At 46.4% G+C, this 62,658-nt stretch overlaps 5 protein-coding genes across 5 annotated transcripts; 3 read left to right on the forward strand and 2 right to left on the reverse strand.

The window, feature by feature from the left end:
• Positions 1-20,055: 20,055 nt before the first annotated feature.
• Positions 20,056-23,587, forward strand: PtA15_4A1 (uncharacterized protein; the record flags this gene model as incomplete). The annotated part of the gene is made up of 16 exons (XM_053168060.1): positions 20,056-20,543; positions 20,625-20,684; positions 20,763-20,972; positions 21,056-21,148; positions 21,218-21,250; positions 21,326-21,349; positions 21,444-21,530; positions 21,603-21,651; positions 21,724-21,816; positions 21,900-22,022; positions 22,092-22,287; positions 22,363-22,717; positions 22,803-22,937; positions 23,011-23,053; positions 23,156-23,405; positions 23,496-23,587. The coding sequence occupies 16 exons, from the start codon at positions 20,056-20,058 to the stop codon at positions 23,585-23,587; spliced, it is 2,331 nt and encodes a 776-aa protein (XP_053019108.1).
• Positions 23,588-40,428: 16,841 nt separating this feature from the next.
• Positions 40,429-40,674, forward strand: PtA15_4A2 (uncharacterized protein; the record flags this gene model as incomplete). The annotated part of the gene is made up of 1 exon (XM_053168170.1): positions 40,429-40,674. One exon carries the CDS (start codon positions 40,429-40,431, stop codon positions 40,672-40,674), a length of 246 nt encoding a protein of 81 aa, XP_053019109.1.
• A 23-nt stretch (positions 40,675-40,697) lies between these two features.
• Positions 40,698-42,388, forward strand: PtA15_4A3 (uncharacterized protein; the record flags this gene model as incomplete). Its single annotated transcript, XM_053168279.1, has 7 exons — positions 40,698-41,021; positions 41,107-41,156; positions 41,226-41,325; positions 41,426-41,565; positions 41,626-42,032; positions 42,112-42,212; positions 42,305-42,388. The coding sequence occupies 7 exons, from the start codon at positions 40,698-40,700 to the stop codon at positions 42,386-42,388; spliced, it is 1,206 nt and encodes a 401-aa protein (XP_053019110.1).
• Positions 42,389-43,808: 1,420 nt separating this feature from the next.
• Positions 43,809-46,064, reverse strand: PtA15_4A4 (uncharacterized protein; the record flags this gene model as incomplete). The annotated part of the gene is made up of 6 exons (XM_053168390.1): positions 43,809-44,364; positions 44,520-44,902; positions 44,981-45,096; positions 45,174-45,444; positions 45,575-45,851; positions 45,958-46,064. The coding sequence occupies 6 exons, from the start codon at positions 46,062-46,064 to the stop codon at positions 43,809-43,811; spliced, it is 1,710 nt and encodes a 569-aa protein (XP_053019111.1).
• An 8,964-nt stretch (positions 46,065-55,028) lies between these two features.
• Positions 55,029-57,075, reverse strand: PtA15_4A5 (uncharacterized protein; the record flags this gene model as incomplete). The annotated part of the gene is made up of 12 exons (XM_053168501.1): positions 55,029-55,067; positions 55,146-55,205; positions 55,290-55,372; positions 55,443-55,576; positions 55,650-55,702; positions 55,767-56,230; positions 56,298-56,544; positions 56,612-56,647; positions 56,781-56,791; positions 56,877-56,910; positions 56,986-57,006; positions 57,070-57,075. The coding sequence occupies 12 exons, from the start codon at positions 57,073-57,075 to the stop codon at positions 55,029-55,031; spliced, it is 1,188 nt and encodes a 395-aa protein (XP_053019112.1).
• Positions 57,076-62,658: the final 5,583 nt, after the last annotated feature.

Genomic DNA, 62,658 nt, shown 5'->3' on the forward strand with positions numbered 1-62,658 from the left:
TGTACATGTTATCTACCTGCATATGATGTGCTTCATGTACAAACAATGAGATATTTATGCTGCAGGAGACACTTCCTGTACAGCTTATCTGCCTGCATATGCTGTGCTACATGTACAAACAATGAGGGATTTATGCTGCAGGAGACACTTCCTGTACAGCCTATCTACCTGCATATGCTTTACTATACGTACAAACAATGAGGGATATATGCTGCCTGAGGCGCTCAAGCTACACAGCACTTTCATGCATGTACTGTGCTACATGATGTCATGTGTTGCTATGCAACCAAGCCACCTTCCATCCTCTTCCACACACTCTGCATCCACTGTCTAACCTGTTCCATCCCCAATGTTGGGGGTCAAGGCCTCTCCTCCCATCTTGCTCCTTCTTCCCTTCTTCCCCCGCACTGTATTACACACTCCCTCTACTATAATACCTCTGCAATGTGCTTTTGGCATTGTCACGCATATGGAACACCACATCCCCCCCCCCAACTTAATGCTGTCCACAGCATTTGTGACAAATGCCAAAAGAACCTGCTGATCAACTATTTACTGAAAAGAATCCTCAAATGGTCGTGATTTCCGTTTGTCACAATCCAATACGCCACGTTCCGTTTTTGTGCGTCCAACAGATGTCGTCCTAGTATACCCAAGCGCCAGTTGAAATAAAGAACTGCCAAATTACTGATTCATCTCCCCTCCCTACAAACTAGGTCCAATTCCAAGTGCCCAACGTCAACCTTCACCACTCAATCTCCACTGTAATCCCAGGTGTCATTCTCTGATGCGCATCCACGATCCAATGTGAGACGAAAAAAAAAACATTCCAAATTCAATCCCTCTTCTTCTTCATTCTAATGACATTGTCCCAAGGAAAAAGCCAGTTTATTCCACAAAAGGTTGTTGAACATTAGTATTCAATAAGGTCTAGACTCCTTTTTCCTTTCCGCATGATACCCACCCAATCTGATTCTTCAGATAGTCCAATCCTGATGCCCGCAATTGATGAACCCCGCTAATCCGCAAATTCCCATCTCGTCCCGTTATTTGGCCTTACGTTTCCAACGTCCATTCCACGCCATCCACATTGCCTGTTTGTATTATCCTGTTCCAAATATCAATTCGTCCATTCTCCTATCCTTTAATCTCCTAATGACTGACTACTGCTGTGCTAAATTGCTTGTAATTTGTGTTAAATTGGCCCGCCCTATTCCCTCAGCTAAACAAAGGAAACTGTTTGCCTACCAAATTCTTTCCAATATATTTTATATATAAGTCTTGAAATATAAAAAATGCTTGAATTCTTATGCCTAAAACTGTCCATAATATTCTGTGGTCCTCAAATGTTGATCTGTAATTCCATATTGCACTTTTTGTGGAATTTTCCGTTTATAGCAGTTTGAAACTCATGCTGAGGAGCCAAAGATATGTTTACACATAGCAATTTTATCTCTTGCTGAGGAGACATGAGCAGTTTTGTCTCTTGCTGAGGAGAAAGTAGGCAGTTTTACCTCTTACCAAGGAGGCCTAGATAAATTTTGAAATCCATGCTTCACTATTGTCTGTCCAAGTTGGTGATGTCCTGATACACATTTCTTGCGCGCCTTCGCGCATCGCTTCCATTCTGTCTTGATTACATAATTGAAACTCGCCCCGCTGCGCCTGGTGCGCTCCCCGAAGTTAAGTCCGATGGTTATCGGACCTTGCTGGACTTGAAAACAAAGGCTCAGCCCGACTGCTTCAAGCTTGCCTGTCGATTGCCTCCCTTTCCTTGTTGGGTTCATTCAGGTTCATTCGCTGCTGGTAAGGTGTTTGTTCTCTGTTTCTCAATTTCTATCTGATTTTGCATATACAATATATTAGCTGCTGATCATCGTTCTCCTTTCATTATAGACCACACTCGCACTCATTTTTCTACTCCAATCAGCAGGATCAGTTGCTACTGCTCGCTCATGATATGCTCCTCTTCTCTTTCATGATGTACCATTGCTGAAATGCATCTTTCATTGATCTCGCGAATGAATCACCTCCGCGGCTATCCGCTTGCCAATCTCGTTTAATTAGTCCACCAACTTCAATTGGCCCGATCGTTTATTATGCTTGCTAGCTTCGCTGATGGTGCAAAGCATCGCCATCCTACTATCACCTTTATTCTGACCAATTTGATACGCAGCTATCCAACCCAATCATTGTACGTATATCTCCATCTTCCTTGCAGCTCGCTCCCAGCCGTTATACTCGCCAATCCTCGTACCGTTTCTTTTCTTATCCAGCTGCTTCCTTAGCCCGCGGTGCTCTCGTCGTCCCTCGGCCTACCAGCCGACATCATCACGCCTACAATCCATTCAACCTCGCGCTCTGATCTATCTACTCGCTTCCTTAAGCTATTGCCGACCTGCCTATTTTACATAAAAAAATTGGAGCCCAACAAAAGAAAGGATTGGACCGACATGAAAACTAAAACTATATTCTGCTTGTATTGTTATCCTACTTATGTACCCTCATGTCAAACAAATAGAAACAAACACTAACAATGTATGATTCTGTCTATTGTGTGTTCATCCTATCACCTGTAACCTCCTCTTATCTAAAAATACAAAAAAAAAGCTGCTCCCTTCCTGTCCTGTTAGCTTCTAAAGATAAAAACAAAGGGTCTCTTCCAATCTTGTTAGCCTTAAAACAAATATGTCTCCTTCCAATCCTGTTAGCTCTGGAAATAAAATAAAGTGTCTGCTTCCCATCTTGTTAGCTCTAGAAACATGTCTCCTTCCAATCCTGTTAGCTCTAAAGATAAAGACAAAGGGTCTCCTTCCTATTCTGTTAGCTTTATACTTTTCATAGAAATAAAATAAAATAAGACAAACCTGCCCCCCCCTGAGAGTAATGAGCCCTAAATGGCAGTGGAAAAACTGAAACCTAAAAACACATGACCAATCCCCGCAAGGTGGAGTGCCAAGAAGATTGAAGCTATCAAGTAAATTTCTTCCAGAATCTATCCTATATACACCAATCCGTAATCTGCTATGTGTGGGGGCTATTCTGCAATTGCAGAATACTCCCAATCTGCCCAGAAGGTTCTGAAGTCCATACCAAGTTGATCTTGTTTGTCCCGTAGCGCCCATTTGAATAGATCCCAGCTGAATCTCCCAAACAACAGCACCATCTTTGCGCATACACGTCTCAAGAACTCCTCCTCCTCCCCCCTCCAATCGTGCAAATCATACCGCATCTCCAGTTCTGCCGTATCAATAATTCCTTGAGTGCTGCCAACGTACATTCCAAACCGTTCCGTAAATGCAATCAACCAGATTTCCGGCCAAATGGTGTCATTTTGAAGATATCCCATGGTCCCGTCGTAATTTAGCAACATCATAAATCCTATTCGTCCAACGGGGTGCCCAGGGAGCTCTTTCCAAACCCCTTCAGTTGTGCAACCATAATTTTCTGGATAAATGCGCAGGAATTCTTTTACTGGATACCCCTCATCAATATAATCAGCACTTATTGGAAACAACTTTGGTTCTGGAGTAGTATGAGTGCCCATCCACAACGGTAGTTGTTCCCACTCTGTATGCCAATCTTTCCTCATTTCAGACGAAGGATGTGACTGCCATTCTTGCTTTAAAGGCACATGCTTGGTTTTATGGAGGTCAGTTGTGTCTGGAAAATGATCTTGTATTCCCCTTTCCTCATCATCTTTACCAGTTTCCTTTGACACAAATCCCGTACAATTTGACAGAGTATCTGAAGGGGTGTTCAACGGCCCATATACCGGTCTACTCTCTTCTGTGAACCCTGTGCTGTGATATAATTCATTATTTGAGCCGGCATCTGTTCCAGTATCCATCCCGCTGGCTGTTCCACAGTCCGTTCCTTCATTGCAACCCCTATCCGCTCTACTATTTGACCCACTATCCGTACCAATATCCTCTCTGCTGCTTGACCCCCTATCTGTACCAATATCCGCTCCGCTGCCCACTCCATCATTTGCTGTCTCCTTAAGCTGATATTCACTCACCTGAATGCTATGGGAACACTTACTGGCAATCCTTCGAGGGGGTGCCATTTCCCATCCTGGAACTTCTGGAGCGCATATTGGTATGCATAACCTTTCTCCATCCCATAGCTCATAACTCAAAATTTCTCCTCGTGCTTTGGACAACTCCAGGCGTACTTTGTGATCCGCCAAAAATGGTCTTCCCAACACTGTATATACCTTCCCTCTCACAATAAAGAAATTGGCTGCTTTGTTGTCCTCTGTGTCTATATGGAATGGGATGGCCTCTGCTAATCCCACAATGGGTGAAGAGTGGCCACCAATACCCGTAATATTCATACTGATTTCCCTAGTAGGTAATTGCAATTGCAGAGCCACAGTTTCCGGCATGATGTTCAGTTCTGCGCCACTATCAACTAACGCCTTGATCTTTTGTCCGTTAATAGTTATATTCACAAATCCCAATGGGCATGCATATGTCAGCGGTGCTATGGTATTCAGTGGTCGGCCACTACAATCAAATTCTTCCTCAAAGTTGGTTTGGTTACATATTCCGGAGTTTTGTTGACGATCCGCCATCTTGACCTCAGCCAAAGGTAAATTATGTAAGTCTTGAAGGAATTTTGGTGCAATAAGCAGGAGTTCTTCCAGGGTGAGTGTGAAGCTTTGTTTCAATATCTTCTTTCTCAGCCCCCCCCCCCAACTTTGGCTCTGTCCACTGTTGTCTCTGATGACTCCTTTGCTGACTCCTCTGTATCCTTCCTTTTGTTGTCCTTTGCAGGTACACGCTCCCGTTCCTGAATCTCCTCGCCTTCACTGCTTCCGTCATCAGATGTTCCCTCCACCCATGCTCCCGGATAGCTTGATCTCCTCTTCTTTGTCACTTGGGGTTTCTTGTTGGCCTCTTGATTGGGTGCTGGTGCCTTATGTGTGCTCTCCTTAGGCTTCTCCGCCTTATCTGGTTTAGATTGCACTGGCTGACTGTCTTTTTCCTTCTCCTTATCCGCATGTCTTGGAGATCGCCGTAAGCCAAATCCAACCTGGATCTCCTCGTCTTCCTCCCCGTAGTTCATCTCCGGTGGACTCCACATCTCCCATCGGTTAGTCGAAATCATGGTTGCTGTTGGCTCATGTGATTTCTCCACTCCTGTGTTTCCTGCCGCCCTATTAGCTCGTATTTCCGCTCCTTCCCTGCTTAACTCAACCCGCTCCGCATACCTCCGTACCAGTTCACGAATAGAGTCACCTGTGTCAGACGGAATTGGTTCCTTGTTGGGATAGTAATAGTTTGGTCCCGACTTGAAAACTGCCCGCTTGGTTATATCTTCATTCAGATGTGAACAAAACATAACTGTATGATCCATCTCCTTACAATATAAACACTGAATTGGTGGCCGTGGGAACAGTGGTCCTCCTGGTCCTACTGGTCTAAATCCTGCTGCTGGCGGTCTTGTTCCTGCTAAATGAGGCGGAAAGGGTCTAGAATTTGGGTTAGTATTCAAGTTAGTATTTAAGTCAGTACGTAATTTCTTAATTTCTTCTTCTAATGCCTTTACCTTATCATTCCCCTCCTCTGGCTGGGGTTTTGCTTGAACTTCCTTGTTGGTTTCTGGATCCTTGCTGACATTCTTACCTTTTGTAGTACCCACATCCATATCCAATACCGCCAATGATGCCTCCACGTATTCCTTCAACTGTTCCAGCTTAGGTACCAGTGCCTTTCTGTCCTTGGTCTTGCGTAATTTCTTATTATGCGCCATATCACGTGCCACGTCTCGCCGTATCTCCGTTGAAATTGCCTTCCAAAGTGGTTCCCCACTCTCCGTGTTAACGTCCTCGTATCCCATCTTCTTCAAGTATGCCAGTACTTCCTCAAGATCACCTATAAATGACCGGTACTCCTCCTTTGTTTGGATGCCACCCTTGTCTGCATACTTATCAACCAAGGTGCCTATTGAGCCCTCATTGAATCACCTTTTTGGTGTTGCCCTTCCCCATTTTCAAATGAGTTCCCTCTTCAGCAGCTCCCAATCCCGGTTCTCATGGCCCTCCATGTTCTCAATACATTCGCTAATCTTCCGTTCCTTTACCAGGAATGGCAATTGTAAGGCCACATCTTGCCCACCAGCTTTTTGCATTGAAGCTATCTTTTCCACACGCTGAATGAACAACTCCACTTCAGTCCCATCAAAATGTAAGTTCATCCTCTTGGTATCTAGTAAAACACCCTTTTCCTGGTCCACTAACTTGATCTCTGCTTGTGATCTGAACTGACTAGAGTTAGGTGATGATCCAGGTGTTTCCCCCACGCTATCCGTAATTCCTTGAATAGTTGTGTCCATACCCACTGGTCTTGGTGTGAACGGAGTTGAAGTTGCAAATCGAAGTGAGGGTCCTTGTTGAACTGGGGTTTATGGTATAGGTACATTCTGTGGTGCCTTCTGCTGGTCAAAAAAAGCTGCCATCCTTTCCTCCATCCTTTTCAAAGCTGCTTGCTGTTCTTGAATAATTGCTGACTGCTCTTGAATAATAGCTGACTGGTCTTGAAGTATAGCTGTCTGATCGTGAATTGGTGGATCCATGATGGGTAATCGCTGATATCCAATCAGTTGCTCTTCCAAATCTTCTGACTTATTCCTGGTGACTTGATCACAGTATTCACTCAGAAATTCTCTCTCTTGCTCGGTCAAATCCCCGTACTCCCACTCCCTGATGTTGTAATCCAGACTTAGATCCAAATCCCGCCACGTACGCCAAATCCTATCCCTTCCGTCACTTGCTGATGATATCCTATCCTTGTCTTGATCCTCGCCCTGTTGGCCAAAATCCTATCCTTGTCCTGCGAAAGCCTATCCTCGTCGTCCAAAATCCTAGCCTCTTTGTCCAAAATCCTATCCTTGTCGTCAAAAAATCCTATCCTCGTCGTCCAAACTCCTATCCTCGTCGTCCAAAAATCCTAGCCTCTTTGTTCAAAATCCTATCAACTCCGTCCCGTCTATGATCCACGCCGCCACTATTTTCCACGATTGGTTGAAGTTACTGATGATCCGCTTAAATTGGTTGATGACTTGATGATCTTGCTGAAGGTAATCGGCCACTGTTGGGACACCAGATGTAGGACTCGTGTGGGACACTAAATATAATTTGGTGAAATATCCGCTGAGGGGGAAATTAATTGCTTAATAGGTTGAAAGGCTATTACAACTTACGGGTGGTTCGAAAGACCTGCCCCTCTAATAATACTATGCAAATATCTAAGAGTCTTGTAATCAATATTTATAAAGATATGGCTGATTCCAAGATAGATCTTACTTTCATATAGTAATCTCTATCAGACCTAGATCACTTGATTCAACAGGCTAGCAAATCTGTTATAACTTCTTTGCTTGCATACAATATACTTACTTTGTTATACTCGTACTACACGTTACTAATATGCTGCTTAACTCAAATTTGTTGTTGTGTTATGATTGGTTCTACTACTGCCGACACACTTATACCACTACTAAACTTCTACGGTACTTGTACTAATCACTAATACCGCTAATAACCACTGCTGACTAAACTAACTAACCACTTGTGACCAAACCTCTGTAGGCTGATCGCGACACTAACTAACTACCGTAACTAACTAACCACTGTGACCAAACCTCTGTAGGCTGATGGTGAAAAGTCTGAGAAAGGGCCTCCTTATATATTGAAGGGTGAGGGATTTTTGCTCCAGGGAAGCTCCTCATGAGGGATTATTGCTGCAGGGGATCTCAACTACACAGCCTCTCATGCATGTACTGCGCTGCATGTACAAACAACGAGGGGTTTATGCTGCAGGAGACACTCAACTACACAGCATCTGCATGCGTGTGCTTCACTGCCTTACAAACAATGAGGGATTTATGCTGCAGGAGACGCCTCCTGTACATCTTATCTACCTGCATATGATGTGCTTCATGTACAAACAATGAGATATTTATGCTGCAGGAGACACTTCCTGTACAGCTTATCTGCCTGCATATGCTGTGCTACATGTACAAACAATGAGGGATTTATGCTGCGGGAGACACTTCCTGTACAGCCTATCTACCTGCATATGCTGTACTATACGTACAAACAATGAGGGATATATGCTGCCTGAGGCGCTCAAGCTACACAGCACTTTCATGCATGTACTGTGCTACATGATGTCATGTGTTGCTATGCAACCAAGCCACCTTCCATCCTCTTCCACACACTCTGCATCCACTGTCTAACCTGTTCCATCCCCAATGTTGGGGGTCAAGGCCTCTCCTCCCATCTTGCTCCTTCTTCCATTCTTCCCCCGCACTGTATTACACACTCCCTCTACTATAATACCTCTGCAATGTGCTTTTGGCATTGTCACGCATATGGAACACCACACCGGCTGCGTACTCTTATTGCGGTTTAGTAGTTCGACCCCACCGCCTTACCCTTGGTTAGTCGAGCTTTTCCTTATACCACTTTATTAGTTCGTGTCCTCCGTAGCCAAAGCGGCAGCGTCCCGTCGTATTAGAGAACTTCTACCTGTTTAGAGTAGTCAACCAGTTAGTGGTTGAGGCTTAGAAACGAGCATAGTGCTCTAAGAGTTTATATAAAAACGGAACATTAGCTTACTTTTTTTTGTGTTTTTTTCGCGAAGTAGATGTCGAACCTAGGAAAGGTCGCACATAGCCCAAAGGGCAAAGGAACGGCGGAACCGAAGGCCAAAGACGAGGCCAACCGCCCGAACCCTCCACTTAACGGCCAGTTCTACACCGGCGCGGACGTGAAGGAGATGTCGGACCAACAACGTCAGTGGCTCGTCGACCATAATTCCTTGTGCGACCAGTCAGCGTTCAACCTGATAGAAAATGGCGAGGGGAATTCAGTAGGTTCCTCCTCTCAAACTGTGGGGAAGTTGGAAGAAGCCCTGACGACCGCCTTTAATCAGATGAAGGTCAACCCACCTCAAGATTCCGCGGCGCCCGGCGCTCGAGTTGGGTCCCAGGCCCAGCCCGCCCACCAGTCGGCAGGCAACCACGAAGAAGTCCTTGAAGAGGACAATGAGTACTTGGAGGATCTCAAAGAAGAACTGTTCCTCGAGAAGGACCCAATCAAGGCCCTCAAGGGATGGCCCGAGAAAGATAACCCCGTGTTCACGGGTGGCCCGGGTGAGAGTGGCCCTGACTGGTTAGAAACCGTCGCGATGCTGCTCGAAGACCGCTGCATTCACCCCGCTATCTGGCATCGAGTCGCCGGCCTTCGCCTCAGTGGCAAGGCTTTTCGGGATTGGCGGGCTGCAGCATCAGCCGGGACCCGTCCTAAGTCCTGGGCGGAGTTTAAGGTCTGGCTGCTTTGCCTCAACGCAATAGGCGTTACCCCGGCGATGATAGCGGCCGAGTTGAATAGGTTGAAGCAACAACCAAACGAGGCCGTCCAGTTGTTCTACGAGAGGTTCTGCGAGTGGCAGACCAAGGCGAACGCTATCGGCTTTGCATACGATGAGCAGACGGCCTTCATCCAACGTTTGAACACCGGCCTAAGTCGAAAGGTCTCAGAATTTGTCAGCAATCAGCTGATCCTCGGCACCCCGGTCAACATGGACACTGTGTTCATGCACGCGGTCACTCACAATCAGCGATACCGCGAGTCGCAAGCAGCGCCAGTAGCCGGCGGTTCGGGATCGGGTAAGCGCCGAGCCAAGGGAGACGGAAACTCGTCCAACAAGAAGAAAGGCAAGTTCCCTTGTCATAACTGCAAGGAACTCGGCCACCGGGTCCAGAAATGCCCAAAGCCCAGTTGGCTTGGGAGGCTAAGAACATTAAGCCTAAACTAAAAAAAGAGTAGTCGGTGGTGAATCGTCTCTCCCACCGACTTTGATCGTAGTTCCTTCTGATTCTTGCAATTTAAATCTTATTGAGTTAGAAAGAGACCTACCTGAGCCTCACTGTGAGCCGAGCCACCGTGAGTTAGAACCAGCTGAGAGTTTTGCTGATCGCCCAGGCATGGGGACAGCCGCTTCGGATGTGTTGGAGCCCGCCGGAGAGCCGCCGGGCGTCGCCACCAATGTCGTAAGTTATTGCCTGTGTCTCGGTGGAGACCACGCAATAGAGTTGAGCAGCGCCGAGGCCCAAGGAGTCCGCGCTGAATTCCACCATAGAATTGAGGGCCGATTGGCCAGGGTCCTCTTGGATACGGGCGCTGGATCGTCCTATGTATCTGTTTCATTTGTTTCGGACCTCGGTTTGCTGATCAGTTGTTCTCCTGAGTCCTTTAGGGTTACCAGAGCCTTTGGGGATTGGATCCTGGACGACAGATTGGCTACGGTCCGTTTCGTTTTAGCGGAGGTCAGCTTTGCGGTAGTTTGTTGGCTGGCACCGTTGTCCAGCTACGACATCATTCTAGGACGAGATTGGATTGCGTCGAACGTCGTCTCAACTGACTGGCGCACCAATACCTGGAATCTACGGGGCCCAACGGGTAACGTAGTAGAATTTAGCTTAGCTTCGTCCTCCCTATGTAACATCAAGTGCCATGAACTTACCGTCATGAGCGATGAAGACGAGGTCTTCTTGCCTAGGTCAATCCGGCGCCACGAGTTCTATGAGGGCGCGCGGGAGTCGTTTATCTGCCTGATGGATTTGGAGGGTGTAGCAGGGCCACGGGACGAGCAACCAGTGGGTTTACCTACGGTGTTCGGCCCCAAAGCCAAACTTTCAGAATCGTTGCGGTCGCTAGTGACACGCTTTGCAGAAGTCTTTGGACCCATAGCCAAGGTCTCGGATAAGCCGAGAACCATCGAGCACCTCGTCCATACCGGCGAGGCCCAGCCTGTCCATCAACCCGTGCGGCAGTTGTCCCCGGCGTTGCTGAGCACGTTGAAAGAAAGGTTGACCGGCCTGCAGGAGGCAGGGTTTATTCGCCCGTCCACCTCCCCCTGGTCGTCGCCTATAGTAATGGTCAAGCATCCGTCTTCAGGGAAAGTACGGCTCTGCGTTGATTACCGTAAAGTGAACTCACTTACAAAGAAAGATCGGCACCCGCTGCCGATCATCCAAGAGTGTTTTGACGCCTTACGTGGGGCGCGTTTTTTCTCCAAGATCGACCTGCAACAGGGTTTTCATCAGATGAAAATTGCAGATGGAGACGTACCTAAAACCGCGTTTGGGACAAAGTACGGCCACTTTGAGTGGCTCGTCATGCCGTTCGGATTAGTGAACGCGCCGAGCACCTTCCAGAGAATGATGACTCAGCTGCTTTGTGAGTTCATCGACGTATTTGTACAGGTTTACCTGGACGATATTTTGATCTACTCCAAAACAGAGGAGGACCACGTGAAGCATGTCGAGAGCGTCCTCCAAATCCTCCAGCGGGAAGAACTTAAGTGCAGCGGAGCAAAGTGCTCCTTCGGCCTGCGAGAAATCCAGTACGTCGGCCATGTGATCGGGTTCAATTTGATCCGCCCAATGGAAGAAAAATTAGTTTGCGTGTGCGAGTGGCCCAGACCTCAGACGGTCTTCGATCGTTTCTGGGCCTCTGTGGGTTCTACCGCAGATACGTAAAGAATTTCGCTAAAATAGCGGCCCCGTTACACGACCTAACAGCAGGCGGCGTGACAAAGAAGCAATCAGTTCAGTGGTTTCCGGTCCAGGAGATAGCGTTCAAGCAATTGAAGGAGGCACTCACGAGCGCACCAGTACTCCTAATGCCGGACGTCCTCAAGCGTTTCGTGATGGAGACCGACGCCTCGGATTTTGCCGTCGGAGCGGTTCTGTTGCAAGACGGAGAGGACCTCGTCCTCCACCCGGTAGCGTTCAAGTCTTGTAAGCTAAACAAGGCGCAGGTAAACTACCCGGCGCAAGAAAGAGAATTGTTAGCGATCATCCATGCCTGGAGGAAGTGGCATGTATACCTAGATGGAGCAGTTGAAACTACGGTTGTCTACACTGACCATGCTTCGTTAGCTTACCTGTCTACGCAGCTCCTACCGACAAAACGCCTTCTTTGTTGGATTGAAGAATTCGCCGAGATGGACATCGATATTCGGTACAAGAAAGGTGCCGACAACATTGTTCCCAACGCGCTTTTGAGAAGGAGTGATCTAGCGCTGATGGAGGAGGTCACTGATCAGTTACACGAATCAGATTGGCCCCTCATCATCCCATACCTGTTAGAAACCAGGGACTTACCAGAAGGGATCCCAGAGCGATTGGTGACCCAAGCAGAACAAAACTTAACTTTTTTCGAGTACGATCCGGAAGCTGAGACCTTGATGTATCTGGGCCGGCCGGGATTGAAAGAAAGATCGCCGTTCGTGGTGTTCGCTTATCGATTTGACCTGCTTCGGTCCGTCCACGACGATCTTGGCCATAGAGGCCGGGATTGCACCTTGCAGATCCTTTGGGGTCGGGGTTGGTGGCCGAAGAGGTGCGACGATGTACAGAGTTATATCCGTACCTGTGCGTCATGCCAGGTCCATGAGAGGCCGCATGTAAATCAAGAAACGGACCTGCAGAAGCCTCTGCCAGCGGTCCTTCCGTTTGAGAGATGGTCTTCGGACCTGATCCAAATGCCAGAGAGCAATAAGGGCCACTTTAAGTGGATCCTCACCGCAATTGATCATTGCACCTCCTGGCCAGTAGCAGTGCCGTTAAAGGAGGCCTCAGCGGCTGAAATAGCCCAAGTTATTTTCGATCATATTATCACATCTTTCGGAGCGCCAAAGGAGTTTCTTACCAACCGAGGGTCCAACTATCTCTCGGCGGGGTTTCAGAAGTTCCTGGCAGCGGCCGGAATGAAACCTGTCCGGACATCCGGGTACCACCCGCAGACGAACGGCAAGAGCGAAAGATTCAACGGAATCCTAGAAGCGGCAATTTTCCGCCTGAACAAGTCCGGGGACCCTTCCAAGTGGGAGGACGTCTTACCGGCCGCTTTGTTCTCTACCAGAATCCACGTCAGCGATAGCAGCGGTTTCTCCCCGTTTGAGCTACTCTACGGGGTCAAGCCTCGGCTGCCTCAAGACCGGCGGCGCATGATCGCCGCAGAACCGGCTATTCCAGGCCAAGAAGAGCTCAGGAACCGTATCAAAGAGCTCAACAAGACTAGAACCACGTCCACCGGCAGCACCGCTGTGCGTGCATTAAAGAATAAGGAAGCATTTGACAGTAAGACGTCTTTTGCGCGAGACTTGCAAGGCCTAGTAGAAGGCCAGGCTGTGAAGCTTTGCAATGAGAAGCACACCAAGGGCAGCCCTAGGTGGTTTGGACCTTTCACGGTCACTAAAGTGTTAGAAAATAATGTTTACATTATTACTGATCACGCCGGGGTTGAGTACCCTAGACCAGTAAATGGTAACAGCCTCATGCCAGTAGCGCTCCGCTCACTCATTATCAATGACATGTGGGCGGCGCCGCCCGCTATAGCTCAGCGGGAGAAGCGTGCCGATGCCAAAGTGGCCCGGGATTTGTTAAAGAAAACGAAGGTCTTAGCAAAGACCAAGAGAAAACCTTCGGCTTCTGCCGAGGCGACGAGTTCAGCTACCCCAACACCCCCGGCTAACCCGCCAGCTCGGAGACTCAAGCTCCGGTTGGGCCCACCACCATCAGGGTCCGGGACGGCCCCCGTTTAGAGGGGGGGATGTTGTAGCAGGGCTACAGTTATACAGGGAGACATAGTCCCCCTGTACACTCACGACCGCGAGGAGACCGCGTGGACTCCTGCCAAACGCAGGAGGCTCACTGGCTCCCTATGACGCACACTAAAGATGTCATCAAGTACTCGTTTGCAGGTACCCGCTACTTGTTGGCGAGTACTTGGTTTTAGAAACAAGTACTTGGAAACGAGTGCCGGGTGCAGGTGCGGGTGTCCACTTTTGGTGGGAAAAAAACAGCAAGTACTTGCAACAAGTACTTGCCAATACTTGCGAAGTTGAGAGCGTCCAGATGTGTAGGTTGACAGTTAGATACAAGCATATTATTATGCATAATACCATACTTATAAACATTTACAAGTCCATACCCGTCCCCAGTCCATACCTGTCCCCGTGACATATCCATCTCCATCAACCTCCTCACCACCACCTCACCACACCCATCGGCCGCCACCATGGCGAGAGGTAAGAAGCGTCACAGGCCAAGTGGATCACCAACATCTTCTATATCCATCCCCACCAAAGATCCGAATATTTCTGCTTCACAAAAGACAAAAAGCCGATCGATTGTCAATGTACCCAACGATTCCGACGAAAGCGACAATGTTCTCTCCAACTCAGAAGCTCCGGAAAGCACTCAGAACTCAAAGGTTCAACAGCTGACAGATGAGCAAGAGCTGAGTAAGTCATTTCTGGCTCACTCATTTACTTAACCAAACTGACTGACTTTCACTTTGTGAAATTCCAGAAAAGGCTCAGAGACTTCATGCGAATCGTCTTAGCGCTTGCTATGCAGCTTTTGAATCACCACATCTTTCGGATTTGCTTGACAAAAAAGGCCGGAGGATGATCGTCTACCGTTGTAAAACGTAAGTCGTTTACGTTTTTTTTGATCGTCTTGCAGCCTGTATCTAATTTCTCTTTTGTTTGTCGTTTTAGCTGTGGGAACAAAATCCACCGCCCAGTATCTGACACTTCCCCATCGAATCTAGCTAAACATGTAGCCAGCTGCGCCAAAAAAGAACGCGAGGCATCCGATAATCAGAAACTTTCGTCGATGGGGATATCTGGGACCGGCGAGATTGATCCCCGAGAAGTAAGTCTTTTATTTCTCCTCCCCATAATAGCAGCAAGTTGACAATTGTTCTGATTGCAATTGACCTCCAGGTACCTCAGCTGTGTGCGATCTGGTGCGCCGAAGCGGCCCGACCGTTTTCAGCTCTTGGAGATGCGGCTCATTGAGCAATGTTGCACCCGGTCATTATCAAGAATTTACCGCCACGGAGAACCGTCTCAAATGATATAGCCTGTCTATATACAGCTGTGCAGCAGGAAATGATTAAATCGCTCAAGGTCAGTTTTTGTCATCTATCTAGAATTCATGTAAATTAAACCTCATCAATCTGACCTTTATTCTTATTCTAGGATCACAAGGGGGCAATGTACCTGGGGCTAGACGCCTGGCAGTCCCCAAATGGCTATGATGTCTTAGGAACGGTCATATACCGCCTCGTGGAAGAAGATACGCCCAGTGGATATCTCTTGGAGGCGATGCCTCTCGACTTCGTCAAGCTTCAAAGAAGCCATACCGGTTCGTATTTAGCTGAAACTGTTCAGCGCATCGTTGAGAAATTTGGGATAACGGAAAAGGTATGCTTTTTACTGTGACTTATTTCTCTTTTTCTTCCTTTTTTGGTGTCCTGATCAGAAGATATTATGTTGGATAGATACATGGGATCGTCACCAATAACGCTTCAAACAACCAGACCATGATTGAAGCCATCAAATCTTTCAAGTGGCCTAGGTTCAAAGGTGAAGGCCAGTGGATCCGATGCTTTGCTCACATACTCAACTTGATCGTTCAGGCGATCTTACAACCCTTTGGCAGCCACAAAAAACAACCCAGAATGTCTGCCTTGCTTAATCTGGACCTAGACACTGAAGACGACATTTGTGACTACGACGACGAGGAAGATGAAGACCTAGATGATCCAGATGAGCAGATTCAAATGTAAGAAATCTTCTGATTGTGATCGTTTTGATTTTTCTCATTCATTTTAAGGCTGATACAACGTTTATGCTTAGGTTTACCGGGAGTGAATCAGGAGATGATCAAGATGATGAGATTGAAAACGACTCCAGGGAAAATATCTTGGCCGCCGATCTCATTCGTGAGGATGAAATTGAACTCGAGGATGATGATCTGAATGAGTTCAGCGATGAGGGGGAAGATGATCGATACACTTCCAAATCTTCCAAGGTGACCTTAGCCAAGGTAAGAAGCTGTCTCCAACTGATTAAACAGTCAACCAATTGCTTACCGACTTGAATCATTTTAATTTAAAAACAGTTCCGAGCGATTTCCAGAAAGTTAAATAAGTCACCGAACTCAAAGGCTCTCTTCAAGGAGATCTGTGAGGAGGTTGAGTGTTCAAGGCCGCATAACGTTGGGCGCGACGTTCGGACCCGGTGGAATTCAACTCTGGAGCAATTAAAAAGCATTCTGCGATGCTCGGCAGCAATGTGAGCTTTTTTTTTCCACTCACAACATCAACAATCAGTCCTGATAGGCTGATAGTTTTATATTCCAATTGAAGCCTTCAGTGGCAAAAAGATAAACGCCACAGTCCCGCTCGACAATATCATATTAACCAGGAGGATCTCAGCTTAGCACACGACCTCGCTGAGGTTCTTGAACCTTTCTACGACATTACCCTGCAGGTCTCAATTCGTGGTTCCGCTCGGATCGCCGACATCGTTGTCTTCATCGACCAGATCACCAGCCATCTCTCTTCTGCAATCTCGGAGAAGCGTCACAATTACCCCCCTGCCTTGAGGAACGCGTGTCGGGCTGGACTTAAGCTAACAAATAAATACTACACGCTGACCGACTGCTCACCATTATACCGGGTTGCTATGGGTATGCTTTCAATCTCTACCAATGATTTTATATTGTACTGATGGTATTTCTTTATCTTAAGTCCTACATCCGTCTTTTAAAGACGAATATTTCAAACTTGCTCAATGGCAACCAGAATGGATTGAAGAATCCATAAGGCTCACCCGTGAGATGTGGGAAACTCACTACAAACCTACATCTCAGCCATCGACATCACAACCAATTATCATATGTCCTAAGGTGAGTGAATGGGATGTTTCTGATCTACTTCATCCGATTGAATGCAAGCTAACTTATGATAATTGGTGGAATAAAGCCCCAGAAAGGGGTTCTTGCAGGTTTGATTGGAGCCTCCAAAGCGCGAGGAGGGAACACATCAACCGATCCGATTCACATGTGGCTAGCTGGCGGCTTGACTTTGACTGATGACAGTCAGCCGGTGAATCCCCTCAAATGGTGGATGCGACAACGGCGTGCAGGGAATACTCACGGGGGTCTGCTACGTATGGCCCTCGATGTCTTAAGCTGTCCGGGTAAGTTGTTGGTCTCCTAGCACAGATGGCCAGTTTGATTTGCTGACACTTATGTTTGTAGCAACGACCGTGGATGTCGAACGATCATTCAGCTTTGGGAGGGATTATGTTTCCCTTAAAAGGCACCGGCTCGGTGCCGCGTCAGTCACAAAAGGTATGACGGTCGCTTTTTATTCGAAGAATGGGAAAATAAAACCCGGGGTATTACATAGATGGAAGGTAAATAAGGCGAACGAGACTAAGCAAAAAGGTAAAGGGAGAGCAGGGAGAAAATGATGTGCTTGATGTTTTTTTTTTCCTTTTTTCTATTTATTTCTCTAAGATATGTAATCACGGCAATGCAAGAGAGCGATGATTCTGAGCTGCAAAAAGAGCAAGTACTCGCGAGTACTCGTAACAAGTACGCGCGTACCTGCCCCCTGCCGCTGCGCGGGTGCGGGTGCGGGTGCGGGTGCCCAGATTTTGGGTTTTTTTTGGCAAGTACTCGCACCCGTGGCAAGTACTCGCGTATCAGGTGACATCTTTAACGCACACCCGGTTCGGCCCGGCTTTACGACCTGTATTCCATCTCTTGTCATGTTTTAGTCGCAGGGGCTTGGCGCCCCTTGTCTGGTTGTTTGTCTAGTTCAGTTTCACGGCCACCATTTAAGATGGCCTCTTTTGTAGGGGTTCTCCCCAGTTCGCCCTGTCTCTTGAAATTCAGAGATCAGTTCGTTTCCTTTCCTTCGCGCCTCTTTTCGTCTGAGCCTCTACCAGCCTGAAGAGCCCCGCTTCACACGTCTGCTGCTCCAGGTGACTACAACTATGAGATGTCACGGGCCGTGATATGTACATGAGAGGTTTGAAGCAGACATAAAGAGAAACAGAAAGAACAGAAAGAACAGACCAAGAACACACAACCTCAACACAATCTGTTGCTAAGGCAATTTGACTTTGATAGGGATGAGGTGTCTTTAGGCTTCATCAATGATGTTGTTCACCTCTCGGCGGGAAGGACCGCAGAAGAGGCCAGGGCGTGATTGAATCAGATAGGGGAGGAGTTGCTCTTGTGGGGCAGGAGCCATGGGGCTATCTTTGATAGCCGGAAGGCACAATTTGTGATCTTCACACATTCAAAAGCGGCTAAGTCCCCTTTCCTCTTTAATGACCAGGAATTGGCCCCGCAGCGGGACATCAAATTTCTGGGCCTTTGGCTCAATGAGAAACTGACATTTGGGAAGCAACACGCACAGGTTAGGAAAAAAGCCGATGACACTCTAGGCCAGCTCCTTAGGATTGGCAGCTCGGCGTGGGGAATACAGGAGCAGGAGCGCGGGCTTCTGATCTTGGCCGTTCTCGTGCCCAGGGTTCTCTATGGGGCGCAGGTCTGGTTCACCTCCCTGAACAGGCAGAAAGTTTCAAACATGATCTCATAGAACGCTCAGCGGCGTGTTTCGCGTTAGGGGCTCTGAAGTCCACGCCGGGCAAATACCTCAACAAGTATTGGCCCTTCAGATGCATCAAAACAACCGCTATAAACCGGATTACAAAATTTTACCTGACTAACCTGACTAGGATGACTCACAGGGCTACGGCAATAGAGCAGCAGATTTGAATTGAACTGTTGTGGACAGCCAGGACTTTCGACCCTAGCCCGGTCCACACCTCCCTCAACCGGGAGGTACTGGCTAGCCTTGCGGAGAAAAGGCTTGAGGTGGTGAATTTCGTTAATGTTAGCAGGCCCCCATGGCAACCCAAAAGACATATGGAGCTTGTCGTTGACAGGGCCAGCAAGCAGGAGGCAAAAAAATCAGTGGTATTGTTCCTTGAAAGAATAAACCCCGCTTCTGACCTGGTTATCTTCACTGACGGCTCTGCTCACCCAGAGGAAGGGCTAGGAGCAGTGGCGGTCTCAATAGATGGAAGTCTGTCTGAACTTGCATTCTTAGGTCCGCCGGGCACGGCCTCCAGCTTCAAGTGTGAATTGGTAGGCATCTGGCTTGGACTGGAGATAGGCAACACGGCAAAGCTCCCGGTAACCGGGGCCCAAATAATCATCTTGACGGACAGCCAAGCGGCCATTGACAGGTTGAGGAACCCAAGGGCTCCAAAATCAGGCCAATACATTCTTTCTCAAATCCATACTCACTACCTTGTCTCTTGTTCCAGGTACACCAGGGCTAGGGCAGTAGCCAGGACAATCCTCCGCAACAAGAGGATCACCATGGTCACAACCAGAACTCACCTCCACAACCCCTTGGCCTTCCTGGCCACAAAATCCTTCATCAAACTCTTGGCCAGACTCCCTCAATTCCAACGGGAAAGCAAATTTGGGAATACCCTTTGATATCCCCCTTCCAGCTCTTTGGACCCAACTTCTCCCCACGGGTTCTTCCCTTTTTCACCCATCTTTTTCCTCCCTTTTCTTTCTTCTCTTCTAAATAAATAAATAGCAAAAAAAAAACTCTCAAAAGCAAACTCCCAGAAAGCCAGTTAAAGTTCTCCCCTCTATTTTCAATTGTAAAGCTGTGTGGTTCTGCTACGTAGTTAAATTTGTAAGCTAGTTAAATATTCATAGTGCACAATGTTAAATCAAATCTGCACTTTAAAAAAAAAAAAAAGAAGCCCCTTGAAGCCCCTTAACCCGTTCATGGCCTGTTGTTATTTCATTTATTTTCATGTTGTCTGGGTGCAAGTCGCACGTACAACTGGGGGTTTTATGGTAGTTTCACAATCTGAGATGCGGGCGAGACAGGGCAGGACAGGGCCCGATGGATGCAAGAGAGTTGGCAGCTTGGCATCCATGATCTGAGATGTGTGCGAGACAGGGCCCGATGGGTGTGAGAGTGGGGAGCCCAATCCGAGAATCCGACCAGATATTCCGGGCATTTACCGGATATCAGATGATCACTACCGGATATTCCGCGCGGGAAATCCAACAATGTTTGAAGTGAATTTTCTTATCACGTTTGAAACTCCAGATCCCATATCGTCCAGTATGAGTGATCCAGCTCGCTTTCCGAGTTTTCGCCACCCCACCATCCCAATTTACCCCCATGGCCCCCATGGCCCTCGATTGCATCCGTATCCATTCTACCATTCTCCTGCTGCTGGCGTCTCGAATCCCGCCCCTAACGATCCAACCAACCCTACAGCCACTTATGCCGGAGAAGACCACTACCCTCATGCGTCTCCGGCTCATCCATGGCATCACCCTCATCCCCCTGGGCCTCTCGAGCACAACTATCATTGGCACCCACGGCCACCCCACCATTATCTCGCAGGCTATCCTGGTGGGCCTGAGGCATATACGCACATGGACCAATTTGCGAATCCGATGGATTCTCATAACAAGCGACGCAAATGGCGAGATGAAATCCTACAAGGTGACCCTGAGAAGGCTATCAATGATAATCTGTCAGATGCCTCACGATTGGTGGTTTCCTTGGTCACTCGAGGTCCGTCCGAGCAGCCTTATGGCCAAGGGTCAGTTCATGTCTTCGTAGTTGTATGCAACGGATCTCTAGTTGAACTCACTTACCTATTGTCCGTTTTATGCAATCTCAGGAACGAATTACTGTTCTTCGGATGCCTCCGACAGCCTCCCCACTATGCACCAGTCCCGCAGTAAGCTTCCCTTGACGATCCTCATTCGAATTCCGACAGCAATATCACTCAAAAGATAACCAAATTGATTTTCCTCAGCCATGTCAAATTCACTTGCTTCGCTATCGAAGTCTCTCCCGTCATTCCACCAAACGAAGGCGATACCATTCCTAGTGCATCCGAATTATCTAAGAAGTCATTGACTTCATTGATGCCCCGATTAGACATGGCCAAAGATCTGAAGTTAGTACGAAGAGGTAAACCCTTGTTGTGGGACAATACAACAGTTATAGAGACATTCCTGTACAGGTAATCCTTTCTCAAATCTTGACAGGCGCGGGTTTTTCAGTGCTGTCTTCTCATCCTTAGTACTCCCATATGCTGCATTTTAGAGTCGTAGAAGGAAAGGAAGACCCAGAAACTACTGGTGGTAGAGACTTGACGGAGCGCCTCGGTACTGAAACGCACGCCTGGAAACTGATCAAGTAAATCTTAACCCCAAGTAGCTCGATTATTGAACTCGTACTGAGATTTTACAATTCACGATTACGAAGCACTTTCGGGGAAGTCATGGCGGAAATTGAAAGGTGAGTGTTATTCGACCAAAGATTATCAGCCTGGCTAAAGATTATACCCTGAAATTACATGTCCGATCTTCCAAGCGATATGATCGCCACCGCAATTGTGTTAGCCGTTCGGATTCCTTGATACAAAACTGATTACCATCTCGCACCCGAGCTTAGATTGACTGACAAATTCTAAACTACAACCGGCCAACAGTTCTGTTTTTCTTCCACCTTACCTGAGTACTGCTTTCAACCGCATATTGGCCGATCAAGATTCCCGCCCCGATGCGCTTTCTCTGGAGTGCGCTGATTATGACTTATTTCTACACCCATGAAAACGCCGCCCGCTAATTGCCGCCTGTGTGTACTTTAGAGCCCTCGATGCTCTTTACTTATGTGTCACAAGTCAATTTGGTCGAGAAGTATTTATTCCTTTGGCCCAATTATTCCTAAGTAAGGTTGTAACTTGCTGATCACTGGTCTGTACGCTTTAGGCTTTTCTATATTATCCTGTTCCACCACCACCGATGGGTCAGAAAGAGCATGAGGTGTGCGAGAAACGTAGGGTTTGGGCGTACTGGACGGAAGTTCGTAGATTCATTTGTTGTCGTTTGACACTCATCGATGCTCAAGACTTTGAAACCAACTCTCATGTAAACGATCGATCTAGGTAGTGGCTTGGCATTTGTCGCAACTTCGAGAAGATGCTCAAGTTTCGACTTCGTACACACTCTTGAAGTCACTGTACGCTGTGAAAAATTCGGTCGATGACACCAAGGTCTCATTGGATGAAGTCAGTGATCATATTGATGCTTGAAGAATGCTTGCAGTTCTGACCTATCACGCTTCTTGTGTAATGCAGCTTGAGCGCATCATGATTAATGCCATTGCATCCGAAGCCGATCGATCGAGGCATGCGACTGAAAGTCTGATACACGAAGGGATCAGTGAATGTCTTCACAATCCCAATTTTGTACCACCGGACAATGCACTAGACAAAATGCACATTATCACTGCTGGAACTTCCACCGTTGTTTTCAACGTTATTGCTAAATTGAGTGAGTTTGTCCTCTGACCGACTAACTAAGATATTTGTTAACTCAAAGCCCCATTTTCATTTCGACCCCTACCAGTCACTCACGTCCTCGCCCGCAAGCCTACTCTGACTGAAAGTAGCAGTAAATCTGCTGTCAACCGAAGAATAATGGATCTGAAGATCACCATCGCTGAGAGTCGCCCACTTAGCGAGGGTGTGACGCTTGCCTTGAAACTCAGTCACATTGTGGAATCATACCTCGAATACCGAGATCGCGGATCGAAACATGCGAAACAGGGCTCTGCAGCGCCATCTGTCGCCGATCTTGGATCCTCGGCCTTGGATCCTCAGCTGCAAATTCGCCTGAAGCGGGAAATGTCAGATACTGAGCGGCTCTTTAACACGCACCGGCCGCAGCCCTCCTCCTTGAGCTTAATCAAACTGCTGGCCGAGTCAGTTTTCTCCCCTTCGGCAGTGCATACGCCGCCCTTTGTTCTTTTATTTCTCGCTTCTAATGTTTCTTTTTTTGAGATATAGCCTGGATTCCAAGAAGGAAAAGAAGGAGCCCCAGGTGAGCATCGAGCTCATCACGGATGCAGCCGTTGTCAGCACGGTTATGGCCGCTGGTGGCACAAAGGTGAAACCGATAATTTTGTTAGGTGCTGACCGAATGTGAGCCATAAGTTGATTTTCTAGTGTGAATTTTGAGAAGGCTGACAGTCTTTCGACATTCTTGGCTAAATAGTTTCGCGGATGGGGATGTTGTCAATAAAGTCGGCTCTGCTCAGGTCAGTGGCTAATTTGATTAGTACGACAAAGCTGGTATGTATTACAGCTAGAGCTGATCATCCTGCCTATGTATTTGGTCACGTCACGTCTGGTGTCAACAGATGGCGTGGGCAGGTAAGTCTAGTGGGGGGATCGTCTTGATCCTCTGTCGAGCTGATCGGATCCATTCGAAAGGTATGGCCGGGCCTCCCAAGCCCAGCAGTCCCTCAGACCAATTAATCGCAGCTTGGGAACCTACTCTTAGTCGTGAAGAGGTAGCCAAATTACAAAACTCGAAACATGTTAAGATCAGTAATCCAACTTTTGAGGATGTCAATCATGATGATATCACTGGTTACATCACTGAACTCGGTATGCCCCTAGATACTCAACCAGTTGTTTTTTAGATGCTAATGACTCCTATAACGTATTCGATCGGGGTGGTTCTGAAATCTTATCTAGGCTTCATGGGACACGACATGTTATCCGAGTTTGCAAACATGAGATGCGACTTGGAGAAGTCAGTCTGGCAAGAGACTGCCCTGACGAAATGAAATTCGACTTGGCCCATCCTCCATCAACTAAAAAAGGGATGATGTTTACATCTTCTATGGATTGCCTCTGTCTGGAAAGTAGTTTGGATACACGATGAAGATACTCATGAATTGCTTGAATTATATATATCCGTCGACTTGGTAAATACTGTATACTGTCAAATCAAAACACATGGACTGCATGATAAAATATAACTTGTCTTTATTGTTATTCCTAATATTTACGATTATCTTGTATTATTTCATATGCATATATTTATATATCCATATCTGCCCACTATGTCAACTTTGTGTTCTGGTTTGGTGATCTGACCAGTTCAAATGAATGGTAATCCCTGATGATCTGCCCCGCTAGTCCTGCTTGATCCATCACCACTTTGCCGTCCTTATCCACAATGTTCAACCCAACCAGCCGTTTCACCCCATTTGTCCACTTGATGTTCATGTCCTTCTCCATCCCCATGCGCAAGTTGTCCAAAAGAGCCTGATTTGTTGCCACCGCCAGTCCGTCGTCCACATGTAAAAAAATGATCACAAAATCTGTACCACGCTTGTACATGTACAGAGATTGCTCCAATTCCAATGCCAAGAATCCAAGTCCTTCCATTTTGCCTTTAAGAATTTCCACCAGCAGCGCGCTGCCTGCTTTGTTCCATACATAGCTTTCTTGAGCCTCATGATCTTCCCTTTGAGCTTGGGCCTGATTTCCACTGGTGGTTGCACATAGACTTCTGCCTTGATTGGACTGTAGAGGTACGCGGAGCTTACATCAAACATTGCCAGTGGAAATTTGAACTTGTTTGCCAGAGAGATCAGTATGCGTAGCATGTTCAGAGATGCTGTTGCAGCATATGTTTCATTGCAATCCATGCCCATCTGCTGATTGAATCCTTTTGCCACGTACCTTGCGCGAAAGACTTCAGGTCCGCCTTCTGACTCTGGGGGCTTGATTTTGAAGACCCAGCGGCAGCCAAGAGCTTTTGCACCAGGAAACGGATCTACTGGCTCCCAGACCTGAAGTGAGTTAAACTTGTCTGCTTTGTATTCTGCAGCTGTCCTCCATTCACTTGCTTTGGAGCTTGCTAGTGCAGTTTTTGTTGAGTTACACAGACCTATCACAGGAGCGACTTGGCGACTCGGCGGGGTGAGGAGGAACAACTAGGTTTTCACTATCATCATTTTAGGTTTAGCTACAGAGCCTGTATATTAGTTGATAGTTCATACCTTGTTTTTCCTTTTCTTTTCTTCCTCACTCACTTTGTGTCTCATCGCCCGCACCATCTTCAGGTGCATTTCTTTCTTATTCGCTCCTCAGTCCCATCACTTGGTCCTGTAGCTCCTCCCCATCATTCTGGCATTTCATAGGTATTGCTGTTTTATTTTCTTTCCTGTTCTGGTCCATGTTCCTCTCTTTCCTTGTCATGCAATGCGCTCACTCACTTCGTGTCTCATCGCCCGCACCATCTTCAGGTGCATTTCTTTCTTATTTGCTCCTCAGTCCCATCACTCGGTCCCGTAGCTCATCGCCATCATTCTGGCATTTCATAGGTGCATTTCTTTCTTATTCGCTCCTCAGTCCCATCACTCGGTCCTGTAGCTCATCGCCATCATTCTGGCATTTCATAGGTTATGAGCCCAGCGCTCCACTGACGCTAGAACCAGATCTCCTAAGAGCACGGAACCGATAGGACTGTTCCCCTCCCATTTCTTTCAACCTCGTAAAGCGAAGCACTGTGGCAGACCCAACAGGCTCCTCCAACAATCAGAAACCCTCCAATTTCTCTGATCAATCAACTCCATCATCATCCACATCAGACGTGAAAGACAAAGACGATCATCAGTCCTCTGATTCCTTTCACACCGATACTACTGGAGAAACCGCCCGTCTAGCCAAACAACTACAGCCAGAGGACATCATCAAGGACGCTACTCCTCAGTCTACTCATACCATCATGGCCAAATCATCCCTTGGTCTCAATTCAATCAAATACTACACCAAGAAACTCAATGGGACCAACTTCACAACCTGGAGACGAGAAATCTACACCTCAATCAGCCTCCTGAATCTCGATCAATACGTCAATAAAAATCTTGAATCCCTACCCTCAACTCCTGACCGCGATGTCAAGGCCAAGCTAACCACCAACATCATCAGGATGCACCTTGATGGGGAGAATTCAGCCAGGTTTGTGGATGACGATGAAATCGATGTCTATAAGCCAAAGGAGCTATGGGACTCCATCTGCAGCTATTAGGCGGCCAAATCTATGGAGAATGGCGCCAATCTGATGCAAACGCTTGTAGCCTATGATTTCGGCACCGACTTGGCAAGTTCAACAATCAATGATTTCCGAGGCTCGCTCAAACTCTTTGTAGAAGTCACCAAGCACAAGTGGGAGAAGAAGACGGTTGAGGGACTCTGGGTATACTGGGTCATCATCGCGCTTCCGGCCAAATTTGCCCTATTCAAGACAATCAAGTATGCCAAATACGGCAAACCAGATGTGGTTATCTCGATGAGCAGTTTTCTTGCCGACCTCGAGCAGGAAATCAAACGCCAGGCAGAACCATCTGCCACTTTGAACGCCTTGGCAGTATCGAATCGTCAGACTGGGCAGAGTCACTCCTCCCGAGCCACCCACTCCAAGAAGTCCCGTCGAATCTGTGAAAACAGGGTACACAACCCGGAGACGAATCACTCGGCCGAAAACTGCTATCAACTTCATCCCAGAAGAGCGGTTGCCTACCATGAAGCGGCCCTAGAATGACTCAAAGCCAGCGCTGGAGTTAATCCGAAGTCCGGTCTACAAGTAGGACATGGGATCATGGATGCGATCGTACTCAATAGCGGTGCCTCAGGACACTATCTCAGGCATAGAGAGTACTTCGACAACATGAAGACTATCGCCACCGCTGTCTATGCGGCCAACGGATCCACCATCCCGATCATTGGGCAGGGCTTGGCAACCATTCACACCTTGGCTGGTCCCTTGCGAATTGAGCAGGCGTACTATGCGCCCAAACTTTCCAACTCTCTTATTCCTCTCACTTTTTATCTTCAACGTGGATTCTCTCTTTCCCCAACTCATGGCGGAAATCGGTTTGAATGTCAATCCTCTCAAGGTGTCCTCTTCACCAGAACAACCACTTCTAACGTGCTCCTGATTGATCTCAATCCGCTCAAGGCGCTGTCAGTCAACACTTCAACTGTCCTGGATCTCCATCGAGCACTCTGTCATCCCAGCATTAATTATCTCAAGAAAGCATTTCCTGACATCTCCATCAACAAGGTTGACTGTTTGGTTTGTGATCTATCCAAAATGCATCGGGTTCCATTCTCAGGATCTTTTCCCAAACTGTCTCAACCCCTCGAATGCATTCACATGGACTTGTGTGGACCAATCACACCTGCATTGCGAGGGGGGAACAGGTACTTTCTTAAGATTGTCAACGGCTTCAGCAAGTATTGGTTCATATACCCCTTGCAATGTAAGTCCGACACTTTCAAAACTTTTACCAGCTTTCTTAATCAAGCTGAAAATTTCACAAATCATTGTCTTCAATCTGTAGTCTCCGACAACGGAGGCGAGTTTGTCAATCATGTGTTCAAGACTCTGTATGAAAGCAAAGGTATCATCCACCACACCATAGCCCCTTACACACCTCAGCAAAACCCTTTTGCGGAGCAAGGCAACAGAACGACCGTCGAAAAGGCGAGGACCCTCCTCTTGACCAGCGGTCTATCTCTGTCCTGGTGGGGGGATGCCGTCACCACCGCCGTCTACCTCGAAAATCGCACTCCCAACAGCTCGATTCAATGGGCATCTCCTTACAAACTCTGGCATGGGTCCAAGCCCGATCTCTCTCGGCTTGTTCCGTTCGGCTGTCGTGTTGTATTCTACCAGGAGAAGAAATGGAGAGACTCAAAATTCTCTCCATCGGGGGTGGAGGCCATCTTCCTTGGCTACCATGATGGGCATCACACCTACAAAGTGTGGGTCCCCTCTCAGGATCTTATCCAACACTCTCATCACATCCGCACTTTTTCTCACATTTTTCCCTGTCTCACTTCAAGTAGTGACCCTGTGGGGCCTGCGTCATTGTTTGACTTCGAGCTCCCGACGGTAACCTTCACCAATCCCGATGCCGGTTCCTTGAGAACTCCAACGACATCCACCACGGACGTCCCACCAGCCCCAGCCATCGACACCGAAATCCCTGAACCCCTTGCTTCTGTTGACAACAACTCATTGGTTCCCGCCCCGTTGGTCCCGGAGGGGATCCCAATCCCTCCGGTTGAAAGGGAGTTCAATCCTCCCCAAGGGGGTCTGCAGTCCTCATCCACCCCTCAGTCAACCAGCAAGGGGTCCGTGTACGTGCCATTCTACGACACGGCACCAAAGGACATCTCAAGTGACATCGACCCAGCCAATATCATTGCCGGGGGACGTCGACACATGGCCATGCTGTTGGTAGACAAACCAGCTTCCCCAAAAGACCCCATCACGTATGCGGAAGCGGTGGGCCGTTTGGATGGCGACGAGTGGCTTGTAGCGATCGAGGTCGAGGTGAATAATATCAAGCGCCACAAGGTTTGGGTGGTTGTGCCCCTCATACCGGGGACCAAAGAGCTCAACACAGTTTGGGTATTCAAACAAAAATTCAACGCCAATGGGGAGCTCCTCAAGTACAAAGCTCAACTTTGTGTCCGTGGATTCCGTCAAATCGAAGGACTGAATTATAATCACACCTTCGCCCCGACCGGCAGAGTGTGCACTCTTCGCATGCTCTTTGGTCTTGCAGCGGCTCAAGGATGGGATGTCCAACAAATGGATGTCAAGTGCGCTTTTCTCAACGGGATCCCGGACAAGGACATCTTCATCAAGGTACCCGATGGCGTTGACATCGACATACCTCCGGGCTATGGTTTGAAGCTTCAGAAGTCTCTCTATGGGCTAAAACAGAGTCCTCGATGCTGGTAAAAAGCGCTGAAGGGCTTCTTTGAGTCTGTAAACTTTCAGCCAGCCGCTGCCAATCCCTGCCTCTTCATCCATCAAGACAAGTCACGGCCATGTTTTGTGTTCGTCCATGTCGATGACATGGTCATCTTCGGACCTGAGGTTCAGTTCTTCAAAGATCTCATCAAGGCTTGATTCGAAATGGAAGACCTTGGCGAATGTAGTTGGGTTTTAGGCATGAGGGTAACGCGGAATCGGAGTGACAAAACAGTCTCTCTCTGTCAGGACCGATACATCTCAGAAGTTCTGGAGGAGTTTGGGATGTCAAACTGTCGCCCCATCACCGCACCGCTTCCTCTAAACGCGCTCACGTGCCCCACCGATCCCTCTCCAGTCAATCCCGGGTTCAACTATTGACGTGCAATCAGACTACTGAACTCCTTGGTTCAGTGTACTCGACCGGACCTGGCGTTTGCTTGCAGCTTCTTGTCCCAGTTTCTCAATGCGCCGACCAAGACTCATGAGAATTTTTTCCGAAACATTCTCCGGTACCTCAAATACTCAGCTCAACTACGTCTAAATCTTGGCAATGTACCTGGGGAACAACGCCTAGCCGGTTACTCCGATTCAAGCTACGCCAATGGCGTTGACGCCTCCTCCTTCTCCGGCAGCCTTGTCCTTTTTCATGGGCCCGTGGGGTGGCGATGTGCCAAGCAGGACGACAACGGTCCGGCACTTTCCACCACAGAAGCGGAATACAGGGCGTGCTCGGAGACTGGCCAGGATCTCCGTTGGGCAGAACAATTGCTCGACAACATTTCCCCTTTCATCGACATTGATTTCTTGACTGTTCATCTCTACTGCGATAATCAAGGGTCACTTGCGCTCCTGGAAAACCCTATCTACCAACACCGGTCCCGACACATTATGGTCCGTCATCACTGGCTTCGCCATCATATCGAGAAAGCCAAGAATTTCACGGTCTCTTATGTCTTGACCAACAACAATGTCTCCGACATCTTGACCAAACCTTCATCTCCCATCAAGACCAGAAGGATCTGGAAACTTCTCCACCTCAACCTTCCATAGACTTAGCACTGCCTGCCAAGCACGGGGGGCTGTTGAGTTACACAGACCAATCACAGGAGCGACTTGGCAACTCGGCGGGGTGAGGAGGAACAACTAGGTTTTCACTATCATCATTTTAGGTTTAGCTACAGAGCCTGTATATTAGTTGATAGTTCATACCTTGTTTTTCCTTTTCTTTTCTTCCTCACTCACTTCGTGTCTCATTGCCCGCACCATCTTCAGGTGCATTTCTTTCTTATTCGCTCCTCAGTCCCATCACTCGGTCCCGTAGCTCATCACCATCATTCTGGCATTTCATAGGTGCATTTCTTTCTTATTTGCTCCTCAGTCCCATCACTTGGTCCCGTAGCTCATCACCATCATTCTGGCATTTCATAGTTTTGATAGTCAAAGGAATGCACCTATCTTGCGTGAGAACCAGTTCTGAGATCACCTTTTTCTCTTGCTCATGCAGAACATCAGTTGGTTCCTCACCAAGCTTCAATATGATTTGTTTGAGGACTGAATTCAGATGATTTTGCGCCGGTTCTTCAGGTACTTGGGTTTTCGCGGGTGTAGCTTTCTTTATGGGTAAGTTGACAAATTCCGGAAAAATGAAAGCTGTGGAGTGGATTATCCTGTTTTTCAATGGCAACGAGAATAACCACCCACCTCCTGCAGGCGGAAAACCAATCAGCTGAGCCTCCTGAGCACGCTCGTCAAGTTTGTTGCGATGTTCTTTAGGCACCAGGACAATTGCTGCTGCTCCAAATGAATACATCTTGTTGGGATCCACTTTGATGCCGTGTAATTGGGTCAGCGGCGCGTCTAGTACTTTGCTGTTGGGAATCCTGTTGTGGATTTACAACACTGCCTGATACGCAAAACTCCAGAAGTGCATTGGGAGTCCACTCTTGTGCAGCATTGTGTGGGCCATGTCCCCAAGCGTTTGATTCACACGTTCAACGGTGGGCCGCTACGCTACACTACGCTACAGGGCCACTTAGCGTTGGCGTAGCGGCAAAAAGCGCCCGCCCATTTTGAGTAGCGTTAGCGCGCTGTTAGCGCTGCTACGCTGCGCTACGTTTCAGCGGTGCTAACAGCGCGCCAATTGTTTGTTAGTGTTAGCGCGCCGCTACAGTCACTACGCTGCGCTACAGCGCTTTGAGCGGAAAAAAAGGCCTATTTTTCAGCTAAAAGCACTGTGGCACACCGTAGCGCGCGCTCTTTTGCGCCCTGCGTGTGTAGCGTTAGCGCAATTGCGCGCATCTGCGCTAACGCTACGCTAACAGCTAAATTAGCTGCGCACCCTTTGCGCGTAGCGTTAGCGCAGAAAGGCGCAATTCCGCTAACGCTACGCTAAAATTTAGCAGAATTCCGCTACGCTACGCCACGCTAACACTACGGTTAGCGTAGCTGGCCCACCGTTGACACGTTCTGCTTCACCATTTTGCTTGGGGGAGTACAGAGTTACCGGAGCATAGTTGATGCCAGTTGGTACAAGGAGCTTTCTGAGTGTGCCGGTGTATTCAGGGGTGTTGTCTGTCCAAATGTGTTTAGGATAGCAACCAATTGGCGTCTTGATGTTTTCAATCCACTCCATGATCTGTGACGCGAATTGGTCTCTGCTGGTCAGGATTGCCGTCCAGATATAGGTCTTTGCGTGATCTCTCAAGGTTAGAAGGTAGCGCTTCCCTGAAATATCATATGGGAACGGACCTGCAACGTCAGACACTAACAAATCCAAGGGCTCATCTCGCGGGATTAGAGAGTTTGACCCCGGTGTCAGCTACCTGCTAGTCCAGACAGTGCAGGCATCCAACAAGGAGCCGCAAAAGCGTCTCCCTTGGCCTGAAGTGCGGTAGTGAGAGCACTGATTACATTGGATTCAGTATGTAGAGTTGAGACCACTGCCGTGGCGTACCCGGAAGGTTATATGTCTATGTATGGCAGTTGAGTTGTATGCCCGCTTAACAGCGGGCAAGAAGATGGAAGAATGGGAGGGAAAAGAGTCAAGACTCATTCCTCCCATATATAAGGGGGCTCTCAGTCAAAGAGAGTTTTCCCCCAGAGTTTTTGGTACCAAGCCTGTCTACATTGTTGAAAGATCAGCAATTGGGGCCTTTCCAATTGAAGCTCCCACCTTTTCACTTTCTTATATCCTATCTATCCAACACCTCCCTTCCAACCTACCTCTAACCTCGTTGTCCCTCTCCAACTCCAGCTTCTGCTTTACCCAATTGGATCCTTTGTTGAGTCCGACTAGGTAAGCTCGCCGGATTCCTGTTTCTCTCTGTCTCTCTTGGCACTTGAATCTTTTAGATTCCAGCACAACTATGCTCTGCTAGGCCCCTCTGACAAAGAGGCATGGCTCCTCCTCCCGTGCCAATGGTAGAGTAGAGATAGACCTTGGTCTACTGTTTAGATATTCTGTGCCTTGCCAGCACTAGTCCCTTCAATATTCCGTACCTTTTCATTCAGATTACGGTCAATTTAGAGACCTACGGACTTTTTGTCCACAGCTTTTGATTTCGCACATTGATTGCAGAAGAATGATTTCCAGGTCTTCTTCTCAAGTTCCTTGGGCCGGAAATGGATCTTCAAGTATTTCCTCACAACTTCCTCTGAGACGTGACCAAGACGCCGGTGCCAGAGATAAGGATTGAAAGATGGGTTTAAAGTGATTTTATTTATTTCAAACACTTCACTACACATAGCTATGTCCCAACAAAAGTTTCTGAAATGGGTAATAAAAGAAACATTTGATGGACTAAGAAGTGTAGCTGTGTGTCCCAAAAAGTTGAGGCGCCACCCAGAGTCTGTCAGACGACCAACTGAGAGAATCAAACCATTGACGCCAAGGCAATGGTATACGTTGTTGATTTCAATAGGACCCTTTGATGTATTGATCTTCACTCAACCCTTGAACCTGACCACAACAGTACAGTTAGCGACTCCAAGGGAGATTGTCCTTGGTATTGCTAGCTCTTCTCTTGTGATGAACATGTGGAGGTTGCCACTCACATGTGTTGAGGAGCCTGAGTCAAGTAAGACCTTGCCATTGTTTACTTCAGGGACATCAAGGTGTTGAACTCGGTTGCGGGGAAAAGGCGGTCGGTTTGGGGGAATTTAGTTGGAGTGGGGCTGGTCATGGTCTACTGGTGGCGCTCTGATCTCCTTTGCTTTGACTTCAGCCCAGAATGCCAAAAAATTATTGTACCAGTGACCGTTGTGGTGCACGGCATGGTACAGGCGGTCTTTCAGCTCAAAACACGGTGTTGCGCAAATGGACCTCAAGGCGTTTCAGGTTTATCCTTCTGTTTTCTTTTCTTTTCTTGGTGTGTTTTGTTTCTTTTCTTACTGCGCGCGTTGGATGGTTACAGTGTGGAGGGTTTGGTTTTGTTCTCTTTTTTTGTCTTGCTTGTTTCTTGTTGTGTCTTTGTGTGCGTGTGCGTGTGCGTGTGTGGGGTGTGATGATGATTCCGCAGTGCGCGGCGCCTCCTGGAGTCTGAGTTCGCCCACGAACTCAGAGGAAGGGGGGCATGGAACCTAGCTGATCCCATTAGGAATCCATCCAAAGTTTACTGTTCATTATCTGGCGCCCTCCAAAGCGCTATCCTGAATCTTATTGATCCTCCCAGAGCCTCTTCCCTTTCTTCCCTTTCCTTCTTTTCTCAAAAAAACCAACCGCCGACCAGCGCTCAACGCCGTCGTAAAATCTTTTCCCCAAACCTCATTGCTTCCCTGATCTCCACCGCTCCATCTGACCAACCACTTGGAGGGCACTCATTGCAGCACTACACCCCATCCCTCCAACAACTGCCTACCGCCTGGCACAGTAGGAGTTCCACACCGTATTGGTTGCAGTAATGACAGATGTGGCCATATCTTTCCTTGAGATGTTCACTTGGGACCTGTCCTCAAAAACGGGTCACCTTCTTGGTTGACAGATTGGGAGGTTGGGCATCCTGTTGAGGTCGTGTTTTTTGTTGTGGTTGCGGGCCGCGCTTGTGGGGAGGAGCGTACCGAGGTTGAGGGGCATTGCATGGACCACATCTAGATCCATTGGCATGTAGCCATAGTTGATTGGCTGTGCAGCGATTTTGTTCTTGTTCTTGCTGGAGGCTGCTTGAATCACTGTTGTAACATCGCGGAAAGACGGTTTCTCAATAGCTTCCAACTTCTGATCAACGGTGTGGTGATTTATATAGGCATGCGTGGTAGAATGTCCACTTGGGGATAGCGCTGGCGGGAATGCACAGAGCGGCTCAGGCAGAGTGCATTCCGGTGACATAAGCACTGAGGATGATGTCAGAAAAGCACACTAGGAAAAGCTTATGGAAAGTCACATGCATCAGTGGGTACGTTACCGATAACGGCAACGTAACAGTTTTTAAGCCGTTATTGTTACAGTTACTCGTAACGGTGGTGCGCTACGTTATCGCGCCACTGCTTGCACCATTTTTTTTCTGCTTGTTACGTTATCGCGGCCCGCGGCGCGCCAGATAATGCGCTGATTTCAGCGCCAACACAGCCCTTAAGGGCTCGTTATCGCGTCATCCAAGCGATAACGTAGCGTAACGGCGTGGGAAAAAGACCCGTTACGCTAACCATATGGCGCTTAAAAGGCCCATTACTTGTAACGTAACGGGGCGCGGTGGATAACGGAGGTAGTTACATTACGCAAATAGCGCGGATAACGCAACGTAACGTAACTACCCACCGTTGTCACACGCGGACTGGAATGCACGGATTTCGGATTGGGTATTCAGATTGGAGCGGAAAGGACAGGGCTGGACTGCGGCGGACTACACACGTGGACTGGTGGCAGCGGCGTGTCAGCAGGTGAGCCGCAACAGCCAAAGCGGGTGGAACTGGGGTGGAGGCGGTGGTGAGAGACTGACTGGCGGGGGCTAGACAGAGGACCGTGGGAGGTCAAGCGTTGGAGATGAGAAGAGTCTGGGAGACTGATGTGCGGAAAGCGGGCGGAGCTGAAGGACTAGTGCGGGAAAGTGTCAGATTTGCGGGATTGGGTGGGAACAGTGATGTGCGTGGAGGGAAGGATGGGAAAAGGCTCATGGATTTCTCTTCTTGTTCCTTATCCTATTATCCTATCATCTTATAGATTACTGGAGTATTGTACTTACAGAGACGGACGTACTACAGTATTAGGAGAGATATAAGTGGCCTTATCTTTACTTTCAAAGCTACTTGCAGATTCTGTGCTTGCGGAGTGCGGAGCTTTTATTCACCTGCGGATTATTACACTATAGATCAGGCTCAGAGAGGAGCGCAGAAGTCTAGCGGATAGTAGCAGTGCGGAGCCGAGTAACCAATAATCACACAGCCCAGACACAAATATTCTTGAAGAGGGAGGTTAACGGACATTTCCACTGACATACCAGCCTTTATTCTCACAACGGTGAACTCAAATGTTTGAACATCAACACCAACCGGGTAGACAAAATTAGACTGGAGCAGCAGACCAACGAGTTCATCTGCAGTCACCTTGTGTTGAAGGAGCTCAGCCAACACCTTGCTCCATTTTGCTACCAATACCTGTAAGAGTCCAACTGGGACTCTTCACTAAAAGACTCGAATGGGGCTCGACGTGCTTGTCTCTGGAGTTCAGGGCCCAAGTAGCTTGTATTTCTGAGGAAGGGAAAGGACAATTAGCGTGGAGAGAATGATCTCTGCCCGTTAGTATCTACAACCAGTGGATGAAGAAAGAGAAGAAGAAAAGAAGGAGACTTACCTAGCGTGGAGAGAATGATCTCTGCCAGGCTACGTAGGAGGTGGAGGAGCCAGGACTATATGGGTCCCGCTCTGTGCCTTATGACATTTGTGTGACACTCTAGGAGAGGGGCTCACAGTCTCCCCTCCTATAAAAAAGGAGAAAGGGAATAAAGAGGAAGAATGAGACATATTTTTTCTAGGTTTAATGTTAAGATGTGGAACGTGAGAGAAGAAAGACGCAGGAGATGGATAAGAAGAGAACGGGGAAGAATGGAAGATAGCTGACAAGGAAGGATGGATGGGGTGTTTGAAAGGTTGTTGTTGGTTTCGTCGTGCTGGGATAATATACTTTGATGGTTGAGCAGCCTGAATCGTCGAGGGAGGGGGGTCAGGGACATAACAGATGAGGTTGGTTGGTACTGAGGAGTGCAGCGGGATAGTGATCAATTGAATTGGAGGGGCAGGAAGAGTGGTATGGACAGGATGCGGAAGACAGCCATTGTAGCTTAATGCGCAACTAGTCGGTCTCTGTCTGAAGGCTGCAAGAGGTTTTCCGTGTAAGCGTCTGCCCATGTGAAATTGATGAAGCTGCCGGTCGTCAGGGGAGCATGTAAGAGTCCTGTAAGGGGGGCTCTTCACTTATAAGGGAAAGGGCACTGAGACCAAGTCTCGAAGTTCTAGTACCCAATGTTGTATTGCAAAGGGGCGGAAGACTAGCAGGGGAGAGATCAGTATCTCTCTACAAGATCAGGAAAGGAAACAGAAATGAGAGAAGAAGAGAAACATACCTAGCAGGGGAGAGATCAGTATCTCTACCGAGCTAGGTGGGAGCGGGAGGACGTGGAACTATATGGGTCCCACTTGGGACTCTGTGACATCTTTGTGACACCCCAAGAGGGGGGCTCACAGAGCATAGGGGACATACCCCTCAGTATCTTCAATGTCTCCCAAAGGTTCTGATTTCAATATTGCAGAGGAGTTGAAGAGGGGTTCTCCGGTGGCAACATTGGCTTTGCCCAAGGGGGCGGTGACGGTGGTAAGGTAGTATACTTGTCTTCCTCAAATGTGTCGTTTGCAATGGCAAGAGCAGCCGTCCCTGCGGCCACGGAATTGATGTTGGTGTAATTATTAGCTCTTAGGTGCTCGTCTATGTTGTTGTACATCTCAATGGACGAGGTTTGAAGGTCGGGGAATTGGTTGTTGTCTTGTAAGGAGGCTGCTCCCGCCGGTTGGGAAGTTGGACGGCCTGGTTGAAGGGTGGGGTTTTTGTTGGAAGGAGAGTTCCATGCTTTCGGCGGAAGGTAATTTGCCGGCTTGGATGGGGGAGTGAAGGAAGGCGGGATTTCAATTTGTGATGGGTTCCGTTGGCCTTGGCAGGCGCTGTTGTTGCTGGCGCAGTGAAGGTTGCAAAAGTGACAAAGCCCGACCGAGTCCAAGTAAGCTTTGAGTCTCCAAAGTTGGTCGCCCTTGTAGTCAACGTCAGAAGAGCGGGAAGGGGATGAAGCAGAACCGCGTTGATGAGTGAAATTTGGGCGGAGGCTCCAATAAAAGGTGGAGGTCCGGCCCTTGAATTCGGAGTACTTGAACTCTGCGGCTTCCATAAGTTGAAAGTTCCTGACCATATTTGCAAGGTCAAGTGACATGCCAAAGACGAGGTAACGTGCTAAATCTCGATTGGACAAGGAGTTTGATTCAAAGTTGTAGAGGCGCTGGAGTGTCCGTGCTCTCGTGCTGAAGCTTATGAAGTCCTCGTCGCGTCTCATTTTGATACTGTGGATTGTCTCTAAGAGTTTGTCTTGGCCACTTCAAAGAGTCGGTCCTGGAAGTCCTTCCAAGGCTTCCTGATGAAACTGTTGGCCTCGGTAGCGTAAACTGAAAGAAGATTAGTGTCGTCAATGACCTGACCAATGAGATGGATTCTGTCGTCTGTATGGGTGAGTGCTTTGGTGGAGAACCAGATGCACATCCCGTGGATCCACTTAATAAACGGTTCAACCTCCTGGGGCGGCCCTTGGAATTGTGGGGCATCTGAGGTGCTGATCTTTTGAAGGTTAATGCGACCTGGCTCTAAGGTTGGGGTCGAGGCTGCCTTTGCATCTGATTCGACTTTCTTGAAAAAAAGGACTTCCATCCGCTCCATGCAAGCGGATGCTGGTTGGATGAGAGTTTTGCGCTGTCTATCTGAAACTGTATCATTCTTTTGAGAAGGTTGTCCAACAAGTAAGACCTTGATTTGGATGGCTCTTCCTTCTTGAGTGGGCCTGTCGGAGGCGGCGGGGCATTGGGGTCGGCCATCAGTGATTTGTTAAGGAAGGGGGAAGGTGGGAGCTGGCCGGGAAGACATGAAGGAGGGGGAGAGCTTCTGGGATGATGAGTCGATGGAGGAGGGTTGTCGGTATCTGCTAGGTTTTGCTGTGCATGTAGGCGTTCAAGCTGGGCTCGATGACGGTCCGCGTTGGCTGCTTGTATAATAGCTTCCGGGTTGCCGAGGGGAAAGAGTAGCTCTGGGTCTGTTGTCCTTCAAGTGGACATGCAATACTTGTCAGGTCTGAATTGCTAAGAATTTGGTTTGGCTGAATGGTCAATAACCAAATGGAAAGGTTGGAAAAAAAAATTGGTCCTTGGGCTAGAAAAAAAAAGTGTAAGAGTCCAACTGGGACTCTTCACTAAAAGACTTGAATGGGGCTTGATGTGCTTGTCTCTGGAGTTCAGGGCCCAAGTAGCTTGTATTTCTGAGGAAGGGAAAGGACAACTAGCGTGGAGAGAATGATCTCTGCCCGTTAGTATCTACAACCAGTGGATGAAGAGAGAGAAGAAAGAGAAGAAGAAAAGAAGGAGACTTACCTAGCGTGGAGAGAATGATCTCTGCCAGGCTAGGTAGGAGGCGGAGGAGCCAGGACTATATGGGTCCCGCTCTGTGCCTTGTGACATTTGTGTGACACTCTAGGAGAGGGGCTCACAGTACCTTGCTACCTGGTGATTTGTTGGCCACCAAGGTCAGGATCTGCTTGGCAAGAGACAGCTTATGTCGTCGGTCCAAGCGGCTGCATTTGGTCTTGAGCAGCTTGAAGATCTCCCAACAACACCGCAACAGCTACGCTACACGCAGCGGGAGTGTAGCGAATTCCCGGTCAGCTTTGCTACGCTGACAAAAGCGGCCATGCCGCTTTGCTTTTCCGTTCAGGAATAGGGGGACAAAACCCAGATCATAATAGCGCACTATTTGTAGCGGCAAAGAGCAGGCTACCGCTACGCTCATCGCTATAAAAGCGGCAAAACCGCTAAAAAGCCACTTTTTAGCGGCTTTGTGCTGCTGAAAAGCGGAACCAGAGCACTAGTGCGCTTTTTGCTCAAATAGCATGGGGACAGGTGCAGTGGGATAAAAATATGTGAATATTTTGTGTATTTATGTTGTAAATATACGTTGTAAGTACATGTTGTAGGATCATTTCTTAAGTTCAGAAGCAAACTTGGGATTTTTGGCAGCCGCGTCCAACAATGCTTGGCAATCTTGAAATTTGCCTGCAGCCCTGACACCATTACAAATCCAGAGGTGCGAACTGATGCACCTTTCAATTGTTTGAGGGGCAAGCTGAGAGCTCCTGGATGACGTACATGTGAAACTCCATAAAATATTATGTGTCCTATGGGAGTTGAACCCATGTCTCTTATATCCATGTCAAGTGTACTAACCACTGTACTAAGGACGCTTGGATATGAATGGCTGCAGGTGGGTGAAAGAACATCCACTGGTGTCACATGAAGATCCCTAATTGAGGGTAAGACCTGTAAATGACAGGTCATGAATGAGTGACACCAGCAGGTATGATAAAGCTAAGAGTAGCAGAACCACAACCTGACAGCCCCCCGTGCTATGAAAGGGGTTTATCATACCAAGACTCCATAATATCCTAGGTATCACGCGGTAGCGCTGGGCTCATAACCTGTGAAACTCCATAAAATATTATGTGTCCTATGGGAGTTGAACCCATGTCTCTTATATCCATGTCAAGTGTACTAACCACTGTACTAAGCTAGGACGCTTGGATATGAATGGCTGCAGGAGGGTGAATAAACATCCACTGGTGTCACATGAAGATCCCTAATTGAGGGTAAGACCTGTAAATGACAGGTCATGAATGAGTGACACCAGCAGGTATGATAAAGCTAAGAGTAGCAGGACCACAACCTGACAGTACAGATATCCGAGGCTGCCGAGAACGTTTGCTTGACACAAGCAGAGCTACTTGCACAAGCAAGGTAGTCCCTTGCAAGGGATGATAGCACAACGAAGGACTGGGATTGGCTCTGGGGAAAAAAAGAAATCAGTGTTTCTGGGATCAAATGTGAGAAGATGAATTTTGGTGGAAGTGCGTACCTTCCACCACAACAAAACATCACCCTTGATTCCCAGCGAGAACTTTGAATCATGGCATTGCATGAGCTCCTCTTCACTGTTTTCTTGCCCTGGGCAGCTTGGATAGAAGTTATACGCTTTGTCTTCGGCCACGACATCTGGTTGTGAATTCTGTTGCAATGGAAAAGGGCTTGGTGGTTCTAGGATTGCTTGGCGTTCTTTGAATTTCTCAATGAGTAGCTGTTGAGCGTTTGAATGATGTGATGGGAACTTATACAAAATTAAGAGCAATCGCCAAGCTGGATGGAGCATTGTTGCCATCAATATCGGCTCACACTTGAGAGCGAGCTCCAAGTACTTGTTAGCCACTTTGATCATCGGATCAAACATGGCTTCCAAGACACCATTCTTACTAGCTTGTTTGTGTTTCTGAAGTGATTCAATTAAGCGATTATACTCATATAGAACCATCGTACAAGATGGGCCATCGCCCTCCATCCTCTTGGTCAATAACAAGAATTCCTGCGAGATTTAGTTTTTCCATTAGTTATCGGCTCTAATTACAATTGGAATGATTAAAAAATACCTTTAAAACTGTGTTGAGGATCTTGATATTCTCCCATTCTTTGGAAGAGAACTCGTATCCTTTGAAGAACGCCTTTCCTGTTCCATTCTCGGATTGGGGCCAGTCACTTTGCCCCAGTGCAGCACTTCCCCACTCAATGTTATCGACTCCCCCGATCCCCCGCTTCTCGCTGCGCGTGGTTGCGGACAAAACTTGGGAGCTTTCGGATCTGTCTGCTTCGGTCCTTCGGGGGAGACCGGCAGGCCAGCCCAAAATCCCCAACCCCCAGATAGCCAAAGCGATACATCATCGTGCGAGTCATTCATCGGCCGATCGATATCATCACAGACTTCCTCACAAACCGATCCAAGAAAGCTCTCAACAAGCAACCAGCACCCACTAGCCAGACATAAGGAAAAATCAAACATGGTTTCTCCCTCTGTCCTTCGACCGGTCTCCAAGACCCTCACAACCGCTAGGGCACTCAAGACCGTCAATGCCGTTCGTTCTTCTCAACCACGTCCGATTACCAACTCGCTTGCCCAGCTATCTCAAGTTGCTATCAATTCAACCCCTCAAGCTCGAGTGATGCGCTCAGTCTCTCAGCTCAGATCAGCCAGCTCGGCCGGTGGTGAAATTCAGATGACAGTCAGAGACGCACTAAATACCGCGATGGAGGAAGAGATGAACCTGGACGAAAAAGTATTTATCATGGGTGAAGAAGTGGCTCAGTATAACGGTGCTTACAAGGTCACAATCTCCCTGATATCTTCTCCATATTACTACCCGGCCGCAAGATAACCATATTGAACTTAAAATACGACTCCCTGTACAGATTACCAAAGGTTTACTCGACAAGTTCGGAGAAAAACGGGTGATTGATACGTAAGTTTGGACCGTCACTCTCAGCTCGAAATGTCAAATAGCACCCTTTGTTCACACTCGTGAATTCAGACCGATCACAGAAGCTGGATTCGCTGGTATCGCCGTTGGAGCTGCCTTGGCTGGTTTGCGTCCGATTTGTGAATTCATGACATTCAACTTTGCCATGCAGGTTTGCCCCATCCACCCCCTCTCAATTCATCTTGCTTTCAACTCGATAAGCTTATACATCCATCGATTTCTATTTATCTGCGGGTTTGCTAAATGGTCAGGCTATAGATCAAATTGTCAACTCCGGTGGCAAGACGTTTTACATGTCTGGTGGTAGTACCCCTTGCCCAGTCGTTTTCAGGGGTCCAAACGGTGCTGCTGCAGGTGTAGCTGCTCAGCACTCTCAAGACTACTGCTCATGGTAAGCCATTTTTGACTTAGCCCCTAGCAACGCCGACTTACTTGTCTCTTAAATCCGCAGGTATGGTCAGGTCCCTGGCTTGAAAGTCGTCTCCCCTTGGTCATCCGAAGACTGCAAAGGACTGCTCAAGGCTGCTGTCCGGGATCCCAACCCAGTGATCGTGTTAGAGAACGAAATCATGTACGGCCAAGCCTTCCCGATGTCTGTCGAGGCTCAGTCCAAAGATTTCCTGTTACCAATCGGGAAAGCCAAGGTCGAGCGAGTTGGTAAAGATGTTACCGTTGTAGCTCACTCTCGCATGGTTGGGTTGAGCATCGAAGCCGCCGAAGCACTGGAGAAGGCGGAGGGTGTGAGTGTCGAAGTTGTTAACCTTCGAAGTATTCGTCCTTTGGATATCGAAACAATCATTGAAAGTATCAAGAAAACCGGCCGACTGGTTGTTGTTGAGGGAGGGTTCCCCATGTTTGGTATGTTGGAAATTCACTGCGGTAGTCAATTGGCTTGCGACTGACCAAGAATATCTTTAACAATCGATCATACCTATAGGTGTTGGATCGGAAGTAGTTGCCCAGATTTGTGAATCAGAGGCATTTGATTATCTTGATGCCGCCCCTGAGCGTGTGACCGGTGCCGATATACCTACCCCCGTTAGTCATCTTTCACTTTTATGAAATCAGAATACAAAGCATTTGCCAGCGACTGGTAATAGAAACTGACTTGTTCTATTGGTTTTAAATAGTACGCGTTGAACCTCGAGAACCTCGCCTTCCCAGACGTCCCTGTGATTGAAAAGGTCATTCGACGTTCGTTATACAAGTTTTAACATAGGTTTGTTCTGTGCACTGTTAAAATTGATCAAAGAGAAAACCAGAAAGACTTGATTAGCTATAGTAATTACATGCCTTGATGCAATTATCTACTTAAACTCCAAACAGATGTTGGAACTTCGTACATCTTGCTGAGTCAAAATTGATGTTTTCCTCTCTGTCTCGTATATTTTATGAAGAGTCAATAGTAAAGTCCCCACAATGTCAATATGACAGTGGCCACAGTACAATACTGCACATTTGTTTACATCTGTCAGCAAAACATACATTGTCTGATTAACTGACTGATGTACGTCCTTGGACCATTGTATGTATCTCCTTGTCCACCGGCAAAAGTGCTTTTGATTGTACGGCGCAAGGGGCTGCGTCTTAACTCTTACGCATAAGGTTTGTGTCACAATGCTTCCAACTGCCATGTAACATATGTGATCAAAAAGTCAGTGACGCAAGCCTCAAGGCCAGAAATATTGAACCAACATGCACGTTTGGGTATGACTTAGGCCCCAAAGCACTTCCTGTTGCCTAAAAGGCTTGATTTAGAGGAGGCCATTAAACCTTGTTTGCTGGTGAAAAATTGAGATCAATCAATTTTCACCCACCAGTATTGCAAGGTTTAGCCTGTTCCTCTAGATTAAGCATTTTAGCTGATGGGAAGTCCTCCATTAGAGTCAGGGCTGGAGACCAAATCCAGCAGAAAATTGATCTTGATGCCTGGTATTTACTATTGAGAGGGGACAAAAAATTCACTCAATACCGTCTGATTCCCTTAAAATCTGATCCCAGTCACAAAATTTGAACTATTGTTGGAAACACTGTTCAGACCCATAGAAAGTGGCTGACTAGTCTTGTTCCACACCAAAGAAAAACTTGATGATCTAAGCTTACATTTGTGTGGCTTTGGACAAGAATCCAATGATGCAATCAAAAGAAATGATTAAATTCCATGTATCTCCGGTACTGCAAAAGCGTTGTGAGTATATCAAGATTTGAACATTTTGATTTGGATTATATTTACATGGTTTAATGTTATTATCAGACCTCAACTGTCGAAGTCTTTTCAAGAGAATAACAAGAAAACAGGCCAAAAAAAGCTGCAACAACCATTTTACTTGACAAAACTGAAAAGTGAGAAGGATATCCAGGGGAGAAAAGCAGGTGAGGTCCTTGGGTAAAGTAGATCAGGGTTTGATTAAACACAAGTAGAGGTCGCATGTCCGCAGCCAAAAGGTTGAAAGTTGAAAGGGTTGAAACAAAAGAATGAGCAAGCAATAAAATAGTTGACTGAACGCTTAATTTGAGTTAGCTTTCACACACATCTATCTCTATATCTATATCAGGAAGAAGAAAAAAAGCCTTGGCAACAGGGCCAAGCAGGGATATATATATATCGATTGAAGTACTTTGTTGCTCCTATGGTCACGATCGGGAATAAGGATGTTTGATCGGCTGAGGATAATGGGCTGGAGGTATTGAAGGTGCGGCTTCGGAGACTTGGTCGAACCGTTCCAGTACGCCAGTACCGTACAGCTCCATAATCTCTCTATCGACCAATGGGGGTCTTTCATCAGGATAGTCGAAACGATGATCACGCTGCGAGGATGTATTGTGAGCCGACTCGTATTGATTCGATAAGTCTCCAAAATCGAACTCGTTGTATGCTGCGTCGTTATGGTACTGGCCAGGAAGTGGCGGCGGCTCATGGGCATAACCACCATATTCACTACCATAACCACCATACTCATCGGTAACAGCAATCGATCTGCGAGCCGTGGCGTGCCTGTCGTTGGTATAATACTGCTGTTCTTCACTGTGATAGGAAGGCGCATGGTTTAGTGATGACTGGTTATCGGATGGCAATTGGTGGGCTAGCGGATGTAGACCATATGGATGCGCCCGTGTTCCATGAACCGGACCATTGTGACCGTAAACACTGCCGGCCGCAGAGGCTTGATGAGCAACGAAGCGACCAGTCCTGTATTAACCACAGCCACTTCACACGTTAGCAATCTTTACTTTGAGGTGATACTCGGAATTGGCACCAGCAGGTTTGTAACCTAATCAAATTAGGCTAGTAGCTAAGTGCCTGCTCTAAGAAGGAAGAAATGTGAATGATAAAAAGAAACTTACGATGCGATGCTCTCAGCATACCCCGCTTTCTCACCATATTCTTGTTCGCTTGGCCATCGATTAATGACGTTGTAGCCCAGACCTAGAGAGCCACCAGGGTTGCTGGCGGGATAATGATGACTGAGTGATGGCGGATAGGGGTGTTGAGCGGCACGCGAGACAGTTCTGATACTGTTGGCAACACCTGTTCTTTCGCTTTTGGTATCGTTAATGAGCTCATGAAGCCCGACTCGAGGGAGTGTCGGCTGAGGTAATGGGGCAGCTTTGAATTGTCCCTTCTTGTCCTTGAGATGAGAATAATCACCCATGGCTTCCTTGCGCATGAGGGCAGCTTCTTTGGCCAAACGCTTTCGGTGTTTGCGCTTCATCAATTCAGCGATTCGCTAGAAGAGGAAAGGAGGACATTAGACATAATTCTCATTTGTTTCTTTAGATAAAACCAAGGTACCAGTTGTACTTACTTTGTCGACCTTGTGACAACAATATTCCTTTAGGTTACCTTGAATATAACACAACAGAGGAACATACAAGAGGGCAGCAGCCATGAGGAGTACGAAAGAACCAACCCAAATAGTGACTATTATTTGCAAAAGATTCAAATGTTCAGCTAGAGGGCCAACATTTGGTGCCTAAAGTAGCATAGAGATAGCTTACCGGTAAAAGCCATGGAGAGTAGGACAGAAGCCTTGGCAAAGCTTCCATCATACCACTTTGAGATATCGGTTGTGAAATTGACGGACCTGGCGAAGGAGTAAAGAGTGATGCCATTGATAACTTGACGAGGTGCATCTGCCAACAATAATCTCTTCCAGCCTTTGAAAGTGAAGAACACAAAGAATGCAAAGTCGTCCTTTTTCTTTTTTGAATTGTTAATCTGGGAGAAAAAGCAGAAATGATCGTAGGACTTCATAGAATAGTAGTTGTTCTGTGATTTGACCATGGTTCAGTTAGTTGAAGGCAGACGTTCGAAAGCGACCCGGTAAAACGATAAAAAAAGGATCACGAAAAGGAGTGATTAGGAGATGAATTCTTCAGGTGAGTGAGATAAATCTTACAGCCATGACGTTCGTGAAAGCATAACTGATATCACGACTTTGGATGATTGCCCTACTTTTCTTCGCTTCCCAGAAGAGCAACAGGAACGAGAAAATGATACAGCCAAAGAAGATCCATTTTCCGATCTTGAAGGGTACGTTCAATGCGCCATGCCCGCCCGAGCTCTCCAGAATCGAACCGGCCCAATGATTTGAGGCGAGTAGGAGTACCATCGTATAGATATCCGAGGCATAAACTAAAATTGATTTGATGACCAGGACGTATAAAAAGGAATACCTGGATGCATTTTTTCATATTGACATAGGTTACTTGGTGCTGATACAAATCAATGCATGAAATACATTTTCTGGATTGATTGGATGGGCCAAGGAGGAGGACTGACTGGAAATAACTCATGAGTCCCGAGTTATGGAACTCTCGAACGTCGACAAAGTCCCATTTGTGATCTGGTACCTCTTCTCGTTTCCATCGGGCCCCACTGCAACACATTGGAGTGCACCAACTGAGGCTTCTAGTGGATTGTTGAGGTGAAGAATGATTGGAATAAGGCTCGAGGGAGTGTGTGATTTTCTTTTCCAAATTTTTCTAGTGATTTCTTCTGCCGGAAAAACGTTCTTTATAAAAAGTTCCTGCTCACCGGATGTTGTGATGGTGTAGTTGAGGCAGCGCTGTATAATTGATGTGTAAAGATGTGGCATTGATAAAACTGGGTAAGAATGTATCCTTTCAGCCCCCTTTCGATCCTCGTGGTTGAGCTGAGCAAATGCATGCTCAACAATGTAATCTTGTATAAACATGAGGATATGTAGAACAGCTCGGTTGTTGGAATACTTTGAGATCGACGCCGGTTGTTGACATAAAGGCCGACTGGTTTATTAAACTCGCAGGAGGGGGGAAACACTGATGAAACACAAACAGCAGCAACGACGAAGGCCGTACCTTCAGGTTGTGCTGTTCCAGCGCCTCCCTCGTGGATTTTTGCCAGACAACAAAGCTGTCTGGGACGGTCCCGAACTTCAGAAGTCCCACTGCTGCGGGCTCTTGCGAAGCAAGCATCCGACAGCCCTCGGCAGGAGGGATTTGCGCGCAGCTATTAGGGGGTTTCACGATAAGCATTTCATTTCTTTACTCGCGGGTGACGTACTCGCTTAAAAATTTGGGGTGAAGTCCCGCAAGAAGCATCCTCATAACGATACTCGCGAGCACTCGAACACCTTCCCGGGTTTCCTTATTGTGAAACCCCCTATTGCCCCCTTTTGCAAAGCCAAGATTCTGAGTTTGGCTAGTGTTTTGGAATGAAATTGCTGAGGTCAAAGACTGGAGGACTTCCCGTCAATCTTGGAACCCCTTCCAGCAACAGTGGGCCGCTACGCTAAACTACGCTATTTTAGCCCTAAAGTTTAGCGTAGCGGTAAAAAGCGCCAACCTTTTTTGAATAGCGTTAGCGCGCTGTTAGCGCCGCTACGCTTCGCTAATTTTCAGCGGCGCTAACAGCATACCAATTTTTGTTTAGCGTTAGCGCTGCGCTACAGCCGCTACGCTACGCTACGTTGCGCTAAGGCGCTTTTAGCGGAAAAAAGGCACTTTTTTGCTGCAAAAAATGCTTTAGCGCAGCATAGCGCGCGCTCTTTTGCGCCTTGCGTGCTTAGCGTTAGCGCAATTGCACGCATCTGCGCTAACGCTACGCTAAAAGCTAAAATAGCTTTGCATCCTTTGCGCATAGCGTTAGTGCAGATGCGCACAATTGTGCTAACGCTACGCTAAAAAATAGCGCATTTGCGCTGCGCTACGCTACGCTAACAGCTATGTTAGCGTAGCTGACCCACTGTTGCTTCCAGACCCAGATCTGAGCCCAATTTCGCCGGGAAATTTAGGCTTTGAGACTCTGGGAGGCTCTCAGATTGCTCCCAGATTGCAACGGGAAGTCCTCCACTAGCATATGCCTGTCCAACCTACATAATTTGAGGCATTTCACAAAACTCCTTCCACTCCGCAAAACATCCTTAATAACACTGAAGCATTGGATTTTGCACTGAATGGGTCTGTGCTCACCAACTCAGCTTTCATAGTTATTGGTATACTTACCCATGTCGGATATCATTTGAACTGGAAAAAACACTACTGTTTCCTCCTGCATCTCCTTCTTCCAACATGTTAATAATTACACAGAAGGTTACAGGAGATGACCAGTAGAACTGATGTACAGTACCCGGAAGAAAGTATTCATGAAATTTCTTTTGACTAGAACACATACAAACCATGCCTGTTAAGTTCTGATTTATTGACAGAATGGACAGGAAGGTTCAAAAAGAATGAATGAGTGATGTTTTTGGAAAAAAAAAAAAAGTGCATACTAGCTGAAAATATTTTTTCATTAAATGATAATTTTGGGATGGACTTCCTGCGGAAAGCTCTTTGCGCACTGTGCAGTGCGCACATTTCCAAACACTTTGCGCACTGCAGGTGAAGGAAGCAAAATTTTCAATATTTTTTTTGACCAATCAATAGACAGCCCTTTTATTGTCCTCTGTAATTTTTTTGGGAGTTTTTTGAAGCTTACTTGTCTGCTGTCAAAGCCCATTAAGAAACAAAAAAAGTACAGTCATTTGGGGACCTGGAACTCATGTTCACACACTGCAAAAAATCCAAATAATTTAATGAATCATTGAAAACATATATTTAACTGTTTCAGAACTTTTTAGCCACTTTCATCAAGAATGAGGCTTTCAAAATTTAGGAAATTGCAACATGCACTGGTGCACTTTAACAGATTTCATGTGAAGTTTCTTCATTTTTCAAAGCCTCATTCTTGATGAAAGTGGCTAAAAAGTTCTGAAACAGTTACAGTCGTTACATTATTCAATGGGAATGGGAATTCAAGCTCCCAAAATTTCCCACTAAAATAGTGCAGAGTATATTTTGAGTTATGCAGATACTCAAACAAACTCTTGAGATCTCCAGCAGGCAATGGATTGGGGGGGATGGAGGGGGGAGCTATTGATTGCTGCTGATTGCTTCACTCTTGAATCATGCCTGACCTTGGAAGCCCGCCTTCGAAACAGTCGCCATGGTTGAGGATCCATCTCAATCAAGCAACCAAAGCCAGGCCAAAATTCAGGGGCTCAGGTACGGGTCAATGTCATTTTTTGAAGAATCTGAGCTTCTGGATATTGAACAGAAGTTTTGAGGCTTTTTTCTATCAGGAGGCTGCAGCAATTGAACAGGCACTACAAACTCTCAATCGGAACAGTGCCAACAATGGCGAAGGGAACGGTGCCAGCCATGGCAAAGGGAACGGTACCAACAATGTCCAAGATTGTGATGGGAATGATAATTGGCGAGGCAACAGACCCAAATCAAATCAAGGAGAAGACAAAACTCTTCTTAACGACTTTTGTCTTTCAGAAACTATCCGCAAGCTTCACAATGCACATCGCCATACCGGGCACATGCACTGGAGCTTTGCAGTATTTCGCAATCCAACCAATCCAACTGTTGGAATTATCCTCACTCCAAAGGCACTTGGAAGCTGGGCAGAGGCCATAGTGAGTTTTTTCAGCCTGAGTATCTTTTGATGCGAGCTGAGCTGACAGTTTAACAACCTGGATGAAACAGTTGAGACAGGAGCCAGGTGTTGATCTTTGTCACCCACCATCGTCTCTTTGCTTTGTACCAATCAAAAGACATGGCAATCAACGTGGCTCACCTGTTGAGATACATATATGCTTATATTTAGTACATTGTATGCTTCAACCAAACACGGCCATTCTTGTATTTAGTCTACACTAGATTGGCGCCTGGAGTTTGATCCTGAGTGAATCAGAACAATATTTTCTCACTCCCAAAGTGTCACTTGCCTGTCAGCAGTGAACTTTGGTTTTTGTCCCTTGTTCCTCGCAACATCACCTAGACCTCAAGGGGACAAGAGAGAGCAGTCTCCCAAACCGTTGAGGAATGAGAGATAAAACTCATCCAATCCAATGAATTCTTACGAAGGTGATACAATCCTAGACAAGTACCTCAATTTCTGCCAATTTCCACATGATCTCTGTTTGGAACCCCTTTGGACCTTCTGCATTGAAGAATACATAAACAACTACCAACTCTTCACCAATGACCTTGTAGTCAAATCCCTCCTTGAAAAATGGAAATTTCCTGTTGGATTTGTGGCCAGCCTTCGCCAAAATGTACCTTGTTTTTCAGCACATCTTCAGGCAAATGGAAGAAGCGGATCTCCATCCAGGAATCAAACAGAGACCAACAAGGATAGCAACTTTCCAGCAAATTAAATTCCTTGTAACATGACTACGCAGTAAGCTCAGCATTGTAGCCAAGACAGTTGTCCGGTAGATTGATGTGAATCTAGAATTAGATTGGCTATGTGAATCCAGCATGATACATTTTAGGATGAGTAAGAGAATCTTGAGCCGGTGTGGTAAGACTAATCCACTTACAAACACGTCAAAAATAGGGAAAAATTAAGATAATAATATATTTTAAAGTACAAATAAAACCAATATAGTACAAAACATACTACAACCAACATCTTACACATATTTTCCAATTATATTATCACCCAGAAAACTAGTACTAGTTTATTTAATTACATAATCAAGTACATAGTAGAATCCTAGTTTCACATACAAATCACACCCATCACATATATGGTGTTCAAAGTTGGTTTGCATAATTTTATGCATGCATAAATCATAAAATCATAAATTCTTTTTTGCAGGGGATATGACTGTCTGATTATGTAATACAAAATTTCCTCACCAAAATATTTTTATGATTTTATGATTTATGCATGCATAAAAACATTCAAACCAACTTTGAACACCATAATAGTACAAATCTATTCTAGGACTAAAAAGGACACTGCTGAAAGATTCCAATATCACATGTTAGAAAATCTACTCTTAGACAATGTTTTCACCCAAAGAGGAACAAGCCAAGTGATCACAACTCAAAGTAGTATACTATTTCACAAATATCATGTACAGCTTCCCAATATAGATTAGTATTTCAACACTACAACGGTACAGCATCCTAAAGTAGTATTCTATTTCACACTGGTAAAATCTACTCTCAGACTAGATTATTTACTATATAAGGAGGCCTCTTCTGCCCCTTCTTGTTCCCTTTCTTCCCCATGCCAGCATAAATAGTAATATTAAGAAATTACTTCCGCTTCCATCACCCATCTAAATAGTAAGATCATAATAGTAATAATTATAATATAAATTGAAATCATAAATTGAGAACTTGATAATATAACAAATATAAATTGACCCTTCTAAAAAGTCACTTACGTCAAACTATAACATCTCTCATCCCACGCACAAGATTCCTGGTTCTTAGGGTCTGAAGCAGTCTAGATTAAGAATAATTCATCTGATTTAGCCACACTATAAAATTCTAGTGTACTTTCTCCCAGAGTTTATTACAGGAAGGCAGCCCTTCAAGCACCTGTAGCCTAAACTTACCTAGTTTTTGCTATTTCCCTTCCAAGCTCAGATCACGCCTTGCGTAGAAGTTCCACACCGGGTAGCTTCAATTAAAAGACTGCTGTATTGAATGTTTGAGCGCCCACTTCCCAGGCAGCGCGGTACAGTTGCTATCAAAAGCCCCACCAGAATCAATCCCCAAAGGTTATAGTTCAAGTAAGAACAGGTGCGGCGGGTTGACCTCGATTTAGTTCATCTCATTGCGAATTGCAATCTTTCAATGACATTTAATGATTGGTATTAAGATGATAGTCTAGGAAACATAACCACTACCAACATATTCTTGGTAACATAGTTTATCATCCATGACAGCCGCCACTGTGTGGTAAAGAAAAGAAATTTTGTATTCAGCCAGCGCGAGTCCATTGGTCCGACAAAGATGATTTTTCAATACTGAAAAACACATCTCAATGGGGTTTAGGTTGGGCCAGTAGGGGGGTAGATAAATCAATTTGACCCCTATACATATAATTTGTGATGATTAGCTGTACTGCACAGGAATCAAGACATGAAAAAATTGAGGCACACCGCGTTCATTGCACAGTTGCTGTACATTACCCCCATGATGGATTGGGCAATTGTCTATGATTAATACCGAATTGCTGTCTGGGAACAAATTCATCCTAGGCAGCTAAGATCATCACAACATTAGGCAAAAATTGATACAATTGAAGATTATCTGATGTCCTCACAAGGGTGTGCTTCAGGAATGATTCAAAGTTGGGTTGTTTGAATCCTTTTTCTTTGATATTGATACCAAGCACTCCGTCTATCGAAATCCCCGGAAGAATTGTGTATTGCTTTGCATTGGCATGGGCTGTAATTTGACTGCTCCTTTGTCCATGCGGAGCCCAGCCATGATTGCGAATCAGGTTGCATTGACAGATTGAAGATTCATCTGTTGACATAATGTTTGCTCAGATATTATTAATCATTTGTAGATTCATCAAAAAAAAGGGACTCACCGGCAAATACCAGAAAGTGTGCTGGCAACCCTACCACTTGCGCTACATAATTAGAAATCCGCAATTCTGACCGGCTGGCATTCACCAGGTGATTGCGTTTGCGACTGATACACATCCGATTTCAAAGGGTTTTATTGATGGTTGAAATGCAGACAAGGATATCGTGCTGCTTGTAAAGCCATTCTTGGACCTCATCCAAGTAAGCAGTTGGATTTTTGTTGAGGTACTCCCGGAGCTTGTCTTGAATATCATCTGGGATTTTAAAATTGGGTCCGCGTGGCTCGTACTCATTTGGGTCTCTTATGACACAGCCTGTATTGTCAAAAATTTTGACCCATTGGTATATTGAGCTGATTGAAAAATTAATGTGAAGAACTCTCTCAATATTGTTGACAGGCATCCTCTCCTTCCAGAACTCCACAGCGAGTAATTTGGCGTAGGGGTTGATGAATCAACGTGGCATCCCTTGCAATTTGGTGTTGTGGAGTGGAAATCACACACTTTGATGATTGGGGAAGCCTGGGCCCCGTAGGGCCCCGACAGGGGGATCTGGCTGCCGATCTGCATAACTCAAAATATACTCTGTACTATTTTAGTGGGAAATTTTGGGAGCTTGAATTCCCATTCCCATTAAATAATGTAACAACTGTAAATATGTGTTTCCAATGATTTGTTAAATTATTTGGATTTTTTGCAGTGTGTGAACATGAGTTCCAGGTCCCCAAATGACTTTACTTTTTTTGTTTCTTAATGGGCTTTTACAGCAGACAAGTAAGCTTCAAAAAACTCCCAAGCAATTCACAGAGGACAATAAAAGGGCTGTCTATTGATTGGTCAAAAAAAATCTTGAAAATTTTGCTTCCTTCACCTGCAGTGCGCAAAGTGTTTGGAAATGCGCGCACTGCACAGTGCGCAAAGTAAGTCCGTTTTGGAAAATATTTAATACTAGTCCAAAAAAATCATGAATAATCAGAATCAATAGACTGACATGTGACGTGAATGATAATAAATGAAAAAATGAAACCCAAAATCCATCCTAAATTTTAGTTGGCAGTGAAAACACCTCAGACACTGTTTTTTTGTTACCTGCAGTGCAAATTTGAAATTTTTGATGTACTTTCCCGGCCCACCAAAATTTAGGATGGATTTTGGGATTCATTTTTTCATTTATTATCATTCACATCATATGTCAGTCTATTGATTCTGATTGTTCATGATTTTTTTGGAATAGAACTAAAGACTCTGATATCTCTTAACACTGCCAGCATGTCCAATGAAATATGAACCCAAGGGACCTTGGATTTATATTTCATCAGTCAAGATCAACCAATTTCAAATTGGTTCAGTGCATCCCAGTTTAACTGGCATAACCTCAGCCCAGCCAATTATGCTGGCAGTGTTTGGGTTTGAAGAAAAAAAAACATGTTGGACTAATATTGACTTGTAAAAAATCCTACACATACAATTTTTGAAAAAACCAAAATCGTTCTTGATGAGGATGAAGACTGCCATCTCGGGCACACCCTGCCCAAAATTATAGTCCAATGTGTAGTTCAGTTTATTTTACATGATTTTTACAAAAAGAAAGTACCTCAGAACCCCAACCATGAAATGCCAGCATGCTTGTTTTGGATACAGCTAACGCGGAAAAGCTTGCGGCCAGCTTTTGGACCACAGATTTCAGCCTCAAAACCTGTATGGCTCCTGTACGTCAGGAATTAGAGATGGCAACCAGGTACCCGCGCGGCAGTACCCGGCACCTGCCGGCGGGTACTCATCAGGGTGGCGGGTACTGCCGCCGCGGGTGCCAAGTACGGGTATGGGTATCTGTTTTGGGCCAAAAAAGTAGGTGGTACCCAGACACGCGGCGGGTACCCGGGTACTGATTGCCATCTCTATCAGGAATTCCATCAGAAGAAAAAAACTAGTTTCTTTGTTTTCCACTTCGGGGCCTCAAAGGCTCCCCCATTGGATTCCAGGAGCAATTTTACCTCAATCAGGTCCTTCGCCGCTCCTGCCTCCCTCGCCCCTTGCTTGGCCTGGGACCCGTGTCAAGCAAAACCAGCCGGCTGAACGGGTTTTGACTGCCTGTACAGAGAAGCTGTACATAACTGTGGCTGAAATGCAGATATCATTTCAGCCACAAAATTTGGCAAGCTTTTCCGCATTAGCTGTACAAGCCTCTCCCACACTTTGTGCATTTGACAGAGAGGCTGTACACGCCCAGATCAGTTTATCCAGTGACACTAGGACCCTGGAAACCCCCTATCAATGGGGGGCATGTAAATTCCTGAATTTCACCTAAATTCATACATCGGGGGGCACCGGGGAATGGGTTTTTTGGCTGATTCATACATTTTCATTCGTACGCTTGAGCTTAAATCCGACCAGGGGTCCCTAAAACCACATTTTAAGCAGGGATTTGCGGGTTTTAGCCAACTTGCCTGAATTTCCTTGGAAATTCACACATTTATTTGGTGTTTCATGCATACCCTTTTGGGTTTCAAAGCTAATTCATACCATTTTGCAAAAAAATGCAAAAATTCATACATTTCCATGCCACTCATTTATCGGGGGTTTCCAGGGTCCTGTGGCACTAAAACCTTGTAGGTGTATGTTACTGGTGAACTGATTAATACAAATACATCAAGAGAATGCCAAATGGGAGCTGAAAACACTGCCAATCTAGCATGAACCAATTCTTGTGTTTATGAACAAGAAAAATCTTGGACTGAATACCTCAACAGAACGGGGTAATTGGACGAGGGACGGACAGGAGAGATAAGTGTGAACTGGTTTCCTATTTTTTGTTGATTTTTGTTTAAAACAAAAAAGGAGAAGATACGGGAAAAGGGAGAAGAATTGTTTTGTCTGAAAATAGTATTCAGAAGTGGAGGAAGACCAGCCTAGACCGTGTGAAATCTACTCGAACAGTAGCTTTGTTTAGGAGACGACCGGCGATGTATGCATTCCGAATCAGTTTAAACAACTTCTCCAATATTCACGGGCATTTCATCAATCTATCACAAGGAATTATCATATCAGTAAAAAACTCGAAATTCAGATACCAAAAATGACATCGTGAGGGTGAAACTTACTTGGGCACTGTAGTACTGTTCAATATCCCGCAAGATTCGGACGTCTTCGTTAGTAACAAACTGTTTTTTGGTGCGTCAACCAGGCCAATGTGCTTTATTGAATAGGTCGTTATGCTGTCATATCCAAAAGAACAAGCCACTCACGTTAATGGCAACACCTTTGCGACCGAAACGGCCGGATCGACCGATTCTGTGAATGTAGTTTTCTCGATTGGAAGGAAGGTCATCTATCACATCAAGTTGTGTGAGTGAGCGCTTTCAGCAAAGGCCAGGAATGATCAAAAGCCAATAGCCCACAATTGATAACCAATGATACTTGTTGTACGTCGATTCCACGAGCCCACACGTCGGTGGTGATCAACACTCGAGAAGAGCCGTTACGGAACTCGCCCATGATAGCATCTCGTTCTTTTTGAGGCATATCACCATGCCTGGAATAAGGGCGACACCAAGTCTAATCAGAAAATTGCAGCTTTTATCATCAGGGGTATCCAGGCTACTCACATGGACGAAACAGTAAAGTTGGCATCGCGCATTTTGTCTGTCAACCAGTCGACCTAAGAATCGCAGCATGTTAGCCGTCGAAAAGAAAAGAAAACTATAAAAACACGAAGTACTCACTTTTCTGCGCGTGTTGCAAAATATAACTGCTTGTGTGATTGTCAGCGTGTCGTAAAGATCACACAGAGTGTCAAATTTCCATTCTTCTTTTTCAACAGCAACAAAGAATTGTTTGATCCCCTCCAAGGTCAATTCGTCACGCTTGACCAAAATCCGGATCGGGTCAGTCATAAATTTGGTGGTCATCTCCAGGACATCATAAGGAAGGGTAGCCGAGAGGACAACTACTTGAGTCTGAGGAGGTAAGTAGCGATAAACATCGTAGATCTGGTCTTTGAACCCCAAATTGAGCAGCTCATCCGCTTCATCAAGAACGAGCATTTTAATGTTTCGAGTGCGAAGATTACGACGTCGAATCATGTCATACACCCGACCAGGTGTACCTGAGACTACATGTTGCCCGTGGTCCAATTTGCGGATATCTTCTCCGATAGAAGTTCCACCAATACAAGCATGACATTGAACTGTGATAGGTCAGGGCGTGGTCAGCCGGTGGTCGATATGAAGAGATTAAGCTTGTACAGTACTTACCGTTCATGTAATCACCTAGCGCGAGAACCACACTCTGTATTTGGGTGGCTAATTCACGCGTGGGACTCAGGACCAAAGCTTGTGTTTCGCGAACTTGGGTATCGATTGCTTGAAGGATCGAGATGGAGAATGTAGCAGTTTTTCCCGTTCCGGATTGAGCCTGTGCAATCACATCTCGACCTTTGGTGATCGGCAAAATAGCTCTTTGTTGAATGGCCGATGGTTTCTCGAAGTTGTAAGCGTAAATCTAGATCGTGGGCAAGGAGAAGATTTGAGTGAACACATAATCTTTCAGACATCCAACTGAGGCTCACACCACGCAAGAGGTCCTCCTTGAGACCCAATGAATCCTTGGGGACCGGAGGATAGTCGAAAGGTAACAAAAAACATCGTTTTTGAGAAAGTATGATAATTTTACAAAAACGGTTAATTTCGATAAATATAGGTAATAAAAATGAATAAAGGGAAAGGTGATCAACTTACAAAAGTCGGAGCTACCGGAGGGTCACGAACGCACGTCAGGCACCTCCGGTTGAAAGCAAGACAAGTCTTGGAGAGCTGAGAAAAATTCAGTCTTACCAACCCCGACCTCCTCTGAGGTCTCGAATAAAAGCTACGATTATAACGACCAAACGAACAGATTAGTACGGAGACGAGTTAAAAAATGGATTGAGTGACTCCGATTAACCTTGTCTTGGTTTGGGTTGAGCTATGAACAAAAACAGATCAGCTCAGATTTCCAAAGATTACATGCAAGTAGCTATCAACTCACAGCCATGTCGAGTTGTCTTTAGCGATAGCCTGATTCTCAGATATGTAGACAGTCAGCCGGGAGTTCGCAGGGAGTAGCGGAGGTGGTGACTGTTGGAGGGGCGTGAACTGAGGGGTGTGAACTGAGGGTCAAGAGGGGGGTCCAGGGTGGAAAAGAGGGGCTCCGTCCCGCAGCCACCTCGTATTGCAAGCACTGTTTAACCCTGTTTAACCACGGCTCCACTTGTAAAGTAAGTCGCGCGGCGGGCGGACCCTCCTGTCAGATTTGGGTCGGGCCGTCCTGGCAGGACGTCGAGCAGCCCTTCGGGTCGGCCCGACCCTGCCCGACCACCCGTTGGCTGTTCCTCCCGACAGGGAGGGCAGGCCGACCTCGTCCGACCGTACCGACCCGCGAGGCAGCATGGTCGGCTTGTCTGATAGGTCCGGCCAACCCATCTGCCCGGTGGGCCAGCATGGTCGGCTCGCCCTCGAGGTTGTCAACAGGTCGGCTGCCCCCGGAAATGAGCCAACCTTCCTGACGAGTCACCGGACTAGTCAACCTGTCCGGCAGCCCAAGGTCAGAAACTCACTTGAAAAAGTGAGTTTCCTGAGACCACCAGTACGATCTGCCAAGCGTGCTCGCGGATTGTACATAGAAGAGAAAAAAAAAAAGAAAAGAAAAGAAAATGTTGGACTTCACAATGTTTGCTCTTCATGATAAGTAGAGAGTGCGGTATATGACATTGCCTAAGGTGGGTACTGACATTAACATTGTTGTTACCGCAGTGGTTGTGAGTGATCACAGCGGTGAGTCAGCCGTGTGTGAATGCATGGTGTGGTGGGTCAACTCCCCCATTTTATACTTTTTGCTGCTCGGATCTCATCATGACCCTGGCCCCCGCGGCCTACGTCAGAGAGGCTTGCCCCCAAGCGGCGAGGTTTGGCGTGAATCCTGACGGGCCCGAGGCTTGGCCAACCCCCAAATTTCATTAAATCCTTTGTTACACATCAACCACTGCCAGGATAGGCCGATGAGTGGCATGGCCTTGAAGCCTAGCTTCTTGCGCAGGCAGCCAGCCATCCACCATCCATCAAGCCCCTTGGAGAGCTGCTGGACATGCTTTCAAAAACCATGCCAAGCTTGTCCCAGCAAGCAGAGCGTGTTTTTTTCAACTCCTGTACACATTAGCACTCTTCACGTAAGCTAAACATCAGCAAGATTGAAATAAAGTTTATCCCATTGTGCCAGCCAATTTGGCTGGGAAAGTATGCTGATGTATATCTCTCACCATGGTCATAGAGTTCTTACGTGAACAGTGCTATTTTATGTGTGGCCTGCATACCGAATGTAGTTCATTGTTCAATTCAAACAATAAACATACTTCATGTACTTATTAGAAGTAATTGAAACTTTCATGTACTTATCCAATAGTATGGTGTAAGATCAATCCTGGAATTGTGATTCCATGACTTCACATCCTTGTAGCTTTAAGGCCATTCAAGGCATCAAAATGTGGCCTATGTAGTCTTGAAGGCCAGATGCAGACCTTCAATTTGGCACCTGGGCGGCCCATTTGGCCACCAGGATGCTATAGAAAAGTGGTGCCAAACTTTCACACCAGCCAAATGGGTGAAAGCTGTACTCAGGACTCACGCCAAATTTCGCCGCTTAGTCCTAAATCCCTCCTTTGGAGGCTTGCGCTTTGCGCGAGGGGCCCCTACCCGCCCCTCAGAATAGGGACTGACTAAGGTCGGGGTAATCCCAGCTTGAAGCCCAACGTCCGGGTACAATTCATGGCCTAGCAGCCGTTGGGGGCAGCCCGACCTTCACGACATATACTCCTCCCAACGTCCGCGGTGCAAAGTTTTACTGCAGGGGCGGAGAGGGGGTGGCCAATGTCGGGCCGGACATCCGCCCGCCGTCCAACTGCACCGGTGGTGTACACCTTGGAGGCTTGGATCAAATTGGCTTGACCAGGACCCCGGAAAGCCCCGACCAAGCCGCCTCATGTAAATTTTGCTAATTCCAGGTTTTGGATACGTGGGAAAATTGGGTTTTTACCACTTGGACCCGGTTTGGATATGTATTACATGAGGAGGAATTTTTGAGAGAAAGGCCCACCGGGCAAAATTAGACAAAAAAAAAGCCTTTTTTGGGCTGGGAATTGAACCAAAAACCTAAATAATTGGTTTTTGTTTCCAGGCAAGCCCAAAATATACCAATTAAATTAGGAACATCTTGGAAAAACAAACCAATTTAGACATGTATCCAGTGATTTAAATGAGGAGCATTTTGGAAAAAAAATGTCCCCCGGATACGTTTTACATGAGGCGGCTTGGTAGGGGCTCTCCGGGGTCCTGCTTGACCTTGCGCACGCTATGCCGCGGGCAAACTTAACAAGTCCCTCAAGACTTTGGGCCCCTGGGGGTATGCTGAACTCGCAAGGCAAGCCTCCATCAGGAGGGACTTACACCGTACCTCCCCACATTGGCACAGCAAGAATGCCACTTTGATTCCAGTTATGTTCACAGCTGGTGAGCAATTGTGGTCTTGTAGGGCTGATAGCATCCTCTGAGAGAAAGATACACAAAAAAACCACCACCCATTGTGCACACAAGCTGCAAGGTGCAGCGTTCAAGTTGCACACTGCTTGTAATTCCAGCTGGTTGGTGATTTTTGTGGAATTTCTGCGGGTGGCATGATTTTTGCCAAAAACCTGAAATTATGTAGGTTGGATAGGAAAAATCAGGCCTACAACCTAAGCTATTTTATTCCAAAGAATGTCAAGGGGGCAAGGAATTATAAAGCTTCAAAAATTCCACCCAGCCAAACTCAGATTCTTGGCACGCCAAGAAGGGGCGATAGCGCGCAAGTCCCTCCTGCCGAGGGCTGCCGGAGGCTTGCTCTGCAAGACACACACCCACAGCAGAGGGACTTTTTTAAGTTTGTGCCACAGTCAAGCACTGGTTGGGTGTGACCTGATCTGCGCAATCCCGCCAGATTAGGTTGCCTGACGTCAAAAATTGGTAAGCCACACCTGAATTCTTGGCCTTCCCGCGGTCATGCCATTGGCTTGACCACCTGCTTCAACGCATGACTTGACATTAAGAAAAAAACTTTTGTGAGGAGGTTTTCTACACCTCTTTCAATTTCAGAAATAGGCTACACACCTGAAGAAAAAAAAGAAATGCACCAATACCAAGACAGCAGTCTTCTAGCTACATGCGCTGAAAGTATGATATCTGAGGGTGCTAATACAGCGGTGGGTGATAAGAAATAGAGAGAAATAAAACACCACATGAGTCCTAATGGAGCGCTTGGGTTGTTTATGTGCCCTTTGTAATTGGGTTCAGGGCCTGTAGGGCAGGGTGAAAGAGCCAAAGCTCTTTGATGGGCTTGTCAGGGATAAAGTTGCGCAAGAGAGTAATAACCCCTTTTTTCACAGAGTGGGCATTGTGAGTGCGACAAACCCTTACAAAATGCATCAGGGGCTATCATTATGAATATTAGACCCTTATAATAAAAATCAGGAAATTACTTACAAAATAGTAAGGTCAACAAAACTAATGAGACTTTTGTGGAAAAGTCTACCAACCACAAGTTGACAGCACCTTGAAAAGGTAATTAAGGAGTGTTGTCCTCCCATTGAGTCCATTTTTGATTCCTCAATACAATTTTGATTACAGAATTCCCTTCTAAGAAACACCCTTGGCAACCCAAGCATTCATCAACTCTTTGGTTGGAAATACCTTTGATAATCTGCACCAGTTTCTTCCACAACATACCCTCTGAGCCTTCTTCAATCTACAACTCTCTCACAACCTACTTACTGTTGGAATTCAAAGCACCGTCTTCAGAGGAGTACCCCCGGTGAGTAGTACTATTGTACACTCACCAAAAATCAAAATTAATATTCACATTTTTTGGGGGTAAACCTGTGACAGGTATCCTTCATGAGTTCAAACACAAGAAGACTTGTGCTGTTGTGTCAAAAAATGATGCACATTGCAAAGTCTGTCTACATTCCAAATCCAAAATTCAAATCTAAGTGATCTTTGATCATTAAACTCTTGGTTAGTTCATCAATCTGATTTTATCTGACTAGTCTGGTCCAGACTAGTCAGAAGAGAAGCTAATTGTTTTTTTCTTTCACAGATCAAACCACAAAATTGAGAACAAATGAAAAGATCAAAGCAGCCAACTACAATATAACTACAACTCAATTGTAAGTAGTTCATTGCTCTTTGCTTTCAGCCTGAGGAGAAGTTTGTTAACTTCTCTTTCTTAAAAAGCTGAACAAGTATTTTGAACCATATTAGCTCACCAATTATTGTTAATCACAAAATCAGTTCAGATTTAAACTTTACTCAACTCTTGTCAAATGGCTACTATCATCAAATAAAGTCTTTCTGCTTTAAGAAACTCTCTGATAAAAAACCAACTCAGAATAAACAATGAATTGTTTATCAAAAAGAAACAGATTGCTATTCAATCCCTTTCCTTTACAATACAACACAATCATACTTAAAACTCTGTCAAGTTTATTTAGCTCAACATTTAGTTTATCAAGTTAAATTCTGCCTTCAGGTAAAAAAATTAGATTACTATCATCTCATTTTGCAATGATTGTAATCACATTAAACTTCTAAGAAATAAATACTTCAATTTTTACCATTCTTACACTTACAACTGTTCCAAATACAACTGTTACCCTAGGTGTGCTATCAATTCCTGTTATATTTCATACCCACCAATTTTCTCTGCAGCTTGTAGTTGGAGTGTAAGGAGTGGAAACTCCTTCACTGTAGAAGTGTCTCAACAGGTGTTGCAATCAGACTCTCCCTCAATGGAGGAGTACTGCTGGTGGAGCCATTTCTTTTCTGACAGATCTACATTCTTGGTCTCAATGAGCCAGCGTACCTGCAGAGGAGTGAGCACACCAGCGATTCTAGGAGAGCCTTAGAGAATTCAGATTCCAGGAGGATGTAAGATTATGAATCTGAAAACTCAGGCTTTGTAGCTTAGTGGTAAAGCAGGCACCTCCAGTTAGCCCAACCTGGGTTCAAGTCCTGGTGGAGACATTTCCCCTCTGAAAAGAGGGGCAAAAATGAACAACCTGTGATTTCAAAAAAAAGGGAACTAGATCAGAGGGAATAGAGATTTTTCAGTCTCTGTGTATCTACAACTTCTGATAAGTAAAAAAGAGAGGAAAGAGGAGATAAGGTGAGAGGTGTAAGAATACAGACGTAAGCAAACAGTATCTTTCTCATGATTTGAGAAAGATAATGGGACCCAAACCAGCTGCAGAAACAGGTAAGAAAAGCAAACCTGTTCCACATTCCAAGCTGCAAAGCAAGGAAGAAAAAACTGACACATCACATTGATGCATGCAGGAATCTCTGAAGCAAACCACAAGCTCAGATCAGTTGTAAACCCTGATCCAAAGCCGTTGAGAGACAGAATCTCTGTCAGCACCTTTGTCATAATTTGAGAAAGATAATGGGAACCAAAACAGCTGCGGAAATAGGTAATAAAAGCAAACCTGTTCCACATTCCAAGCTTCAAAGCAAGGAAGAAAAAATGACACATCACATTGATGCATGCAGGAAT

This window comes from Puccinia triticina, chromosome 4A, assembly GCF_026914185.1.
Source record: "Puccinia triticina chromosome 4A, complete sequence".
NCBI classification, from domain to species: Eukaryota; Fungi; Basidiomycota; class Pucciniomycetes; order Pucciniales; family Pucciniaceae; genus Puccinia; species Puccinia triticina.